Here is a 72,089-nt window from a genome sequence, read left to right on the forward strand (position 1 = left end):
TCAAACTGAATCAATGCATGCACACTTTAATTACCATTATTTGTATAAAAAACGCATGTGTGTGTACGACAGAGTGGAAACTGAATTTCCCCCTCGGGGGATTAATAAAGGTCCTTCTTCTTCTTCTTCTTCTTCTATTTAATGTTTTACCGTAAGAACAATAAGTGATATTGATTAAAAAAGATGACTTAATTCATGAGATTAGATAGCACCCCACATGCTATAACATTTAAACTATAGAAGCAGCAAAGACCTTGGATCATTACACTGCAGGGAAAGAACAGATTTAGATATGTCTTGATTCTATTGAGCAGGATCAGTTTAGGGTTCTATTATCCATGCTGGCTCATTGCCACAGCTTTACATACTGCGGGCCTTAGTTAATGTTATGAGGAACACCTGTGGCTTTCTTTCCTACAAAGGCAAAATGTCCATTTTAATCTACTAAGTAGCTGTAACCTTAAAGTATATGTTGGTGTGTTACAACTAACGTCTTGTTTTTTGCAGTTTAGGCTACCATTCGTATTAGCATTAGCATAAGCATTTTACAAACCAAGGGAAACTGTCTAGATCTAGGAGGGTGGCGACATTGCAACAACAAAATAGTCAGACAGGTTAAAGACATTATTAGTCCGAGACAGAATTAACCTCCATGATGTGACTGTGAAGATATCTTTCTCTTAGTGAATGGAAGGAAATGAGTGTCAACAACTTTTAGAAAAAAGGCGGGAAAAACCAATCCATAATACAATCAAAAATGCTAAGTGACAATAAATGGTGTGACTGCAAACTAGCAGGTTTTCCTATTCCCAACTTGAAGACATAAATGGAGCTAAGCAACTTAATTTAAATAAATGCTGCATTATCATGAAGGGTTATGTTCTCCCCTTATTGAAAGGTGGTGATCCCATGGTGATGAATAATTACAGACCAATTTCCAAGCTCTCTATTTTAGCTAAAGTACTTGAAAGGCTGGTGAATGATCAAATCAAAGAATATTTAAGCTTGAACAACATTCTATCTCCTCACCAGTCAGGCTTTAGGAAGCAGCACAGTACAGTAACGGCTGCTTTGAAAGTAGTGAATGACATTGTTGAAAGCTTGGACGCAAAGAGCTACTGTGCTGCCCTTTTTATAGACTTATCCAAGGCATTTGATACTGTGGACCATTGCATTCTATGCCAGAAGTTATCTTATATAGGCCTGTCTGACCAAGCTGTTGGTTGGTTTGCAAACTATCTTTCGAATCGCAAGCAAAATGTGTAAAATTCAGCGGTCTCTCCTCAAGCTTTCTTAATGTGCCCAGAGGTGTTCCTTAAGGTTCGGTCTTGGGACCGACCCTTTTTACTATTTATATAAATGATGTGGGTAAAAGCATTGATGCCTCTGTACATCTATATGCAGATGATACTGTTGTGTACTGTTGTGCTAGCACTGTTGCCCTTGCATTTGAACGTCTGCAGTCTGCTTTTGACACTTTTCAGTCACATCTGTTCCACCTTAGGTTGGTGTTAAACTCAGATAAGACAAAAGTCATGTTGTTTTCCAATAAGAAAAGGTTACCAACTGTTCTTCCCTGCATCATGTCTGCACAGCATAACCCCATTGAAGCTGTTAACACCTACAGATACTTAGGCATTACTATAGATGACAATCTCTGCTTCAAACCACATATTGACAATCTCTTAAGGAAATTGAAATTAAAACTGGGATTCTTTTTTAGAAACAATGCCTGCTTCTCCACAAGTGCGAGGAAACGGCTTGTAGCTGCCACATTTTTGCCGCTCTTGGACTACGGGGATGTTGTGTACATGAACGCCTCAGCTCACTCCCTTCATCTGCTGGACGCTGTCTACCATGGGGCTCTGAGGTTCATAACCAACTGTAAACCCCTCACACACCATTGCACGCTGTACTCTTTAGTCAACTGGACATCATTATCAATGCGCAGATCACTGCACTGGTACAAACTCATCTATACCGCTATGCTTGCACTGCTGCCCCTCTACATATCCACTTACATATCACACAAACAGTACAGCTATAGCCTACGATCTCAACATTACATCACTCTGTCCGTCCCCTCAGTTCGCACGGTGCTTGGAAAAAAAGCCATATCATACTGTGCCCCCTCGACCTGGAACACACTTCAGCAGGAACTTAAGCTGACCAGTTTGATACCCATCACGGATTTTAAACTAATTTTAAAAAAGCTGGAGAAATCATCTGTAGGTGTTTGCACCTGCTATATCTGAATACTTTATATGGATTTCAATGACTACTTTTTTTACGATGTTGTATTTTATTGTTGCCTCTGTGTTTAGTGTCCTGTCTGTCTGTAACTTTGTGTGGTAGTGTTACCACTGACAGGTCTCTCTTGCAAATGAGACCTTGTATCTCAATGAGATTTTACACCTGTATAAATAAAGGCTAAATAAAAAAAAAAAGGGTTGTTAGCATTGTTTTGACCCACTAGCTCACAATAAGGTGATCTGAGGCCTGTACGACGAAGCCGGTTCAACATAACCTGGATATGTTTGAGTTAGCCGGTTGGCCTAGTCCAAAACATACGCGCTCTCGCTAAGCGGTCCTACGACGCGGGTTATCAAGTGGATCGCTCAAGCCAGCCGTGTCCTATCTAGTTAGGTGCGCATTCACATGAAAGGGGTGGTATTTGCAGCATTCGACCAATCACAAACATGGACAAGCGTACTGACAGCGCAGCGCGTCATACTTCCTGAATGAAAAGTCAACTATAATATTAGACAAATATGAAGAAGTTAAACTTTAAACATCCATGACTTAAACACTTTATCCAGGATAAAAGCCACATAGCTGCACCTGCAAGGTGAATACAGCTGGTAAAAGAAAAAGTGTTTGAATGCGTACATTAACAGGTTTATGATATCACTGCCCCGTCTAAGACACGAGTGGATCTGACTTTAATTACATTTGACTCGAGTGTTTCGTCAACTTAATGTGTTGCTTAAAATAATACTTCTGCATACAGTATGTGACACTGTGAGTGTTGCACGGCCAGATACGGCTCAGCTGACTCAGATAAGGAAATATATGATACATTATGATGTGATATGATGTGATATGAATGATAATGGGACACATCGACGTCTGCACTCACAGTGCCTCGGACTGTACTTAATGTTACTTGCATTACAGTTACTTGTGTTGTGGGCAGATATTTAAGTAAGCTTTCTTAACACTAATGTTATAATGGTCAGATTGCTCTGAAGATGGGAGGTGATATTCTATTAATTTTCACGTTCACACAGTCGGTGATTTTTGCCGGCCGTCTTTCCTGCAACGGCAGTTTAAACTGTATTTCCTTTCTCCTGTAATATGACTTGATCGCTTTAAACTCTGCACACGGAGCTCTGATTGGTCAGCAGGGGGTGCTTTCACTGAGTTGATCTCTTAGCCTGCAACCTAACCTGCTCCGGACCAGGCTAGCCGTTCAGCATAAGTTACCATGGAGATCTAGCCCGCTAAGAAGTGACCCAGCATCGTAGGACCGGAAACCCCGAGTTTTCCCTGAAGTTAGCTCGCTAAGCGAAAATCCGGCTTCGTAGTACAGGCTTCTGGCCACACTGTTTATCTTTTCAAACTTTTACATTTTCTCTTCAATTCACGCATCCCTACAACTTTTGGCTGAGAGGCTGATGTGTTTCCTTTCATCAGGATCATCAGTTTCTTGCCCTGTCAAACCTTGTTGTTGACATTGCCCTTATTCAAGATCTCGAGAGTTACTTTTGTGTGCAGAAATTATGCCAAAACCTACAAAATTAAGAACAAAAGAAACAGTATCAAAGAGGGTTTTGACAGAAAGGTATCTAGTACACACCACACCACGCCGAAACATACTATACGACACAGAATCAACAAATTAAATACCGGTATGTATGCAAAGTAAACAATAGTAACTCTATTTTAGTGCACTTCCACTTGCTTAGTGCTCATGCTCCGCTCAGCTAAAGTTTGAAAAAGCTGTTCTGGGCTTTTCTTTTGCGAGCCAGTGTACAGAGGGGCCACTACTTTGCTCCCTGCTGAAAGACCAACATACTCTCGTGTGAAACACCTCCTTATCTCCCTCTCCCAGAATGACCAGGTTTGTTTCCCTGCAGGCCCACCTACACACACACACATACACACACATACAAACACGCACACTCACGCACCACCCAGGGAGCTAGCAAGACTGTTCGCAGACACATGCTGATGCACACATAAAAATGTGTATGCAGCCGGACAAATGCGGACACACAAACCGTTCACATGCAAACCCCCCTCCCCTCCCCTCTCCCCTCTCCCTTCATGTCTCTCTATCTGGTGACAGCAAGAAAGAGAGCAAGGGGGGAAACGTGAGCGTTGGCGGTCCAAGTGCCTCGGTGTCGACTGACAGATATAATTACAGGAGCGGTCTCTAAAAACCTCCCTCACCTCTCCCCCCTTCTTTCCCCCCCCCCCCCCTTACTACCCCTCTACCTCCCCCCCTCCAACGCCACTCTTACCCCCTCGGCCCTAACCATTATTTATTTTAGCAGCTCCAGCCCGCTTCAGAGGGCTCAGCAGCACTCACAGGGCCCCTGCCAAAAAGTGGCTTTCTGACTGAAAGCTTTCCAAACAAGCTCCGCTGGTCCATTTGGCCGGGGTCCAACGCTGTGCGGTCTCCCTACTACCGCTCCCTCTCCCTCTCTCACTAAGAAAAGAGGGAGTCTGGTTTGCATTAGGATGAATGTGTGTGTGGAGCCATATGTGCGCTCATACTTCTACAAGTCTTGCGTGTGTGTGTGTGTGTGTGTGTGTGTGTGTGTGTGTGTGTGTGTGTGTTTTTCTGGCGATTTGACCCAGACCCAGAGTGATGGTCCCTGGAACCTGAAGCCACACCGCGCTGTATAAACAATGAGCGGTGTATTTACACAGAGCTAAGAGAGCAGGAGACTGCGGCTCCTCCGGTGCATCACAGCAGAGCCACGTCTCTGATACTACGCAGACAACCTGTTTATGGCCCTGTGTGTGTGTGTGTGTGTGTGTGTGTGTGTGTGTGTGTGTGTGTGTGTGTGTGTGTGTGTGTGTGTGTGTGTGTGTGGACCTGCCAGGACCCTTCTCTGGCCTGCATCCCTCCCAGGTATCTTATCGTCGTCCGTGCAGATAGGAGTATATGGAGAAGCTGCTATAATGGCCCCTCAGATAAGTCTGTGTACAGGAGAGCGAGGTGGGCAGATAACACATGATTAGATTAAAATAGGTGGTCAGACACTAGAAAATAATATGTTATATACATATAGGGGAGGGCCTTATGAGTTGGGATATGGGTTGTTTTAATAGAAGTCTGGATACAATGCTTTATATGTGATACAGTACTTGACCTGAAGATGTTTTCTCTGTAAAAGAAAGAAGAAGGAAGAAGCCTCCAATGACGCAGCCATTCAAGCACTTTACGTCAATACATTCATTAAAAGTTTACTTAAATGAAACACTATCAAAGGAAGAGGTGAAGAAGACAGTGTTTTCAGATCAACGATAAATATTGTATTTGTTCTTCAAATACTACATTTGAAGAACAAATACAATATTTATCACGGACTACCCGTGCTCTTATTTTAAAAATGTAATTATTCCTTAACCATTTCTTTGCACATTTCTATCATTCCATGTTGAATTCTTTCTACCTTGATTGGAAGAAAATGGCTTGCTGTTTTTTGCCATCTCATTTGAAAAAGAGTCTGTCTTCAAGTTGATATGAATGCACCTGAAACCCAAAATGTATTTATTTTATAACTTTGCTTCAGGCCATCACTGTTTTCGATCAGATTATGAACAGGCTTTTGGTCGTGCTATTTGTAATTTTATTCTCCAGTTACACAAAGTTGTTAGACTAACTGTTACGTCCCCACTAAGGTCTAGGGGACCTGGAGACAATAACACAACGACCAATAAAAATGAGGGAGTCAGCGTAAAGGTTAACAAAAAGGTTTATTCCTTGTATACCAAAGAACTGAACATAAATACTCTTTGTGTGAGGAGGAGGAGGAGACAAAGGAGATTGTGCCAAACAAAAGAAATAAGTATAACAAAACCAGGCCTATCTCTACATCTATCCCCTGAAACCAAAACTCAAACAAAAACCCTCACTAACTAAACTACTCAGAACTGGACAAAACAGAATACAGGGGTGGCAACAATCCGCTAACCTAGTGTGTCTAAACATTAGTTACCTACGTGATGAGAAATGTACAGGGTACCCCAGACTTACCTAACTCCCCCACCTCCCAACACACACACTTTCACAAAGGTCAGAAAAAACAAAGTAGTATGAGTTTCTAACAAGGCAGTCAAAATCAGGCTCCTCAGTCAGCAACAGGCCCAGGGTGAGAGAGAGGGAGAAGGCTTCCTGGGTGCCTCCTTTATGGTCGGCCCTGGCTGCTGATAGGCCAGCTGAGGGTGAGAGGATACAATCAGCCGTCAGACTCAGGTGCACAGGCAGGTACTGATCAGCTGCTGATTAGCTGTAGAGAAGACTGGGGGTGTTTCTCAATCGCGAGTAAAGCTGCTTCAGAGCCACTATTTCAAGCATACTACGTCATCGAGTGCCGCCGAAGTACTGTTCCAATCTCCAGCATACTTGGAAATCTACCGAGCCCGGCGTACTCCGTTTGGAGAAATATCGAGGCTGCACATGAGTAGACTCCGCGGTCTTAAAATCCCCACAATGCTTTGCGCACGGACCAATTTCCCCAAATCTGTGGCGGAAGATGTAAGGCGGGGCCTCTCATATGACGCACACCTGTACACTTGCTAGCGTGTTCCACACTTCGTTTTCCGAATGCCAGGAAGTATTCTTGACTCGCTTCTGAAGCAAGATGCTCGGCAGACATGTGCTACCAAGCAAGCGTACTCGCGATTGAGAAACACCCAGGGAGAAGAGAGAAAAACAGGAGGGAAGGAGAACCACACAAGTACAGCCTGCCTGGCAGAAGTAAGGGCTGGCACGTAACACTAACTAATAGAAAACAATGTGGCTTGATTTGTAGACGTGTCAGAAAGTCATTTAAATAAAATGTCACATTTAGGCCTATATGACCTGTTGTAATGACTTACGGTTATGGTGATAATCGTTTTCCTAAAATTATATTAAATTCACGCCTCAAGTAGCTTCAAACAGTTTCCATCTGGCAACACTGGAAGAAGATTACAAACATTATCAGATATTTTACGTAAATGCACAACCCTTGATCATTCTGGATATGGGTACAATGTGGGCTTGTTAACAAAAACATTATGAATCCACTTTTCTTGAGAGACGAACTTTTAGGAAGAATTAGAGACACAAAAAAGATAATAAGGATGTGTTTGAGTTATTTTTGTGTGTCTGGTGTCAGGGCATTTGGGTGAGATGTTGCAGCTGTCCACTCTTCCAGGAATCAGGAACCAGACCCAAACTCACCTGACCTCCAGCGATTGGCGGAGTGTGACCGAGAATACGCACAAATGCATACACAACCGCATACACACACACACACACACACTCATGCACGAGCCCCAGAGGAACAGAGCAACAGGACACACACTCTTCAGCGGACCAGCAGAGAGGAAGGAAGTAAGGGCTGGTGGTCACATAGCACACCAACGGTAAACCTGCCTGTCACACTCTGAGAGTTGCCATCTCCATTCACCAGCGTAACCTCCGAAATGAATAGACGTTGTGATGAAATATGTGGAGTTATTCATTTTGTATTCCTTTCTTTAATCAAACACAAGCCAGTTCTATTCATCGACATGAAAGAAATTCATATCAACAATACACGCTTTGGAAACTTTGAAACTTGGCGTGAAAACTTCACATTTCCTAAGCTACTCAAGACTTTCCGAAAAACATTATTTGACATTATTTCTGTAATTGAAGCTCTCAAAGTGGATGGAACAAACTTTTTAATACTAAAGCCATTTCAGAGTGTTGGGTAAGAGGTGACAAGGTTACTTTATGTTCCTTATTCAAAGTCCTAAAAGCCACACTCCATTGATAGAAGTATGTCTGCTATACACCTTTTGTACAAACAGTCTTAACGGCATCACTGCGAATGTTCCCAATAAAAAGTATTAATACAGATATTACAAATGAAGACTGTTATAAGGAATATTCCAATTCAATAGAAGAAAAAGCTAACTTTTTACATAGAGTGCACACCTCTACCAAGGCCATTTACATTTATGTTTTTATCATCCCCGTTATTGAGATTCATCCCAAAATGTTATTCCTTCCTAGTTACACCCTTTTGTTTCATGAAAATCTTCCCATTGTTTTTTCCATAATGTTTCTGACAAACCAAAGTACAAACGTCAGAAGTTAATGTGAGATGGTCAGGCGAATAAAGTTGAACAACAATTCACCAATAAGATCTTTAACAAGGACATTTTTGTGCACAGACAACCTTTGATTTGCAAAATAAAATATTTATAACATAGGATTAAATCAAATTGAAGCTAACTATTCTTTATTCAGACTATAAAGACAAATTACATTTGTTTCAAACCTACACTTGTAAGCACTGAATTTCTCCAACGCCAAATGCCCAATCTCACATTGTGGGCACCAATATGCTCATTTTCAGGTGTTATATTTACAATGTGTGCCTCTACTGTCTCCATGTTTTAATGTTCAAAAAGCTCTTTATTTTTCTCATACTTCCTGTGCTGCAGCACCTGTCTGAAACCAGAGCCCAGTCTGCTCTGATTGGTTAGCTGGCCGGCTCTGTTGTGATTGGTCAACTGATGGCCCGTCTATCAGCCTATCAGGTACAATGTGTTTGAGCGCTAGCCAATAGAAGCATGGGTGTTACAAAGTGATGCCATTATGTTACGGAAGTAAACAAAGAACTACAATGGAGGTGTTTGAGGCAGGGGGAAACAAAACAATTACACTCTATCCTTATGTAAAGCACAATAACTCAAAGTCAAAGATCTGACTGCACAGTTACATTCAGGTACCGTACCATTAATATGATCTCTGAGAACAAACTTTGTTTGTATTGTGATTTAAATTGGATTACAATACATTTCCTGTTTCATTGCTCATATTAGGAACTTAAGGGCTATACACTCTTGAATAAAATGTCATATTTCTGATGAGTTCTTCTCGATGGATTATGATCTTAAAAACTTGAATTGGGTTTTTATAGCAAAAACATGTTAGTTGTATCCAGATTTGTGGAGCACGTTCTTTGTTTACAACCCTAACCCTAAGTAATATGGAAGTTATGTTGTATTTAGAGTGAGATGTGTGGAATGGTCACTATTTAGTCCGGCAGTGGCTCAGTCAGTAGGGGCTTGGACTGGGAGCCGTAGGGTCGCTGGTTCAAGTCCCCGACCAGACCTAAATATGGAGTGTGGACTTCTACTTGGAGAGGTCCCAGTTCACCTCCTGCCCTGCCGTGGTGCCCTTGAGCAAGGCACCGGACACCCCCCTTCCCCCCCACTCCCATTGCTCCCCGGGCGCTGTACAATAGCTGCCCACTGCTCCTAGTACTAGACTCCTTGTACTAGGATGGGTTAAAAGCAGAGGCCAAATTTCACTGTGTGTGCTGTGTGCTCTGCATGTGTGACCATTAAAGAGGGTTTCATCCCTCCCTATTCTTCTTCTATTCTATTTAGCCTTAAAATTCTTCAAAAAGTAATACATTTTCATTCTACAGTTCAACTCATTTAGCTGTAGAGAAAAAATCATTTTAAAGGACCTTTTCATTACTTAGTTGCAGGGCACAGCCGGATGAATTACGGTCAACGTGATTGTTTGCTCTGCTGAATGACAGCAAACAATAACAGCCGTTTGAATGACTTGTTTTATGACACCAACAAAACTGTACCAAACTGGAACAGCTGGTTTTATGTGTGTGAACGCAATGTCCATGTTAACGACCAGCTTTACGGGTGCACTGACTGAGCGCTGTCGCCGAACAGAGAAGTGATTGTTCAGCTAGTTAGTTTGCAGTTGCAGTTTATCAGATGGGTCAAGGCTGCCGGTTATTGTTTGAATTGTTTGAGTGCAGCCAGTGGTTCCCTCTGCCGCACGTAGACTAGCGTAATGAGCAAAAGGTTGCCCTCGCTGATAACTGTCAGCGAACCCGCGTGTCACCGCTTACATCAATCATTCTTCCGGCTGATCAATTCACCCCTTTGTGTCCGTTCTTTCTTCCTCACTAACTCCGTTTTATTTCTTCCTCTTCTTTCGCCAATCTTTTTATTACCCTGCAATTACAGCTTATCTGCAGTGGTAAACTTGGCCCCCTCCACTTCCTTATCTCTCTGGCTGGGCAGAGCAAAGGGTCTCTTGAGTAAGAAGACAGGGAGGACAGAAGGAGCAGCGAGAAAAAAAGAGAGAAAAAAAAGTAAAAAGGAGACCTCAAATGAATGGGCAAGTTGCTGAAAGGAAGCAGGTTTTAGTTATGACTTCCTACCCTCCCTCCTCATCTGAGACAGCCAGCACCATATATTTTCTTTTTATTTCCACCCGTGCACGCTGCCAGGCTGATAAAAAAAACTATATTATTGAGTAATTCACACTGAGTGAATAAAGATAGTTCAAGGTTTAGGAACTTCTTTTATAAAATGCACTAGAAAAGATAGAAGGCAAGGCAAGGCAAAACCGCCGCCCAGTGTCCCTCTCCGTTAACCCGGCTGGTCAGTGTGTGTGTGTGTGTGTGTGTGTGTGTGTGTGTGTGTGTGTGTGTGTGTGTGTGTGTGTGTGTGTGTGTGTGTGTGGGTGTGGGTGTGGGTGTGTGTGTGTGTGTGTGTGTGTGTGTGTGTGAAGAGCGACTGGGGTTAGGGAGTAAACCTTGGCCTTGTGGTCTGACCCCAGAGAAGAGACTGGTGTCTGGGTCTGAATGCCCTGTCTGACCCTGCTGTCACAGCCTGTGTGTGTGTGTGTGTGTGTGTGTGTGTGTGTGTGTGTGTGTGTGTGTGTGTGTGTGTGTGTGTGTGTGTGTGTGTGTGTGTGTGTATCCATCTGACACGATGCTTTGTGCGTACGTCAATGTGTGTTCCGTATATGTTCGCATATGTCTTCCTGTGCATGTTTGCACGCACACACACTCTTATACCCATTTATATTTAACTATTTGCATGTGTGGATATCTGCCTGTGTCTTCCTGCGTGTTTCTGCATCATCAGGCTCTCCCACTGTGTGTTTTCGGGAGATGGGGGGGGGGGGTGGGGCAAGGGGAGCAGGGCTCTGGCCAGACGAGACAGAAGTGACAGGTATTGATCATCGTTGTTCCAGTCAAGCAGAGACCCTCTCAAGCCTGTGTGCTTCGGGGAGATTCCTGTCTGCGACCAGGGGAAGAGAGGGAGAGAGGGACAACCGCAATCAATGTCTGATCCTCGTCTCCGAGTGGTGGGGTCAGTCTGGATTCACCTCTCTTTTTTTGTTCCTGACTGACAATGGTAAAATAAGATATGTCAGTAAACGAAAAATCCAAATAAGAAAAACGTCAACATTTCTTTTTTCATGTGTCTGTAGTTGAAAAATAGAGAAAAAGGGAATAGAGGGGACAATGTCGACCTGTACTCAGGAAAAAAGAATCTCGCACAGAATGTGTTGTTTTTTATTACTTTAAATGTAATAACAGAACATCTCTCTGGGCTAATTGGCCGTATTGAAAGCCTCCTCACTTGTACCAAACAATGCAAAGGAGGGGAGACTGTGACATTGTTTTTCGGGGTGGGAGAGTTGCATACCTCAGGCTTTTCAGCGACTCGTCCTCGGTGCTCCACGGTCCCCCCCACCTCCTTGCCCTCACCCCTTCCACAGACAAATTGATTTGCAAGGGTCCGGAGCTGGCGAGCCCTCAGAGCACCACCTTTTTTGCATACAGAGCGCTGCGGGGATAGCACAATGACTCGGTCCAACAAAGGACGAGAGGGGCGAGGGATGAGGGGAGAGAGAGGGGGAGAGAGAGGAAGAGAGAGAGAGGGGGGGGGGGGGGGTGCGTATTTGCGGGTGGGGGTTGGTCGCACCAGGCCAAACTCAGCAGGACTTTGAGCACTGGCTGGTTCAGAGGTCCACCATATCAACTAACACACACACACACACACACACACACACACACACACACACACACACACACAAACACACATACACACACACACACACTCACACACACACTCTCACACTCACACACACACTCCAGTGCCCTCATGCCCTCAGCCCTCCCTCCTTGTCCCTTTATCCCTGTCTGGTTAGAAAGGTCAGTGCATGTCTGGGAAAGGGGGTCCCAGGATCCCCAAACCCCTCTATTGCTCTCACACACACACACACACACACACACACACACACACAGACACACACACACACACACACACACACACACACACACACACACACACACACACACACACACACACACACACGTAAAAGCCCAGTCCTTCTGTTTTTGGGGAATTTGCCATAATTCACCGATACTGTACACACTTACAGACACATCAAAGTGTTTTTGGTCACAGTGTAAAGGGGGCCCTGAGAAAAAGTTAATGTGCGCTGGTCAGCATCAGCTGAAGGCCCCCGCCCAGACAGTGCCCCCACCCCTCCCTCCGACCTTAGGGAAAAAAGAGAGTGAACACATTCAAATGGAAAACATAGTCCTTTTGTGACCAGTGTTTTGTCTCCTCGCGATGTAAATAGCTACACTGGCCAGCAAACAGAAATGTGCAAGTGTAGCAACGACAGATAACAACGTTCAATGCCACTGATAGTGATGTCATATCAAGCGTCATAGTATTTGTGCTTATACTTTTATAAGATACTTTAAAGCCAAACTAAATGTTAAGATGGTGTTATCACTATTATAACACAATGGTTTCTGTTGGTCATATTTGACCCTGTTTTGATTTTTTTAATAAGACAAAATAAAAAAGCAAATGCAGATGTTGTGGTCATTAATAAGTCAGCAATGAGATAAAACTCTATGTCAGGTCAGATTAGACACAAGAACACTTAAGGTATGTGCCCCTTTCATGCACAAAACAACATGCTTATTCAATACTATAATAGAGTTGTAGTGAAAACAGGATAAAGTACTGAATGCACACACACACGTCTTCATGTATGTGTGTGTATGGTTGGGTGTGTAGTGAGATGATCTGCTGTCTGGCTCTCTTCCGTTTTCCCTGATACCCCTGAGACACTGCCACACACACATACACACACACACACACACACACACACACACACACACACACACACACACACAGAGCGAGAATCATAGACACACACAGTCTACGATATAGAGGGAAACCCTCCTTCATGAACCTCCCGACCTGGAGTCCCTATAAAACCTACCAGGACCATGGAGGGAGAGAGGGGGGAGATGGGGGAGGGAAGAGTTGTGAACAGGGGAGAGACTGCTGGCCCAGCTGGGGTGGGGGAGGAGACTGAACACCCTTTTCTCCCACACCTCACCCTCTGCTGCTCTCTGACCTGCTGGGAGGAGAAGGACTTGCCATGTCTGGTCTACTACATGCAGACGATCTGTTGTAACTCAACTACGCAAGTCCCAATGTTTATTGGAGCCCCAATGAGAACATTCTTTGGCTCAAATATACATATTGTTAAGTGTCAAGCTACTTCAGGTTCATTTGGCACATTGTTGGAAAGTTCATTTACATAGTTAGTGTAGGAATAACTTTGAGGTGCTTCTTTATACTATCCATCAGCTTTCGTTACTTTGTAGAGTCAGATAAACACAAATAATTTGCATTTGTTCTGCAGTATGGTGCTCTAATAGTCAATAGTAGTCAATGACAGTCAGGTCACAGGTAACCTTGGTGACCAGTTGATGTAAAGGAACTATATGCTATGCTGCAAATACCTTATGGTATGAATAAAACTTCAGAATGATGTTTCAGTATATCAACAAGTAAAAGTCTGTCCTAGACCAAGGCACGTAACCTTCACCTGTTCAGAGAAAAAATATAGTTTTCGAAAAAGGGTCTTCTTCCATTTCTTCTTCCTGTAATAAGAGATGTTCAGACAAAACAGAAGCATGGGCCCATGTCGAGGACAGGACACAAAGAGTAAAAAGGCAAGAGTGGGATAGAAGTTGAAGGCTATATTGTGTCTAAGTTGTTTGCCATCAGATTGTCTGGGTCAGTGTTTGAATGTGTGTGTGTGTGTGTGTGTGTGTGTGTGTGTGTGTGTGTGTGTGTGTGTGTGTGTGTGTGTGTGTGTGTGTGTGTGTGTGTGTGTGTGTGTGTGTGTGTGTGTGTGTGTGTGTGTGTGTGTGTGTGTGTGTGCAATCATTTGAATGTGTGTGTGTGTGTGTTTACATATTTACACATCAGTGATCTCAGTGGATGGGACACAGCGTTCACCTGGCCCTTTGGTCCACTGGGTGGTTCACATACACACACACACACACACACACTATAAGGGTTTTTCCTGGTCCTGCCCCTGAGCAGGGTCAGGGGAGACCCCATTCAGGTCCATTCCATCCCCCAGAACCCCCTGCTGTTTCTGCGCTCCATCCCCATCCCAGCAGCCTCTCACTCCTCCATGCCAGGGATTGTTTCCAAAGATTAGACTTAATATGAATATCCATAAACAGAATGGGACTCCCAGACTGTGAAAGCTATCAAAGACATATTTGCATCTAATCCTCAAAGAACCCCCTCTACCTCCCACCCCTTACAGAGAGCTCGCCACCCCCTTTCGGCCCCCCAAAAAATCCTACTAAACCTCCCCCGAATAAAACCCTCAGACCTGCCATCCCCCAGTCCCAGAAACCCTCCCCTCTTGCCCCCCGGACCATCCCATCCATTCCCCAACCGTTGGGCCAGACAAGACCAGACCAATTCTGTTGGGGATTATTTGGCTTAGTGATGAATAATGGATGACCATCTCCCCTCTGGCTCTCCACTACAGCAGCACCTCTCAATTGGCCTTGGCATCGAGCCATTCACTGGCCTGTCTGGATGGGTGATCGGCCGGATGGCTGGCTACCCAACCCAAGAGATGTGAACCATGATTGCCATATTGAGAAATTATGGACAGAATATTGGTTCTGAATATTAGTGACCTTGAGGCAAATTGGTTACGGCAATGTGAAGGCCACTACTTGAAGCAAGCAACATTTTTTTTTCAAACTATCGTCTTTATTTTGGCAGCTGATGTCAAAAAAGGGCACCTTTCTCAACAACAACAATCTGTTGCTTGCCTTAACTTTACTTTTCACTTCAGGAACGTTTGAAAGTGCATCCCTGTCCTTGAACTCTTTCCTGAAAAGCTGCACACTGGACATGAAATTACTGAATGCTTTCCACAAAATTAAAATATAAACCGATGGTCTTGGACACTAAGTAGACCACGGGGGCAGAGAGAGTGTTGAACAGAGCGTGGGAGAAAGGCCCGAACATTGTCCTTGCCCTGAAAAGCAAGGAAGCCACTCTTCTTTTATTCCTCCTCTCATCCTTGTTTTGCACTTTATCTCTTTTCATTCGCCCCGCTCTCCGTCTTATTTTCAATGGAGCACTTGGGGCCAAAGACATGTCAGTGCTTCGGGTACACACACACACACACACACACACACACACACACACACACACACACACACACACACACACACACACACACACACACACACACACACACACACACACACACACACACACACACAAGGACACACCTGGGCATAAGAGCGCCAGCTGAAAGGAGACAAGTTCATCCAAAGGGCCTGGCTAACAGTAACACAGGAGGGGCCAAGTCCCATTGTGCCCCAGGTCCTGCTCAGAAGCTTCTTACCCCTCACTCTTCCTGAAGACGGGCTCCCAAGGTGCAATTGGACAAGATGGTTTTTGTATACTCATTATTTGTGACCCTTTTTTGTCTTTCATTTTCTTGTTTTACGGCTTTGTTTGTTTGTTTCTTTCATGCAAGGGTAGAGTAGCCTTGGGTCTTTTGACGACAGCTGTGCTGCCGAGCGCTGCATAGAAACAACACAAGTTCAGCACAATGACTGACAAGCGCTTTGTAGGACAGGAGGCCCACAATGAATGTGTCCCCACTAAAGACCACCGGTTGGCCCCATAAAGACCAGAATATTAGAGACTGCTTGGTCCAAGAGAGTCGACCGAACTCCTTCGACCCCCTGGAGTAGTTTGTACAAGTGCAACTTCCTGCCGATATGTGGGCAAAAGCTCTTAATATGTGTATGTGAACAGTTAAATGGATGGACTTTTGGAAAACCACAAAAGAAAGAATGTATTTTGCAGATGAGTAATTGATTATTAATGAGTATTATGATATAGAAGCAGAAAGAGACCAATGTAGATTTGACACAAACAATCAAAAAGTCTCACTTCTTCACTCTCTTAGATCCTGCGAGTTGAGTAAGTAAAACAAACAAGCCGAAACACAAAAACTGTAAATACTGCAGGCAGAAGGAAGTATGTGCAGGGTGTCATAAGGTCAGTCTGGCAGGTCAAGCATGTGACCGTGGCCCTGCCGCCCCCTCTTCCCTTCCCCCTCTTGTCCCGCTCTCTATGACCCCTGGGCCTCAGGAATGAACCAGGAGTGAACCAGGAGCGGCACGGCAATTCTCAGAAACTTCCAGAAACTTCCAAAGCCCTCTCACCCCTCAGCCTGGGCCGGTCTTAGCCTCTGTCATCCCTGCAGCAGCTGGAGTGGCTCAGAGTGGTCTGCCAGCCCCAACAGGGAGGGTCAGCACCGCCACATACATGTACACCTTTAACACACACATGCACACATGAGGATTGTATATTAGGTAAATATAGATAAGAAAGAATGGGAAAGTAAACATATGTAAACTCTAAAAAAAGATCCATGTGAACAGGATATAACCAGGGCTTTAACCAGGATTATGGCAATGATGAACCGCATCAGCATGAACACGATATCAGTACTGGACGATTTTGCAAAACTATTGAATACTTTACAGTTTTACACTCAACGACAATGTCCTCACGTTCTAAAACATCTGAGCAAAGCAACTGTGGTATAGGTAGAGATAGGGAAAGATTGTGGTTGTGGTAAAAAATACAACAGTTAAAATATGGTTCCTATAGAGTAGGTCAGGAGACCGTAAAAAGGGGGAAACTGTGGTCAACAGTCATGAAGAGGAGATAGCCAAAAGCAAGCAAGTAAGGTATTATTATGGCCAGGCAACCCTTTGTTTATTCTAGGGAAAGATATTGGGGATGAGTTAGGGGACTTAAAATAAATAGTAAATAAAGATCTTTTAAATTGAGGCAATGTTGACTGACAAATATTCACTTTTATTGTCAAGTATATTTCAAGCCACCCTAAAAACGCTGGATCCTACATTTCTCATAAAACAACTCAAAAGCATCTTACGTTTGAACATTCCTTTCAACATAACTTACTTTTTTGCTTCTTACTGTACGCAACACTACTTTGAACATTTTCTGATTGTTACATTTGTAAATTATGCAATATCTTCTACAAAACTATCTCCTTATGAGAAGCTGTTTCAAAACCATCTCTACACAGCCAGGTTAAGCGTTTATTTCCTTTTTGACAGATTGAAAAGGTCTATACCACCCTATGACTCTCCTATAAATATGAAGCTATGGCTAGCAGTTGGTTAGCTTAGCTTAGCAAACATATCGAAAGAGAGGAGCAGCTAGCTTGGCTCTGTTTATAGCTGACAACTCTGAAGTTAAACACGTTATATCTTGATTGTTTAATCCATAAAAAGAATGTGGGAGTGTGGGACTTTTTCTAGGACAGGAGTAGTGAGGTAAGGTAAGCTGAGCGGCTGCTGGCTATAGCAAAACATTTACAAGATACAGTACATTTGATGGTGTTATTGAGTTTTGAAGATATTAGATCAACTATAAAATGCAGTCTTTAAAGTAACCATGTACAAATTACATCACAGTGTTGTGGTCATTTCAGTTGTGGACACAAAAAGAAAAGACAGGACTAAAAAAACAATAAGACATTTGATGATATAGTTTACAAGCCATAAATGAAGTATTTGCTGAGTTACTGTCTTGTCCAGCCTTACCTGACACTGAAATATGGTGGCATAAAGAGGCCAGAGGATGAACTTTGCCTCTTTATTCACAGGACTGTAAACAGGCGTCCTACTGTCTCCCACTTACACACACTCACACACATAGACGCGCACGCAGGTGCACTGAAAAGCACACAAAAGTCAGAGGGTACTGATAATATGACCCTGTTTAACTGGTCATATAAAGTCTGCCAGTGGCGTTGCACCTGGAGAACACACACATGACACAAAGATAATAAGACCATAAGCATACACCAACCAAGACACATGCATGTGAGTGCGTGCGCCGACATGTATTCATCTGTCGTGCGTCACGTCCACATGTAATAAAGCAGGACAGACACGCGTAAACACACCGTTTTTCGGCAGCATAATGCGGCTGAAACAGTTCGAACATGGAGCCACTCGTGGAGAGCTCCACGCCCCGCGGTTCAAGGTCAGATCAGTCGGCCTCTGGAATCTACTGCCCCACCTCCCTCACCCCCCGGGCCCTGACCCTCCCTTCTCCTCCAACCACCCATGCTCTGGAATGAGCCACCCCTGCAGTATGCCACAGGAAACCCCTTCAGCAATAGACGAACCACATACTGATAGCGTACAGTGCAGCCTTCACTGAAATAGTGCTGACCTGCACAAGGCTGACCCTATGTGTTAGAGCACACACTGTACACACACACACACACACACGTACACACACACACACACACACACACACACACACACACACACACACACACACACACACACACACACACACACACACACACACAAAGCAGTATACACACTTGGGGCACTGGGAAATTAATAACATGTTTTTGGGATTGTCCCAAAGGTCAGTAATAAAGGCAATACCTTAAGGCTCATATCTGATTGCGCACCATGAAACCAAAAGAGTCCCCTCAATTATGGTCAGCGCGGTACTCAAGACATTCCTTCCCCCTCACCCCTCACCCCCTGTCCTTCTTTTTCACTCCAGGGTCAAAGTTTTCACCTTATCTGGAAGCCATCAGCAGTACCAGTCCCACCTCTGTGACTCATTTAGTTGAAACTGTTGCACGTCATTAAAATCCTTCTCTCTATGTTCTGAGAAGTAGGAAAAAGAAGGGAAAAAATCACACACACACACACACACAGACATTTAAAGCAATACTTCACAAGCGAGGTAATCCGGGTCCCTGCCAAGATTTCCACTGCCAGTTACAGCACATATTGTCTTGCGGGCAGACTACTACTCAGATGTTGTGAAGGCGAAGGAGGTGGAGGGTGGGGGGAGGAAGGGGGATTCTGCTGTGATCCAGTTTACTATTTTGGCTGGGGCTTTCTTCTCGCTGTGTGGTCATGGGGGAGATCGGCGCAGCCAGCAGGCACTGAGGACACTGGCTGGCCGCAGCCCGACACAGAAGCCACATGGCCAGAGAGAGAGAAGTTAAGAGAGGTGTACGGAGAAAAGCCAAGCAGGGCTGTAGGGTGAGGAATGTGGGTGAGGTTTATTCCCTTTTATGTCCTCACATTTACTCACTCTGCGTCCTTGTCCCTTATCCTCTCCCTTGTGATTCTCGTGCACTTCCCCCTCGCTCTTGCACTTCAACTTCAGCCTGACCAAACTTCAACTTCATCCATCCCTCTGTCCCTTTTTTTAACCCTTCCCCCCCTCTCTGCCTCGATCTCTCCTCAGACAGACACAGCTACCCTCCTGGACGTTTCCTTTCTGCCGGCCTGCCCCAACAAAGGTGCTCAGTCATGTGAAACCTAATCTCCAGCCCCCCAAAACCTGACCCTTGACCCCTTCAGTCTTCACACAGCCAGAGGGGGAGGGGAGCCGGGGCAGGAAAGGGAGGCTTTTGGGAAAAGGTCACATTCCCGAAGACACTTTTGTGTACGCACGTGTGAGTGTCTATGTGTGTGTGTATGTGAGCGTGCATGCACCCGATCCATTATGTGGTTTGTGTTCCAGCATCAGCATGTGCGTTTGATTCTGTGTCTGCGCACACAGGGGAAGTTTCCCTGTGTGTGCACTTAAATGCCTTTTAACTTTTCATGTGTGCATGCATGCGTGTCTGTTGTACAGTAAGTGTGTGCATGCATAGGCACATTCTATGGGCGTATGTGCATGTTTGTGAGAAAGTACATTCAGCCCCCAAGCGTTGCTGCCCATAGACAAAACACAGACTTTGTTTTCTAGCCGAGCCAGACCTGTGAGTCTTGTCTGGGCAGAGCTCCTCTCCTTCAAACCCTATACTGGCTGTCCTCAGATCTTTGTGTGTGTGTGTGTGTGTGTGTGTGTGTGTGTGTGTGTGTGTGTGTGTGTGTGTGTGTGGGTGTGTGTGTGTGTGTGTGTGTGTGTGTGTGTGTGTGTGTGTGTGTGTGTGTGTGTGGTGTGTGTGTGTGTGTGTGTGTGTGTGTGTGTGTGTGTGTGTGAAGCACAGTGTGTGTATATGTGTGAGGCACTGGGTGTCAGCTGTCCTGGGTGATTAGTGCTCTTATATTGTTCCAAGGAGCCCGGGCGAGGCCCCCTCTTCACTGCAGCACAGCACAGCTGCAGTCGGCCTCTCCATCTCTGCTCTTCAGCCTTCCTCTACGCTCTAACACTCGGGCTTGGGCCCAAGGAAAAAATGAACCCGAAACAGATGCAATACCTAGAGGAAGAGGAATGGAAAAAGAAATGTCGTGTGTATAAAAGATGGAGTAAAGAAAAGAAAGGAGAGGGGAGATAAAGAGGGATGGTGTACTGACAGTTGATGCGGGTTGGAGACAGAAAGACGGAAGAAGGCAGAGGGATAGGAGAGAGGAGTGGACAGGGAGAAGTGGCACATTAGGGGGATTAGAGAGTCGATCCAACGTGCCGACTCTCTCCTGGACAGGATTTTCCCAGCTATGCCTGGGAGGCCTACCCCCTGCTTTTAAACACACAGGCAAGTCAGGACAGAGAGAGAGGTGAAGTTGGTGGAAGAAGAGCGAAAGACGCCGAGGGGGGGTGGGGAATCGTTATCTTTTCAAGAGTGTTTGTGAACTAGTTTTGATTAGCATAATGAACTAATAAATCCTTGGCCTTCAGCCAGTGTATCCCCCTAACACTTGGAAATGAGAGTAACAGAAATACATTTTTTTATTTTCTCCAACTTGCTTTACAAATGAAAAACAAGTTTGATGGATATTATTACAATCGGGACTGAAAGCATTATTCCCTGCATGGCAAACATTTTGAACACTCCCCTTTCGGATAGAGAGCTGCGTCTGTTGCCTTTACGAGTTAAGGACATATGTCTACACAAGGAGGAAGAGGAGGAGGGGGCAGGGGCTAGTAGGCATGGGCCAAGAGTCTGCTATGGGAAAAGTATGTCTGCTATGCATGGGTTGTATGGTGGCGGGATTTGTGGGCCAGAGCATTGTTGCTCTCTTGACATTGAACTTGGGAGATCGGAGACAAAGGGGAGGGGGTACCCACCCTGAACATTATAAATGTGTGTATTCGCAAGAACACACACAGGCTAACAATTCTCCACTCCCCCCCCCCCCCCCCCACTTCCTTGCGACTCTGCTTTATCTTAACTGTCAACACCTGGCCCAAGCAGGAACCTCTCTCTATCTGTGAACTTTAATCTGGCCCTGCTAGGCAAACAGCGCCGGGCTCGGACAAGGAGAGCGATTAGTCTGTCACGTTGCCCTCCAGTGCTTCAGCGGGGAGAGGAGGAAACAGGGAAGGGAGAGGTAGAAAGATAAAAAAAAAAGAGAGATTGGGACATAGGAGGATATATAAAGTTAGATACAACATAATGAAAAAAACATGAAGGAAGAAAACAGAGTGGTGTGTTAAAGGGAAAATAGGAAATGGGAGGAGGGGGGGGGTTATAAGAGGAGATGGGAGGGTTGCTGGAGATATAACGCAGACGCCTCGCTGACCTGACAAGGCCACAGACCGGAGATATGGATGTGAACTTCCAACCTCTATGACGGGTGATATAAGCTGAGCCATGCAAACACACCTGGGTACAAAACATCCAAACACAAATGCTTAAAAACATACTCACAGGGACAGTTTGGGTTGTATAAGGTAATTATCCGTCTACAGTAGATACGGGTGACCAGCATGGAAGCAAAGCAATGTATTGCTCTGAAGGAGGTCAGCAATTTTTCTTTTATTTAAGCAACTTAAAAAAAGGTTTAGTTTAAGTGTACGATATTTTTTGAATATTTCCACAGCATTTTCAGAACTGTAGCCGGTTCCTTGCACCAAAGTCACCAGACAAATTAGAATTGTACCTCTTAGAACAAGGGAGTGGCAGATCTACATTTTCCTTGATCAGCAACTTAGTTTGTTTGACCGAAGTATCCAAATGTGTGTTAAAAAATACTGCTCTTTTACAATTGAAACTGGCTAACCCCTAGCGATACCCTAGCTTTGGCACGAGCATAGTTTAATATAAGGGCTTAATTGCACCGTTAGAAAGCGCTAGCTGCCAGAAACACAAAGTGCTGAACTTATTCTTAATATAGAATACACTTAAGCTAAACATTGGCTTAATATATGTTCTGTTGCTGCTCTAGCTACTTTACATAACCCACTTTATAACAAACTTAATTAAATAGTTGGTGTGTTTGTTTGTTTGTTTGTTCTAGTGGTTGTGAAAAATGGTATATAGTGTTTGTTAAGTAAGACATGCAGACCACAACAAAAAAATCAAAAGCACCAAATTCAGATATGTATGTAATACTTTTTATTTTTTTCAAGACAAAATGGCTGAGTGAAGAGAATAATGCAGACAATAGCCTTAAAATAGAGTGGCATCTCCGTAACTGAAAAAAATAATCTGCAAGTCCAGCAAGAACTCATGAATGTTGGTCAATGACTTTTGGTCATCAGACAGAAATTAAACCATCATAATTACATCAGGAGGGAGAAAAATGAACTGATTTGTTTTGCAGTGACTCCGTTCTGAACAGAGCAACGTGTGTGTATATTCATAATAAATAATGTCGACCAATGTCAAAGGTCAACTTCAAGTTCAGTTCAGAGCAAATAGCTTGTGAGTAAATACAGAACACAGGATGAAATCAGGCTGAAAACACAAATGTACCTCAATACCATCAGCAATGATAACATGTACCAAACTTTTTCTTTCTATGATTTATTTAGAATATGCCTTGCATATGAGATGTACCATATTTAAATTATAAAGCACCATGGTTCTTTTGGCAATGAAAAACTATTTCAAAATAACAGAAAGAACTGTAGCAAAAAAACTAAAATGCTTTATAGATTGATGTTGGATTGATTGCATATGACAAAAGGTCTTTTTCAAAAACAGCTGGAATGTTATCAGGTGGTACATGTTTAAAGGACAGTAAAAAGTTGGCTACCGAGAAAACCCAACAATAGCTTGAATTACTGCATATAAAATGGCAGGAGAGAAAAATATATAAAACAAACTAAAAAGATATGTACAACCACCTGTTTTTACCTCATTGTGGTCACTCCAGCGGGACTGCCTGAAAAGGCCATTACATGACCTCTCACCCCTTGGGGAACTCCACAACATTTTATTTTTCAAAAACATACTTATTTTCAAGCATACAAATTATTCACACTATATTATCCTGCCAAATTAAGAAAATATACGGTGGCAGCTTGTTGGGATTTTTTTCACTACAGAAAAAAAAGGGTACATTGAAACCTTTAAAGAGTACAGGCAAAACAGTTAAAAATACAGGCTCCAACATAAATACTATAAGTGCCTACGCTAAGTGAACATTAATTTCAAATACCATTCTAAATACAGGAAAAAAGTAGACCATAAATGTGTTTTGAACATAGGAACTTACATGAGTGTGCATTTCCTATGTGTTTTAAGTTCTCTCTATATATTTATATATCATAAATCTCTCCCCAATGCAATTTTTGTTCAACCTGAAGACTTGTGTATAGTAAAGGCAAAAAAGATGAGAGACATGTTCATTACAATTCATTACATAGTGATCAAGTCTCGGATGTTACCAAGACAGAAAAGAGAAACGACAACCAAAAAAATTAAAATTAAACAAAATTGAAATAAGGTTTCTCCCCTAAAGATATTGAAGTGTTACTTTAAAAGACTCAACAACACAATTTACTTAGCTTTTAAAATCAAATTTGTAGAATTGTTATCTTTCTGTACTGAGCAGTATATTTCATATTTATGGTATGAAGCAGGATATTTCTATGGCGGTTCCTGCATTGATACTCCTCGAGAGCCAAACTGATGTTCAGTTCTCGGGAGGAGACATGGCTGGCAACAGTTTCTAGTTCAACTCTTTTTTTGACTTTTTTCTTTTTTTAATGCAAAGCAATGACACCACACTAATCTGTCAGCATAAGAGCAAGTTTTCCCTTGAGCGTCCGACTGTAAACTGGGAAAATTGAACAGTGCACGTAGGTAGTCCCAGATCTGAAATCTGGTCCTCGTTTTATACTCAACCGACTGTACCCCCGATTAGAGAGACAGATACAGAATCCAAGGCAGAGTGACAAGTGCTATATCATGAACAATGAAAAGTGATGGAAATAAAAACAAACCACAATGAGGTTTAGATCATGTTAACTGGAAAGAACACAAAACGTGGAAATTTGACTCTTAAAAATGTGTGTGGAAGGGATCATTTGTTGTTTTGTTTTTTACTAAATTCTGATTCTTGACTTTAGATTGGCTTCCATTTAAGATCGTTTCCAAATTTTAAAAAAATGTTTCAAAGATCTAATGCAGTAAAGAGGATAAGCGCTATAAGGACATAAACATTTGAATTGTAGAGACACCTGGTCAAACCACTCACCCATCCCGCTACCCTTACCCTATGACACCCACCCGAACCCTCACCCCCACCCTCACCCCAAATCTGTCTGGCTTCGTACAACTAAAACCCACTTTGTGGTCTCCACAGTGGCTGCTGGCTACACTGCTGCCTGGCTGACACCGAAGGAACAAAACTCTGTGCTACTTACAAAAAAAACCCTGCAACCTTTTAATTTTCAAAGAAAATAAACACTCTGGAAAATTAAGAGCTTTACGTTGGTTAAAACAACTCGTCAGACTTCCCTCTCAGTATGGTACACATGTACCGGAAAACATAAAACACCTAAACCGAACTCTACACACCTACTCCTTTTTTAGCATGTAACATGCCAGTAAACAGAATCATAATCTGGAGCATAACAATATACATGAGTCAGGCAGATCAATGATTTACCAGAGGTACACATAATGTTTTTTTGTTTTTTTACGTTTTTTGTTTCAGCTGGTTCCTTATGCTCTGCAAAGTCACAAGATGACAGGGTTGTGCAGGTGCTTGATGCAAGGACCTGCTTATTCCACATGTGCACAAAAATGTCCTGTAATCTTCTATAGCTGAAACTCCGAGCTTATAGCAAAAAGGAGGATTAACTAATGCAGGTAAAATATCCAAGGCACTCTTTGTTTCACACCATATTGTTAATTTCATTGCTGTTTTTCAAAGAAGTATTTAACGGCGCTCGTGCCTAGCATTTGATAGGCAGCCCAAATTTCATATATATTTATATATATCTCTTATCTCAATCTTGCATGGAAAATCTTTCAGAAAGATCCGTTTTAAGTGTGACCCTGCTTGTCGTGATGTTTTGATAATATGACACTGTTCACTATGTAAGAACACAAAACTGTACATGATATGTAAAACAGTATGTACTGTATGCAGCATGGGTTCTCATAACTAACTTTTTTTTACCTTGAAGAAATCAAAAATATCAACAGCAACACATGTACAACCAAACCCACCAGCCGAGGACAATTTTCTCTCTAAGTAGCCAAAACACACAGAGCATGCTGTCCAGTTACAAAAAATACAAAACGTGTAAATTATTGCACAATAGAAAGGCTCAAAAAGTTTTGCGTTTGATGCAATAGGATTGCCCCAAATGATGGATCATGCATTCAGCGGTTTCCAGTCGGGGTAAAAACAGGGCTGTACCGTGTACTGCTGTCTAACCCTGATGTCCTTTCCCCTCACTTATTGGCTAGTTAGCCAGGGTCGCTTTTTTAGCCAGGGGAACTGAGAGAGAGCTGCCAGCATGCTGCTTTCTGCCTACTCAGTCTTAATGTCACTAGACAGAGGGCGGTCGTTGTGCCACTTCTTCATGTGTTTCTCCAGAGTGCTGTATACACTGAAAGGCATGTGGCAGATTTCACATTTGAACACGTCCTTGCCCATCTGTCCGTGGGTCTTCATGTGGCGGGTTAGCTTTGAGCTCTGGGCGCACGCATAGCTGCACAGCTCACACTTGTATGGCCGCTCTCCAGTGTGACTGCGTCGGTGCACTGTCAAATTGCTGCAGTTCTTGAATACTTTGCCGCAGTACTCGCAGGTGTCACTGCGGCGGCTGTCCTTGGAGCTCGGCCTGCAATTCCCACTCCCGCCGTGGGGAGTGCTGGCCCCGCTGCCGGTGCCGCTGCGCACTGAGGCGGACCGCTCCCCGTCCATCTCACCCGGCGGAGTGGAGAAGCGCAAGCTGCCGTTTTCTGAAGAGTGCTCTGACGAAGAGGCGAATGGCGATTGTCTGGAGTCCCCGCCAGTGAAGTTGATGAAGGGGTCCTTGAGTTGTCGTGAGGCAGCATAGCCAGCAAGCCACTGGGAGTAGACGTTCTCCGTGTTTGGGATAGTGGGCGTTTGGGGGTCAAGGTCCTTTTCCACCTTGATGCGCTTGGACAGGGGACTGAGCGAACCTGGACTGACCCTACCACTGAGCAATTTTCTGGACAGGCTGTCAGAGGATAAAGGGCCAAGACCATTGATGGTGGTGGTTCCAACAACGTCTGAATCCAGGGCCGAGTCCTCGTCACCGGGCTCCCGGGACAGGCTCCGGCGGCGTGGGTGCAGCGCGTCACTGTTCTTGTGGTGGCGAGCCCCTTCTAGGCGCAGACTGAAACGATAGTCATTCCTGTCATCTTCTACTTCGACTCCAGGCTTAGTCTCCATCTCCTCCTCCTCCCCTTCCTCCTCTTCTTCTTCCTCCCCTTCCTCCTCTTCTTCTTCCTCTTCCTCCTCTTCCTCCTCTTCCTCCTCCTCTTCCTCCTCTTCTTCTCCATTTTCCGTCATGAGGCCGTTGCTCTCACTCTTGAACTTGGCCACAACTGACTTGAGAGCATCGGTGGCGCTGCCGATCAGATCGCTGGTGCCAGGTTCTGGGGAGCTCGTGGTCGAGAGGCCGTCTTCTGATTTAGCATTGAGCGCCGAAGACTTGCTCTGACAGTGAGTCTTCATGTGTCGTTTCAGTTTGCTGGCCTGGGTGCAGGCGTGGTTACAGAGGTGACACTTGAATGGCTTTTCCCCCGTGTGGCTTCGCCGGTGGACTATAAGGTTGCTCTGGAACTTGAAGGTCTTCCCGCAGAACTCGCAAGACTTGGCCTTGAGAGGGGTGCCTGGTTGGGCTGCGTTGGATACGGGATTGGGGGTGGAGCGTAAGCCAGAAGGTGACTGAGAGGTTGAAAGAGGAGGCGTTGCTGAAAATGGAGGTTTTGAACCTGGCTGGAATGGCTGCAGCAGCCGTTGCATAGGGCTGGGCCGGTTAGGGGAGAGAGGCGGAGAGGCCCCGTTGGCGTTCCCAGCAAGCTCACGTAGACGTCTAGAGAAGTCCATCGGAGGGGCTTCAAGTGGCACAGAGTTGAGCCTCATCACCCTGTCAAAGGCGCTGGGGTGGTGGGTTGCCAGCGCCAGGTCATCAGGGCTGAGGTGGTGGCGTGGCGGAGGGCTGAACAGTGGAGGGGTTCTGGGGTAACGGCCCTCGCGAGGTGTGGTCGCCGATTCCCGCCCAGAGCCAGAGCCGGGCATCCTCAGGAGGCTGTAGGGACTGCCTTCTGCCAAGTGGACGGCATGGTGGGGAGGCTGGGAGGAGGCGCAGTCACCCCCCATCCCAGGAGCTGCAGCCACACGGGGAGTCAGGGGGCTGCCAGGTTTGCTCTCAAGATAGATGCGGAAGCCGTGGGTGTTCTGGGCATGCTGGAGCAGGAACCAGGCACTGGTGAAGGGCTGCTTACAGCTGGTGCAGGTGTAGCTGCTGGGCTCATCTTTATCTGTTAGGAAAAGGACACAGAGAGAAAACATTTAATTGAGCTGTTAAAATATAAAAATGTGCTTATTGATTATATTACATTATTCAAAAAGATTCATAATACACACTTGTGAGGTTTCAAGTTTCAAAACAAAATGTTAAATATGATCATCATAAACAGAGAGTGTGAAATAATTTTGTTCACCTAGAGAAATAAATCTCCCTTCTTACATTTGTGATTATTAAGCAAGACTGAATCTTAACACACAACTTAACGCGTGTTAAAAAGACAACCGTATCTGAATTCCTCAGCGAAAACACAAGTGATGGATTAAATATGCATTTTAGAGAAATAATTTGTACCAGCATTTACTTCAAGTGAATGAATAAAACAATAATGAAGGATATCTCAGGCAGCAAATACACAATTTACACAGTTGAAAAGGCATAGGAATATTTCAAACAATAATTGACTTTCAATAGCACTTGCACACTGACCGGAGATTTGCCTGACAATGCACGCCTAATCTCGTTAAACACACTCATCTCCCCTCCAATGCCATGTTTACAGAATTAGCAAGGCTAAAGTGGGACATGTATCTGATGCTGCATATTAATGCTGAATACAAATAAGAGGTCACATGTTAATAAATTGTGACAACGTTTATCACAAAAAACACATTCACAGCGAGATGAAGCAAAGGGGGCAATTGTGTATGAGTGTTTGTGTGTGGGTGGGAGGCTCCTATGAAAATGCATTTCATGCATTACTTTTCTATTTCTGATATTTCATGCTTTATGGATTTATTTAAATCCTCTCAGGTGAATAGAAAAGGAGAAGAAGGGGAAAGCAGAAGTGAGAGATATGCAAAATAAGAAGCATCCGCCACTTGCAAATGTGCTCCCTCTTTCATCTTTTGGCTTTCTTATCCTTTTTCTCTTTTTCTATTCTTACTCGAGGGCATTTTTCTGAAGTCATTTGCAGACACTGAACCCAAAACCATGGCCGTACTGTGCTCTAGATAGAGAACAAGGCAGAGGAGAAAATATGCTACGTGTGTGTGTGTGTGTGTGTGTGTGTGTGTGTGTGTGTGTGTTGTATGATTGCGACTATGACAATCCCTAAGATGGTGGATGGACAGTCTTGCATGTTTTAAGCCTGCTGTGGCTGAGAGACAAAGGGGTGAAGGGGCAGAAAGAGAAGACAGCCGCAGAGAGAATAAAGTGTGGTTGTGGATGGAACAGATTGCTGTGTTTTGTGATTTTCCTTTCTATCTCGTGTGTCCACGGCCACCGTGGCCCCCTCCGAACAATCTCACTTAAAGACCAGAACACGGCATAAAATGTGCACCCAATCAAACCTCCACGCAAACCTTTTTCTCTTGAAAAGAGTTGGAAGGGGGGTATACTGGTAAATTATGGATCATTACAATCTGCAAAAATTACAGTTAATTGCTGCCACCTGCAAGGGGCTTTGACCCACTATGGAATTTTTCCATCATAAAAAAGCCATTTGCCCGTACACGCTTTTGCTCCCTCTCTCATAAGCACAAATAAAATGTGCCCATTACATTGGCTTTGGCTATATGTATGCTTCCTGATTATGTGTGTGTTTTTATGGCTTTAAATAGAAAGCCCCATATCACTCGTAAAACGGCTGCAATAACCTGGCCTCGCCTGTTCACTTTGCTTTGATTTGCTGCCTATACACACTTCCCCAACCCTGTCTTAATGTGTGAGCAGAGAGTGCATATGCATGAGGGGGAAAATAGATGCATTTTTGTGTTATTGTGAAGGACAAGCGGGGGAGATGGGTTTGGGGGAGGGGGGATTGCTAGAATGTCGTCTTCTCCTCCGAGACACAGCCACGTCCGTCAGAGGAAATAAAGCACTGAGGGAACGTGGAAGTGAAGGAAGGAGGGGAAAAGGAAGGTAGCAAAGTAGGGAGAGAAGTGTGGCGTGAAGGGGACATTCCTAATGACAACCCACCGCATTTCTGAAGGGCACAGCACTTCAAAGCCAGTCGTCAATTTATTTCCTTATGTATCAAAAACAGCATGTCTTGTGCTCTGCAATCACAAGCCCATTTATGAACATTTGACAAACCGCGCTCATGCCACAAGCATCGACAATAATTGTTATTCCCATCCAAACAGTGGACACATTGATTGGCATCAACCGACCGGACCAATGCTTGCCCAGATTCACAACAACGGCAGAAAGGATATCTAAATAAGCCCACAACTGTCCTTGATAGCTGTCCTCAAAGCAATCGAAGGACAGTTATTCAAAAGGAGAAAAGACGTTCTGACAGGGCCTTTGACGGCCTTGAAGGGTTTTCTTTCTTTGCTCGCAAGAAGAGCAGAGAACTGTGCGAGGGAGGAAGGATGATCTTATAAACGAGTCTGTCCTCTAATGGAATAAAAGGAGAGCTCCCTCTCACTCTCTCCGTCTGTTTCTCTCCTTCCATTAACTCTAAGTCTGTGGAGAGTTAGGGCTGGAGAGCAGGAGAGCTGGGGCTAATGCTGGATCTCCAGGTCCCTTTGAAATAGGATCAGCAGAGAGGAGAAACCACACTGACAACCCCTTAGCTGCCATTTCATGGCAGGGGCTGAAAGAGGGGACTTTGGGGGAGAGAAGGCAGAAAGCATACAGGAGAAATGAGAGAGGCCAGGAGGATCAAGAGCAGAAAAAGTGGAAGAGCGATAATCACGAAAAAAGAGAAATATAAAGAACTAAAAGAGGTAGAGCACAGAGGAGAGATGTAGAACAGCCAAAGGAAGAGAAAGGGGGTTTAACAACTCCTTCAAAGACATTTCAACACATTGCGACACAAAGCAGTCGGAGGTTATTATGGTGTCTACGGACACTGTGCCCTGCCCTTAGGAGGAGAATATGATCCAGGGCTCATGCAAAAAGAACAAGGCTGCTTACGCAAGGGCAGGGGGGAAGTTATTGTGCCCTAAACAGCAGACATGGTCACTTCTAGCTGCTGACAAAATATTCACACCGCCGGCCCAGACAGCAGTGTTGACCAGACAAAGCAATGCACACATGCAATCCAGGAGGCACAGGCATCATGTACACTTTGCTCATGCAGATTGCTCTATTGTTAGTCACCCAACCCCCCCCCCCCCCCCCCCAACACCAGCCTCACACGCATTCTCTCAATCACCACACACACGCATACACCCCCTTCCCCCTCTTGTCCCCTCAGCCTAAACACAAACAAACAAAACAACAGACGCCAAGACAATCATGACCTTGACCCCGCGTTGGCAGGTTAACAATGCGTTAAGGGATGGTCATCAACTGTCTCCTTCTCTTTTAATCTCTCAATCAAACTTTAGTTGGATCAATATTTAGGCTATTGGCGATTGGCTGACATCCCCGGTTGTGAGTGTTTGTCATTATTATTGAAGGTAGTTCAAAGTAGGATGGAAAACAGTGTGTATACATGGAACATTATTTCTTGTAACTTGGTTAAATAGGGTTATATTTTGACAAATACAGAATTTGCAATGTTCCGGAACAGTGCGTTAGTGAGCTTTGGTTTTGTTTGTTTCTCTTAGTCAGTTGTTAGGCTTACAGTGGCCGGTTGGAGGATTTGTATCGGCCAATACTAAATCAAACCCACCATGCATATATCTTTCAACTACCTCAAACTTTCCAGACATATATCCAAGAAGCTAGCAAACTTTTCCTTGACCCCTATTTTTTGTTTTGTCCTTGACCATGCCTGATAGCGGGCCCAGGCCGTCCTGCCTGGTGTGACCACGCAGCTCTCACTGATATTGGTCATTTAGCTAATGGAGGAACGAGCTAACAGGATTAGCTCAAAGGCCCTTCCAAAAGGAGAAGGAGGAAAGGGGAAGGCACAGAGACGGAGACATGGGGGACACAGCATGTCAACCGCCATTTCCCAAAGCTATCAGTCGCCTGGGCCTCTGGAGCACTTACACACACCTGAAAAGTGATTATGCTAATAGCGGGTCTTTGCCAATATTCATAAGTGTTTATAGGTGTTGGAGTGAGTGCCTTGGGAAGACAGAGGATTGTCAATACAGTGCCTCTTAAGAGTGCCTAAGCCGTAACTGGCGTTAATGTGATTACTACTCTGTTTATGTCATTAGGGTATTCACAGTCAGGGATTGGACAGGGGTGAAGGGGGGAGCAGGAGAAGACAGGTTGAGGAAGAAGGTGGGGAATTAGTAGATGCGCCAAGGAGGCCCCCATTAGGGCTGTTCTTAATTCAGTCATGACTTTCACCTGACTTAAAGGTCTGAATGGAAAATAATTTTCAGGGATTTCAGAGTGTTAGAGCAGCTTTATTTCATTACAATTGGTTGATGTTATATCAATCTGTGCATATGTTTGTCTTTGTGGAAGTACCTGATAGAGCAGCTGGCTGGCTTTGACCTTCCTCCTTACTCCTCTACCTCTCTGTGTTTGTCTATGTTTCCCTGCCACAGCACACACACCACGGCTCATACACTTGCTTCTTTGTCCCCGGCCAGACTGGTTGTGGTTCGCTCAGCCACTGGCCACAGACAAAAGGCCTGTTTGACCAACACTTGTTCCTGAGACAAAGCCGGAAATACGGTTTACTACACAGAAAGCCAGCCATGGAATAGAACAGGCCTAAATCCCAACACTTTTTACAAGTCTGATGTGGACTGGGGGCCTGGCTGCAACATAGCTGGTGTTTGGAGTCACACGTTACACAATTGCTAAGAAGCTGACCACTAACCACTACATACATGAATGGAGGAAAGACAGTTAGAACATATAAGAATGGAGAGCTAAGAGAGCAAAAGGCGGGGAAAGAGAGAGGTAGCTGGGGAGAAGAAAGGTCTAGCTGGCATGAACAAGCGCGGAGTGGAGGTGTAGATCTCCAGATAAAGATGCATGGTGGTCTTTGAGGGCTTGTGCCCAGTATAAAGTAATCTGCTGGCTGTGGCTTTGTCTCCAATCAGACTTTCACACTTCTTACCTTTCCTTTCCCCTTCTCCTGAAAGTTGATAAGAGCAACAGTGGAACTGAGGCGTCACTATGAGCCACTGAAGGAACTAGTATGGACAGATGGCATCCACACAGGGGCCTATGAATGCATGCACCATAAGACAAATGTGTGTGTCTGTACGTTAGCTGCAGGAGTGTTGCATGCGTGAGTCCCTAATGGGTAAGCAGGCGCATTTTTTGCGCGCACGACCACATGACTGTGTCCATGTCTGGATGCGCTCATGTGTGCGTGGACATTAGTATGTAACACACTTGCTACAATCATTTCAAAATTAGCATCGCTCTGCGCTGTCTGTTTCCCTCCGTAACCCTACTCCCTTTCATCTTTTCTCGGTTGAACTGCGTTTGAACTGACCATCCACCCCCCCAATCTATCCGTCCATTCCACGTCTTGCTTTCCCTCCATCTATCTGTTCCGGCTAAGCCCAGCTGGGTGGCTTTGTGCTTGGGTGCGGCTCGGTCCGGCAGACCTTATAATAGCCCGGGCCGGCCGCGTCTCTGATGCAGATCATTATTTGCTCTCTGCTTACCAGCGACGGTGGGAGGCCGCGCGCTGTTGTTTCTCATCCTAGCTCTAATGGTACAGTGAAAAGACCTCTGGGCTTCTAAGCTTAACCAGTCTAATTAAATGGACCATCGCTTATGTAAGCATCCGCGGAGATTATTTATTGAGTTGGGATCCGCTTCGCAGGATCAAACCGCCGTCAACAAAAAGCCAACGCTCAACGGAGTTGGTATTAAATAAAGGAGTGGAATCAAAGAAAACTGCAAACTGCCAAGTGTCAGTTTAAGCACACATATCCAGGTACATAAGAAGACTTAATCAAGCAGGTGTATTTTTGGACTCGGGCAATATCCCAGATGGGCGAGGAGTCTCTGAGCACTTCAGAGGGGAAATGTGAAAAGTGTTCTGTCAAAGCAAAGATAAGTCTCAATAAAATGCAGCATGAGGGGAGGAGGAAAGAGAAAAATATGCTAATAGGGAACTTAACAGAATACAACTAGGGCTGAAAATAACAATTATTTTCATTAGAAATCTATTCACAACGTTCTCAATTAATTGATTAAACTGTCAATAATAGGTCAGAAAACTGTGAAATCTATCCGTTCCTGTTTCTCAGTGCCCAAGGTGTTTTCTTTAAATATCTTGTTTGTCTAAAACCCAGAGATAATCAGTTTATACAAAACAGAGAAAAGCAGAAAGATCCTAAAAACACAATTCTTTGCTAGTTTTCAATAAAACATAACTTGAAACAATGATCCAAACAGTTTCCCATTAATATTTAGTTGATTGTGTGATCGCTTCAGCTCTAAATAAAACAGAATAAGAGGGAGACAACGTCTTCGCCTTTTTTTTTCAAAATGCAGGCCGCAGCATTCAGATGAGAGCCTCCGCTGTCTTTCCTTACAAGCATCATCCCTGTTTGAAGTGTACAGACAAGAAAGCCTCCGTAAGACATGAGGCCAGCTGCCTGAGCTTCACTATCTCTGCATAGCTCAGCTTATGACAGCCTGGCGTCCCTGCAGAAAGGATGGAGGGGGACCAGGGAGGTCGACTAGCTGCACATTTCTGCATAAATCTCCAGATAGATAGCATCAGGAGAGCAGAAACAGGGGAGGCAGGCAGGCAGCGGAGGATGATAAGGCCCCCGGGGCAGGGCATTCGACACTGTCAAAACTGTTTCGTCCGTGGCTATTGGACGAGTGGAGCGCGTTATGAGCCTGCATACCATTTGCCGGGACGCGATTCAGCTTCACCGGAGCATACAGGGCCCCGTATCTGACCTCTCCTGCTTTCCCTCTCTTCATTCTTCACAGACATGCAGGGAGCTGGACAGAACAGCAGTAACACCGCATGGAGAAGGACTATGAAGATCTGAAGTGCAGACATTACAGTCACATTACTATACAGCTCTGATGATCAACAGCTTTACTGGTGAATATTCCGAGCAACTCGAGGCACTAACAGAAATCCTGAGGAGCCAACATGTCAGTCGCAGTTACATCGCCACAAACAACTACAACATACTGTATGTTGAAGCGAGCGGCACTGGCAATTCAGATACAAATCAAAGCTGTCAGACACTTAACAGTACAATCATTATATCCCACAAAGAACTCAAAGATGACCTCATAACTTGATTGTAGCATAGAAACAATGTAAAGGAGAGTATAAAGAAAAACTAGACTATCAGATTTCTAAGTCTATATATGTTAATTTCATCTTTAAATCACTGCCAGGTATACATCATAAAAGAAAATAGTTTCGCGGACCCACTTAGATACCTCACAGCCAAAGCCATGTCGCCTCCTTGTACCAAATATGAATGAACTATATTTATCAAAGACATTCCAACAGTTGCACTTCCCCGCTTGCTAATTCTAAACATGGTGAGTTAAGTATTTTCACATACTTTAATGAACCAGAGTCTTACTATCTAGCCACTACTAAAACCGAACCTCTTTTAAAAGCATTACTGCCAAAACCAAAACTCAGTAACGCATAGTTCTGTTATATCGCAAATTCTGTATTTCTCAAAATAATTACTGTTTATTTTTGTTTGTAAAGTTAAGACAATATGAAGTTGTTTTTTGGTTGTTTTGTCCACCCACCGTATGTTTAGTCCCATATAGTGGACTTACTAAATTTGAAATTACTAGCAAGCTGGCAAAACTCTAGCCTTATACATATACATTGCCATACACTCATATAATGTGTTCAAACGTAGGGATGAAACAATATGTAGAGGAAAATCAAAATGAAGGGGTTAATACAGCCACATGTAAACAAAAAGAAAGTGAAGAAAAGCTAAGGAGGGGGCAGTGAGGGTTAGAGGCTTTGCCTGATCTACAGGCACAGACCTGCAGTCAGAGTATCTGACCCCCCACACACACTGGACTGGGTAAACACTTCAGCCCGTCTGGAGGATAGAGTCATTCCCTCCTGCTCTCCATCCCTCATGCTGTCTTCCATTGACGCTATTTCCTTAACACGCTCTGATGACAGCACTGAGAGACGTTAAAGTGGCTCTGTCTTATCACACACACATACACACTTACCCCAACACACATGAACACAGTTTCTCCCTCACCTTTCCTTTCACCTCTGAAATACTCTCAGGCAAATAGTTTCTCGTAATCTTCTTTTTCTCTGAAGCTGAAAGGTACACTACCTTAACACCTGTGCAACGATACACCTCTCATCTCATCCACCCACTCATTTAGTGCCGGGCAGATCTCAAAATCTATCAGGCCAGTGTGTACAAGTCTTTTTTTCCCTCCTCCTGCCTTTGCCTGAGGTGCTCCTTCACTGTAAATAATATTTCCAGAGAAAGTGAGACACATAGAAAGGAAAAAGGAGAGGGGGCAAAACAGGGAAAGATACTCATCATTATCTTAATCTCTGTGGGACGGAGCTGAAGGTGGAGAGGATTGATGGTCTGTGTTTGAGGGTTTGCACCTGGATCGCCTGTAAAATACCCCACTTTTATGACCTGGTGCTCAAGCGGAAGTGCTGTTAGAAAACACAAAGTTACTACTTATGTTGACCTCAGTTGTTTGTTCCTGTACTTGTTCCCAGAAGCCCCGAGAGTTCTAAAGCATGGGCCATCATTTAGACACTCGTGAACTCGTGGGTTGTTTTAAACATGCAGTTATTTTTCACCCTGCCCTACCACCTCAGGGTGAGAAGACCAGGGCATGTGAGCTTGGGCCAACCATAGAAGTTCGTTATGCATACGAGCCTCAAGGCATTGTGGAGGGACATGGCACTTTAAAAACAAGAGGGCCAGTGTGTTGGAGTGTCCCGTGGCCCGGAGCTGTGGAGGCTGAGGGTTTAACACGCGTCCCATCTGCTGTGTGTGACTGTGCACACGGTGGTCGAGTGGTTAAGGAAGCATCAATAGCCGGACTCTTTAGATGGAGGGGTATCTCAGGGTCGGATGTAGCTCGCAAATCCAATTTCCTTAGAACCAGATAAGTGAAATTCAAGAGAGATATGCTTGTGCATGTAGTGACCGCAGGACTGAAGTCTGGACTTGGATAAAAGAGAACTGTATCACAAGTTCAGCGTGTTCGTTGGGGCAGTATCACAAGTTAAATTCACTGTCATAATGAGTAAGGTCTAAGACACAAAGTTCCCACAGCCTCGAACAGTAAGTCCCAACCAACCATCAATTCATGCAACCCTACAATTCCTGTTTCATTACTAATTAATCGAGGAGAAAACAGTGCTGGGCCACTTCTCAACCCAAACGCTTTTCAAAACCCTGATTCAAATTGCAAAATGGCCTCCTGTTTGCCCTAATTCAAGACATTCTGACGAAAGCAGGAAAAGACGTGGCACAGGGAGGAAGTGGTCAGATATAAAACGTACAAATGTTTCCTTCAGTGCTCAAGGAGTTGACAATAAAACTAGACCTGCCCTAGAGGATTGATACCAACCAGGGCCACACCTTTTATGACATGTTGTTTTGGACGAATGCCCAAACCAAATGGTTGCCAAATCAAATGGGTCAATGTTGGATTGTAAATGACAGGGCGCAATATTGTTTCTCAAGACTGTACCGTACCAGCCAGGCAGAAGACTTTGGCGGTTAGAACAGGTTGGATGCAGCCAGTTATTACCTACATGTAACGTTTACTATCAATAACAGTTCGCAAGATGGATGGGCATCATAGAGCATGCCTTGCCTTAGCTTGGCAATGGCAGGCCACGCTCTACACAATTCTTCATCTCAGAGGCTCCCCCGTACCAGATTCCTGCCTACTAATTGAAGACATGTGGTCTGATCAGACGCCATAGCAACGCAAGAGAGGAAGTAAAATGGTGGACAATAGGACCCAGAAAGTTACCACCCCTCTGTGTTCGGAAAATTCTACATGTATATCAGTGATACGTTGAAATTTGCGGGACTGTAAGAATGATTTGACAGATAATTGTGTCTTTACAGTTACATCTTGTGCACGCTGACACTGGCCTGTTAAAAATACAGCATGTGGACCCTTCCGCTTATTCTCCCTGGAGGTGCGTCAGGAACATGCATAGGTCCAAGCAGTAGCGAGCGTGATATTAATTAAGGAAGCCAACCTGTAGGTTCCTTTGTGCCCAGCTGTAGAGCATAAATCAGGCTTTTAACAAGGCTAGGGCCCTAAGATCTCAAACCGTGCTGGAATGCTACCTGCACAGCCATGCCAAAAATCTGTCTGGGTCTAGCTCCTATAGATCACTATGTTTATAAGGAGGGCTATAGCGACCTACCCTGGGGAGGGAGAGAGAGGGCGGAGCAGAGGTGCAGAAAAGGAGGGTGGCAAAAGGGGGGGGGGGAGCTATTTCTATTCGGTCATCAGGTTTAAGTAAACGTGTGTGTGTCGCAGTGTTAGTGTACAAGAATGCATGTGTGTTGCAAGTACGCATCATGTGCCGCACCACAACAAGTTTTTATGGGGGTTGTTTGTAGGAAGGGAAAAATAATAAGACACACGGAGCTAATAGGAGACATGAACATAGAGACCAAAGATGGGAGAGGGGAGGAGGGCACTAACAGGTACAAAAGCAAAGAGTCAAGGAGCCATCAGCAAAAACAATACATTCCTTTTCCCTCCCTAGACATACACGTCTTAGAGAAACGTTAAAATGAGCTTTTAGACTTCGGAGAGAGTTGATGAACAGGATATGTGAAGGAAGCCAGTGTGCCTTTTGGTGACAGAAGGATTTATTCACAGACAGCTGCAGGAGAGGACACACATAAGTAAAGACTGACTGACTTGTTGAATGGCAGGCTGAGTCCACCTTCAAGCTATTGTTTTGGCACAGAAAGGGTCCATGAACTCAGACATTCCTCAACAGGCAGTGGCAAGACATACTTCCAAACAGCTAAATACACAGGCATGATGCAGCATATCATGTAGCCACACAAAAGGGTCAGAGATCTAGCTAAAGCAATGTGTTGCACTGTACTGTAGTTTATTGTCATATGCATTCAATTGTACAGCAGCACTTTCTAATGCGATGCCTACACTCTTGGAACGCTTACCATCTAACCAACCGTAAATAAATAAGTCAGTGTGGAAGTGCGGAAATTTGGATTAATGGCTGATCAGGGGATGGGTAGAACTGGTTTCTCCGGCTACGCTCTGCAGCACCACCTGAGATTTATGGGCCAGATGTTTGTGCCATTGCTTCTTGAACAGACTATAAAACTTCATTTGCAGAAGGCTCCAGTGGAGTCTAAATGTAAGGCGTCACAGACATTTTTGCTGCGCTGATGCAAATGTCAACTCCGAATGATTAGAAAATGTAATTAACAAACGGCTTTCATTATTATATTATGAAGGCATTCTTGTGCACAACCGCAGTTTCTCCCCTTTCTGCTTTCCCTCTCTCATGTCACTTGCACAATGACAGCCCTGAGAGGAATGTGGCTCCACTCATTGCCCACATGAACTCAGGTTCTCAAGATCCACCCTGTCATTTTGAGAGCGGCTGACAACCTGTGACTGACGCAGAGGTCACTGGGGCATCGGCCCCAGCGGACTGCTTGTGTTGCATTCCCAGAAATGAACTTTGTTAGGCTTGCGCAAGGTCAAACTGTAAAGATCCTATATGGTCATTCCATACATGTTCAGCTGATATGCTACAGACGGTGCCGAGAGGAGAACATTTTGCAGGCGACCAGTCGGCTATCTCATGTACCTTTGACCCAGATGTATAGGTATATAAAGACATAAAAAGATATGTTTGCTCTTAAAACACATGGCCTTTATTGCTCTCGTCCGGTTTCATCACCTTTGCAGTGCACAGAGAGGTAGCTGATGAAAAGAGGAATTAGGGGCAGTGAAAGAACATGGATATAATCTGAAGAGGAAGGGGTGTAGTTGAAGGGTGTCAAGAATGGCGTAAAAAGCTGCCGAGAGAGGAAGAAGGGAAAAACAAAAGAGTGGTGGACAGCTTTACACTGCAGCACCCCATTCTAGATTACATTAGTGGCAGCTGCTTCCTTTGTGTGGTTTTATGGCCAGGCACCAAGAAAAAGCTGCTAAAATTTCATTTAATCTGCTGCAGAAACTCAAGTGTCTGTCTGTACGCCACTCAAACAAGGGGGCCTAAAAGCACCATGCTCTCGGATAACTGAGGCAAAATAACGCTAATAATATCTCTGTCCGTGGCCATACAAGCAGACATTTTGTGTAACCAAAGAGGGCCTGCCTGTGCCGCCGGTGCATGGGAAACTGGCCCACTCACCCAGTCCAGGGGCAAGCCCTTAATGGTGGGTGAGGGAGCCAGACAACGTCCCCCTTCTTCCCTCCTTCTCTCCCCTCTTTATCTCCACCTCCTGTTCATCCTTCCAAGTCATTAGCTTATGTTAATCGGTAAAACTACCAAGAGTGACCCCCAATTTCATTTAGTATGCCACTATACTTAACACCAGATGACGACGCAGCTGGTACAAGTGATTTATTTAAGGTAAAACTAATTGTATGAGGGAGCCTATATTTGGTGATGATATATATCAGTTGCATACAGTGCAGACTGTGATTTAATCAAATCCAATCTTCGTGAAAGGAATGTATCTAAATTCATAATCAAAATAGATTTTTGGAACACTCTCTCACTCTTCTGTTCATACTTTTTATTCTATGTTGAAATGTGCTTTGTAACAGTAATGTTTTTACCATATGAGCTCTAGACGCCAAAAGACTTTCACCAAAAACCTAAGTCCATTCAGTGGCCCAAAGGCTAATGGGATCCGAACCATAATTAAACAAGCCACAAACAAAATGATCCAATAAAGAGTCATACCAGCATTATCCTTTAACAACAAATGCTATATCTCAACTGCCTACTCAATATCCTGCTCTTAAAGTCCCAGATACCCAAAAGTAAACACAAAAAAGGCCCCACAACGTCCTGCTGGCTGCATTAGCTCGATGCAGGGATGAAGCTTTGACAGCGGTGGTAACTGACAGAAAGCAGAGGTACAGGCAGCGGTTAGGGCCAGCTTCCTTCCTGGGCTTTGGGTTCACAAAGCGACGTGTCCACGTACGTCCACATACATTCAGATAAACTGTGGGGAAATAGGGGGGGTTGGAAGAGAAGGGTCTGTTGCCACTGCTGCTGTAGCTCAAGGCTAAAAGAGGAGGAGATGCAAGGGGCCCCTTTCCTTCGACCTCTCAGATAATAAGATGGCATGAGTGAGGAGAGCTAAAGCGGGGTGGGGGAGGAAGATGGAACTGACAGGAGCCAGTTGGTCAAAGCACTATGCAAAGATAGCAAAGATAGGGAGGTGGGGAGGGGAGGTGACTGTCCGAACCAGATCTCTGCTCCCTCCGTCTGAATTGGGCAGACCACAGATGAGGAAAGTAAGCTCGGGACTTTTCTCCCACAGGAGCCGGTCTTACTGGCAAACAGCTCATCCTCTCGGGTTCAGCTTAAGCTTAAAAGACTGACACCAGTGTGTGAGAATAATGACAATGAAGTAAGGACACCACATAAGTGGAAGCATTTGTCATACCTAGTGTAGACAGGCAAGTTCTTCACTGTCAAATGAACACAACATTCTTTGAGTTTTGCTACTTGTTGAGCACATTGAGTTATTTGCTTTTGGGGCTTTGTTTTTTTACAGAGCATGTTATTAGTGCTACACCTTTGGTCATACTAAAAGCACTACTTACTCTGAGGCTAAAAGGGATTGAATCCCTTTCATGGCAAGAGTTAGATAGAAAGTTTGATACCATTCTCATTCATATATGTCCGGTAACAATATAGAGCCAGCGGACAATTAGCTTGGCTTAGCAATGAAACTGGTATTGGGGAAAACACTTTCCTACAGGACACCAGGCTAGCTGTTTCCAACTATTTGAGTTGTAATGCTAAGCTATGCTAAGCTATGCTAAGCTAAGCTAGTTGGCTGCAGCTTCAGATTTCAAGTACACACATGTGAGTGGTAAATACTGGATCATATACTCTACTACTATAAAAACCAAATAAGTTTGTTTTACAAAATAATGACAAACTATATTTTGAATCTCATTTCCTTTCTTGAGACAGGTCAGTAGAAAAGCACATTTTAATATGCCGCAGCAATGCTATTGAGTCGATTTTAGCTTGTATTGCTCAGCAAAGGTTATAAAATGAAGCAGTTGTAAATTGAGAACAATTGTATTAACCATGCTGGCTCAGAAAAGAATATGCAAATAGCCTTTCACCCTCATCTATTCCCTGTAAAATAGTGTTTACAAAAGGCAACTAACAGAGAAAATAACGTCAATTCAGAGGAAGAGCAACACAGAAAGCACAAATGAGTTCTAATGAAGACATAGCAAGCAGTAGAGTGTTGGGGGGGGGGCAATAGGCGAGGGCAAATTAACCTCTTTAATTGGAGAGTGGTAGTCCTCTTTGGACCTTGCAGTTGGATCCAGAGTGCTGACAGATGATGAGAGGGAAATGGCAGGCCTATTACTGGCAATCTGGCCCTGCGACTTGGCAGACCACAGCAGTACCAGAGCCTGGGGAGAACAGGGCATGTCCAGCATGGAAACACTCCCTGCCAGATCGCTCTCTGGCAGAGGAGGGCTTGCCTCAATAAAGGTATAAATAGAGAACGATTATCTTGGCACTTTGAACTACGGGGCAAAGGGTTGTCATACGGGAGTCTGGTTTCTTGTCTGATAACAAAATCCTACCTGGTCAAGGGAAAGGAGAAGGGCGCTGCTTTAATGAAAGACAAGGAACCAGTCCGACAGGTATGGGAGAGGAGGTGTGGTAGTGGAGACATGCACACTGAAAAATTCACACACCATTTAGGTTCACGGTTCTAATGCACACACACATTTTTGTTTAGCTCTATACATCTGCCCGGCATTTTCCGATGAGCCAGATGCAAGACATCAGAGAGGAAAACGTGTGTGTGCGTGCGTGCGTGCGTACGTGCGTGCGTGCGTGCGTGCGTGCGTGCGTGCGCGCGCGCGCGCGTGTGTGTGTGTGTGTGTGTGTGTGTGTGTGTGTGTGTGTGTGTGTCAAGATGCGAAAGCCATGTATATGTCTGGGGATACAGGGAAAACAAACATCAAGGTCAGAGAGGCTGGAGTCTGTCCAAGCAATAGATATCCCCCTTCTTAACAGAGCCCACAGGCTGGATTTCATATTGAATATCAGGACCTGTATGCTCTTGGAGCCATTTTTAAACTGACGACTATTCACCTGACACCTCAAAGACTCAAATGATTGTTTGAGCAGAACAAAAATGTATTGTTTGCTACACCTTAGGGCCGCACCTAAGGATCATTTTCATTATTGATTAATCTTCTTTCTCGATTGAATCATTGAGCCTATAAAATGTCCGAAAACATTGGGAAAAGTCAATACGTTTGGTGCATATCTACACCACTGGCTGCTGTATTGGCTTAGGGAATGAAGATTCAATGTGTTTCTTTGTCAGTCCAAAACCCCAAAGATACTCAGTTTATTGTGTTAACAGTAAAACAGTAAAATCTCCATACTGGTGTTTTACTGGTAAATCAATCAAGCCCACTTCATGTCATGTTCTCCAATATAAACAAGTCGTTCATTGTCTCACTGTCCAGCAGACAGTTGATGTAATCCGGACGTGTGCTCTTTAACGCTGACCCCATTAGTCCATGGACCACTCTGGGTCACCACCGCTAAGACAAAGATTCAACCATCTTTACCTCTGTTCTTCTCCTACCTACCATCCCTTTTTCTTGTTGTCCATCTGCCAGTCTCAATGCACACCTTCTCTTTTTATGTCTATCCCTCTCTTTTGTCTATTTGTCTTGCATTATGTATTCTAATGCATTTTGAACAAGGCACAGACAACATAGCAGACAACACAGGGTTGCTTTTAGTCACAACATGCAAAGAGTGCTACATGGAACTGTGTAAGTCCATTAAGTCTCACACTTTTATCTCTCACACGCACACAAACACACACACACACACACACATACACACACACACAATCAGCATCCTCTGTCTGCACTTCATGCACACAAAGTCTCGCTTGCAAATTTCTCACTCTCTCTTTGTATCTGTCTCTGTCCACACACACACACACACACACACACACACACACACACACACACACACACACACACACACACACACACACACACACACACACACACACACACACACACACACACACGCACACACACACACACACACACACATACACACACACACACCAGACACATGGCCGAAGAGAGCAGACTACCATCTGGGAGTAGTGGCCGGCTTTGTCTGGGGGGGTGAAAGCGCTAACACGACCCCCCTTTAACTCTCACACACACATATATACACACACACACACACACACACACACACACACACACACACACACACACACACACAACCCTTGCAACGGCCCCCATCGCCCTTCCCATCCAACTGCTCCAAGTGTGAGAGCTCTTCTCATACAATCTGCACATATACATATGCAAATTTGCAGGGGGGCATTATAAAAACAGCCATCATCACACGCACACACACACACACACGCACAGACGCGAGATATTTAGTTGGCTTCGGCACCAAAGTAGCCACGCAAGAGTTTTGGAAAAGGAAAACGTGTTTCTGAGAAATAGAGCAAGAGCTGCAGGGCTGGAAGAAAAGAGCACAGAGAAAAAGGGGAAGATGAAAAGAAGAACCTCCTTTATAAATAACAAATTAATGTGAGCATGTGTGAAATACATGCAAATGGAATTGCATGCATTTACACGGAGACGCACAGAAACACATGCACGCACAGACACACAAACATGCATTATCCATGTTTTGCCCCGCAGCATGCATGTGATGAATTTATACATAAAAACTCGCTCAATCAAGATGACACAAGATGCATCACAACTGTCCTTTAAATCAACATCACATGTGTAAGGGGGCCCTCCGAGACATTAACCACGATGCACCAGACATCAGCTGATTATGTGATTTTGACAGGTTTGTACATCCAGTTATTCAAAAGGTTGTGGGTTTTTTTTTTTGTTTTTTTTTTGAGGACACCAAAAGTATGTTTTTTGGGGTGATACCTTAGTTTGAGGAATATCAATACACTGTGTTTATTGCTTTGACAGTGCGATGGCTATAGTTAAATGACACCATCTGTGTTTGGATTGGTTCTCCATGATCTCTTCCACTAGCCTACCACCCGAACCAATCTCCTGAGAAAATAAAGGCACGATTTAAAGCATAAAGAAAGTGTTAAGCATTGCGCAACCAAAACAGAATAAGGATAGCGCTTTTGTTTTTTTAAGTTACTTTCTCAAATAAAAGGCGGACTTAACAACCAGAGTGACTGAGTTGTACGTACTGAGCGATACAGTGTTTGTGTCACAGCGGCGCTAACAATAATACCACTTGGGGAGAAAATATGTATTTCCTTGTCTAGTTTAGGAGATATCTGATCCAAGAATATGTGAAGCCTTGAAATCTGAGAAAGCATTCAAGGCAACTTTTTGATATTTAACACCTTTACCCTTCATTTATACATTCATCACACGTGTGCATTCTTTAATGTAAGCCATACGTCAAAGAATCAAGGGGAAATTAATGATATGATTTTGTGACTTGATGCTAGATGAATCCATTTTTCTTTTTTGTGTAGTGTACATTTGTCACACTCAAAGACCACAAGGCCCTGAGCGAGGACAGAAAGAAGAAAATGGAGACACCTGCGAGGCTGGCTGGAAAACCGACACCTAATCCACTCCTTTTCTTACACAAACCTCATCATTGCCTTCAACAAAAGATTCAAACTTTCTAACAAATCGCTTTTTTCACCTCAGCAGTTTATGCTCACTTCTGCTTTAGCGGTGATCGTATTCTCTACGTTTTAATTGATGTTATAACCATGTGTCAAAAACTCTAAACATCAACGCGACAGGACACAATCTATTCAAGATGATAATGATGATATAGCCTGAACTGGGACTCAAATTAGGAATTTCTACAGTCCTGCGGAGATGAACTCTCGGTTTCCTCGTGTTCCTCAGATGTGACAGAGCTTTCTGATCTGCCATCTCGAGGCGGGGTTTGTGCGTGAGCTGAAAGCATTTGAAGTGGAATGGCGAACAGCCTGCTCTCAAAACTCAAGGGACACATCCCAGTCGTAATTAGGAGAGGATCCGCGTCCATATTTGATGGCATACACAGAAACAAACACATTCACAGACACGATCTCCATTACTGCCACATGTGTACATATATGATCCACGGGCATATTCTACTCATGTAACGCTGAGACGAATAGAAGATTTGTCGCCACACACGACACAACGGCCCATTATGAACATCTTCTATATCGAATTCTCCACCCTAGTTTTCAGCACTCTCATGTTTGCTGTAATGTTTTCTGTACACAATAGCAGCGACGGCCTTAAGCTCATGTTGCCCCATCAAGAGGAGCGCACCAACAACAACCAAACACTCTCCCCTCCTCTTCCCACCCTGTTTACGAGCAGATCCGTTCGTCTCTCACTTTGTTCCCACGCTCCCTCCCTTCTTTTCTCTCTCCTCTGCATTGTCCTGTGCCCTCAGGTTAGAGGTTCTCTCTGTTTCCTCCTCTAAAGCCTGGAAAACGGAGGAGGACGAGAGGAGGCGAGCTAAATAGAGTGAGAGAAAGAGCGAGAGGAGGGCCGGGCGACAAGGCCTGTCCGTCTGCCTCTTCGGCCTGGCTGGCTTACCGGTCTTAACCGGTTCTGACATAGGTGAACCGGAGACGTGTCCTCTTTCGTCTCCGGACAAAAAGGAAACCGTGGTGGCATTCCATCCCCAGTCAGCAGGTACCAGGGAAGTGTGCATCCATGTGTGTGTCTGTGTGTGCATGTGTGTGTCTCCCAAGACCTTTGAGGCCTGGACCATTGCCAAGTTCATCTGTTAATGGACAGCTACTAGGAGAGCTGCCCCTCCCCCCCCCCGCCCCTTCCCCTCCTCTCTGTCCCTCCAGCCTGCTCACGACCCCCCCTTAACCTCCCCAACCCCCAGCCAGGCCTGCCCAGATACAGGCCCTCACTCTCCCTCCTCCTCCTCCACTCCCTTTCTCCCTGAAAGCTATATCATTCCCTTTCTCCCTCTCCTCCTCCTCCTCCTCACTGCCCCCAACACTCTGGGCTTCTCCTATTCAAGATAAACAGAGTGCTTCAAGTTCAGGGGACACCCTGGGACCCTTTAACAAAGCCATCTATCATGCTGTCTGCCTGAGACTCCTTTGGCCATAGTGGGCTCTGCTGCTACGTCTCTCCCTCAATCTTTGTGTGTGTGTGAACATACACAGGCTGGACATACAGCCAGCAGGACGCTAACTCTGACTAGCTATTTGCTCTCGTTGATCCCAAAGCTGGACAATTTCCCCATTGTGTAAATAGCCCCCACCAAGACTTGGGGAAAGACAACCCCTCCCCTGCGCGTCTCCCCTGCCAGTGCATCCCTCCCCTCTCCTGTTAAAACGAGACAAACTCATGACATGAAGGCACGCCACGGAGCGCGGAGCAGCGCGCACGCGTGGGCCACTTTCTCTCCACACCTCGGAGACGGACTCCGCTGACCCCTCTCCGATCCCCCTGAAGTCAAACTGCGGGACGATTAAGCAAACTGTCAACAGCTTAATAGTCTGGGAATAAGAGACTGACGGACAGTAGGGCTAGGAGCTGTGTGTAAACACTACAGAGATTATGAATGGTACACAAGAGGGGGGAAGAGAGGCAGAAACTGAGAATGGGAAGAGGGAAAAGCGTTCCTATCCTGCAACATTTATGGATTCAATTTTATCGAGGTCGTTTTTTTTGGGCACTTAAGCACAGGTCGGCTGAATGCAAATATTCTGTGGCAGGGCTTTTCCCAAGTGATGGTATCCCATGCATTATTTTCTGCTCATTACGGGGGGCAGCAAGTAGGGAAATACAGACATCACTAGGGGAAATCATTGTGAATTGTCCCACAGGCTGACTGCATGATAGAGATTTTAAGTTATAATCAGGTTCTAGTTTGGTTATGCATAGACAGCTAAAGGTAATGCATTCTCATAAAAACATATACCTTCATGAAGATTGCAGATTCACTATACGTCTGTCTAGCCGCTTTATATCTTTCAGGGTACATGAAGTGTTTTTTGGTTTTAAATTATATTGAAAGATATTCAGTTTAATATGTTACCAAAACTCCTATTTGAGAGACTGATCACAACATTTCCTGCAATTAATCAATTATCAAAATAGTTGGGAGATGTTTTTGTCGATTGATTACTCGACCGAACATAGCAGCCCTGGCGGAGTTAACATGTTCTAAAATGCAATGCCATGGTTCCTGTTGGGGCTAACGATGTAACATTTGGCATTCATTATTCATTTTGCTCTTAAATAGTTAAATAACGTCTAATTAAAAAAATGTGTTGTTGTTGCTTTGTTTCCACCCATGCTGGAAGAGTTCCAGAAGTCATGCTACGTCCTGCGCAGGCAAACTGCTGGTGGACTGCGGTTCCTTTTCCCACCCAGCGCTGACTTGGCCTATTTCAGGAATATTTACAAGTTAAGGTACATGTAGTTAAGGGGCCAGCGAGTTTCCTGGCTAACAATCGTGACACCAAAAGCTCCCTCAAAGCCTGGGAGGGAGACTCACGTCATGATCACACTAACACTCGCACGCATTTTCTACCCCTCTTTCACTCAATTTTTTTCCCAGCTTGTCCTCATGTCTCTCTCCGACACACAGCAGCCCCAAAAGCCCAACAGCTGCTGTCCTCTCCAGCCTGCTAGAGAGGGGGGGAACCGGCCTGCTGGTTTTAGAGCGCTAAATTATCCATTAGATGTTATCAAGTTGTAGCAGGGTGATGCCATTCTGCTAGGAGCCATCAATCTTTCATAAGTCCCAGGCACGGCGTGCATTGGGATGCACTAGCAGAACCCCCCCCCCCCCCCCCCCCCCCCCCCCCCCCAGCATACCCCCCCCCCCCCATCCAACTCACGGAACTGCACGCAAACTTGGACATGTACACACAGTCAGGCAGACCGTCAACAAATACATATGCTGACACAAATGCATCCAGGTACACGCTCTTGCACTCAAGCTCAGCAGAAACAAGCCGCACGGAGCTTGTTTGGGAAACATCCAGTTCTGCATTTATCGCATTGTGTCTTTCATCCCCCTCGAGCTCACCCTGCTTTCCTCCCTAAACAAAACTAACATTTTGAGCCGGGCATCCAAAATGACGCTGCCTGTTTCACTACGCCGCACACTACCTTCCACGCTCTCCCCATTTTTCTCTTCTCCTCGCCTCTCCCTCCCTCCCTCCCTCCCTCCCTACGCTTCTTGCCGTGGCCTGGCAGGCAGGCAGGGCAGACATGTTCAGAATGCGCTCCGGTAATGGGCTAATCAAAAATGCAAAACAATTGGCAATTACCGTGCAGGGCCCTAATGGTCATTAGAATTTACAACAAGGTAATGAACTGAGAGTCAGCTCAGTCCATGCATATTCATAAAGCAATCAGGCCTTTGAAGATTAAAGAAGCGCTTCAAATTTAAATGAGGGCGCCAGCATGTTATCAGTGAGATTCAGCCTGCGAAAGTAAAGGGTGCCTGGGACAGGAGTGTGCATTTATGAATATGTGTGCATGTGTGTGGCTGTGTGCGATGAGGGTTGGGGGTCAGTTTGGTGTGGGGGGATGGATGGAGTGGAGGTGTGAGTATGTGCATTTGTGTGTGTGTGGGTGCATCTGTGCATAAGTGATGATGTGTCGATCTCATTGGTGTGCCAACTCGTGCCTGCATGCCTTTGTGCAAAGCAAACTGCAGCACACAAACACCCACCATACAGCCTAAAGTGATTCTAATAACCAAATTAACACTCTCTTAAAAAATGAATGAGGCCCCCTATCTTCTGATCATCGTTTAAAAGACGTGGGATTTGAATCTAAGATCAAATGTAACTTGAGCTATTAGGAGGCGATGAGCTTTTTGAACACAAACCCCTCGAGGAATACAGCGAGCGATTAGTATACATTCATGAAAAAGTGCAGCGGTAGACATGGTTTGCATGCGCATGGACACGCTAAAGCACTCGAAGACTTTCGCACACACACAAAGAGAGGGCTGTGAGTTTTCACAAGTGTAACGTCACACACACACACTCTCTGTCCTGTATTTCTCGGGTGGAGATAAGGCCGGCGAGACACAGCTGTAGACGACCACCCATCCACACACAAAAGGTACAAACACACTCACACCCACAAAGACACGCACATTGTGACAGGCCCGAGCCCAGCGCTGGGACCTGCAGCGGGACAGATAGGAGTGGAAGAAACATTATAGAGACAGATAGTGACCAGGATCAGTGGGTTCAGACCAACGCGAGGCCCTCGTCACAGTCCCATGGCCTCAGCATTATCACCATGGGTGTGAGAAAGACAAAGCAAAGGTCCTTCAGCACCACAGCTTTAAATGCTACAGCCACAATAGGAACAGGTTGAACCGACCTGTTCAGTACAGAAGGTGATAATACGATAGAGCAGATGTGGGACAAAGTCCTTAACTCTGATTTTCATGTGCTAAACAAGTCATAATGAGCTATTCCCTCATTCCCCCGCACTTTTTGCGAACTCTTATTTTGTTTAACACTGCATGGTTTTTGTACTTGATCAAACGTATCTTTGGTGTCATTTTTTCCAAGTGCACGACCTAGTTCTTCATTGTTCTCTCCTGGACCTGCATGCTGTGAGACTTGTTCAAACAAAGTGGATCTGGGGTGATGACACATTTGAATGAAAACTTTTTTGAATCTTTGGGCTTTGGGGAAAGCATGTTCAAGTTAAAAGTCCAAGTTAAGTCACAAGTCATTAGTGGTAAAGTCCAAGAAAAGTTGTAAGTCTTTTTTGATTTTGTCAGGTGGAAAATCTTCAAATTTGTGACTCTGAGATACAGACCCTCCATTGCCGAAAATAATCAAATCTGAACAAGTTTCAGTCAGTCAGGCCCTGAGTAAAAAAAGGGGAGATTTTTTAGAAAAGAAGAAAACTGACCTTGTTAAAATCTGTTCCAGTTCTAACCCCGTTCTAACCTGCCTACTTCTAAAATACCACTTCTGTCCTTTTTGCTCTCATCCGCCACTTCCTGAGCTACAGCTGTTATCACATACACTTTTTCTTCTCTGTTTCTGTTCTGTCTAAAAATAAAGTCATTAACCTGCAGGTGGTGAAGCCGGCGGCTGGCGTGACAGGCCCTGACGCTGTCAGGTGACCCCCGACCCTGCGATGTGACTGCCTGCCACGCTATTGACAAGACAGCGGCAAGACACGCTTATTTCTGAGGATGATTTTTTTCATCCTGCGTGATGCTGTCTTGGACAAACAAGGTTGTTTCTGTCGTATTGCTTCGTTTGACAGTAGGTAAAGGGGATTGAGGGAAGCAGAAAATGTATGTGTTTGTGTGTCTTGCTCTGCAGCCAGTTCTGCGAGAGTGAGAATGAGTGGAAGTTGGAAGGCCTTTAAGAGGTGCAGACACGCTAATGTTGCCAAAAGTTTACAATCCCTCGAGACAAACTACTGGAACGATGCGAGGGGGGAGAGAGTTTGAGTGAGACGGAGAGGGAGAGATACAGAAAAGGAAAGAAGAGACAGAGACAGGGGGGAAACGGAGGGGAGGGGGCTGAAATAAGTATCATATGTTTCTGACAGATCTCATCAACTCACAACACATCATGGGGCCTCTGCCACAACACATTTATTACAGACAAAACACAGGTTCACAGGAGGGGGGTTACACTGTATTGGGGGCATTGTTGTATCCAAAAAACTGACATGTGTGTGTGTGTGTGTGTGTGTGTGTGTGTGTGTGTGTGTGTGTGTGTGTGTGTGTGTGTGTGTGTGTGTGTGTGTGTGTGTGTGTGTGTGTGTGTGTGTGTGTGTGTGTGTACATTTGTGTTCGGGTGCACGCATTTGCCTCTTTTTGTGTGCATGTTTGTGTGTGTATTGCATACTTGAACTAGCCTCCACCTGAATGGCCTGAGGCTGTGGTACCGGGGGTTGTTAGAAGACAAACAGAGACACAGGAAGCCCGAGCCAGGAGCCCTGAGGACAGCACACACACATGCCTACCCTTAAGTACACACACACATACACTCCCACTGTCAGTCACACACATAGCAGCCACCTCACCATAAGTCCTGCTTCCTAAACCCACAAAACATTGCTTTAACACACCTCCTTCTACCTCCCTCACACACACACACACACACACACACACACACACACACACACACACACACACACACACACACACACACACACACACACACACACACACACACACACACACACACACACACACACACACACACACACACACACACACACACACACACACACACACACACACACACACACATATTTAGGCCCAGCCCGTCCCTCAGGCCCTGCGCTCTGTGCCAAGTCTGGCCTGGCATGGTCCACAGAGGGGTGTCCTCAGGCGAGGCTTGCCAAGTCAAAGACCCTTTCATGTTCAGCCTGCACGCCCAGAGTAGTAAAGCTTTAACAAACAGCGCGACACACACTCCTTCGCACACACACACACGGAAAGCTATAAACAGTTTAAGTGGTCAAAACCACACTGGAACACGTGCACACATATGCACATACATTACTTTAACACTCGACATGTAAACATCCACTAGACTTCTGTCCAATGCAGCCACTAACACTGAATCCAACAACAAAGACTTCGCCGACAAACATTTGTGGGCCCGGCGTTCGGGAAAACAAAAAGTGAAAAATTCATCCTTAAAAAGCATTCCCGTTCACCTTCATTAAAACTTAGTGGAATCTAAAAATAGTCACTGATTTTGATCTGAGCCCTGAGCTACTGTAGGATCAAATTAGAGTCAGCTTTTCACAGACAATGGATGCTGATAATATTAGCCAGTGTCCAATAATTACAATAGCATGCATCTGGGCCTTTTCAGTATCAATTAAAGTGATCACCGAAACAAAGGCGCACACACCACATGTGGACTCACAAAGCACACACTGGAAAAAGATATCACTACCAAGTAGCCCCCCCCCCCCCGCCACACACACACACACACACACACACACACACACACACACACACACACACACACACACACACACACACACACACACACACACACACACACACACACACACACACACACACACACACACACACACACACACACACACTCCCCATGGTCTGCCCAGCCCCCCAGTTCTGCCTGACAGATACCCAGTGAGTACATGTGTGTGCTTATGAGGGAATGGAGGGGGGGGGTTGGAGAAAGGTGGCACGGTGCCAACGCAGAGCCTGCTAAATACCTTTGTCTCCACAACACACAGGGACAAACAGGACAGGCAAGCTGCTGCATGAAGACGCAGAACAGCCACACTGAGGTGTTACGAGAAATGCCGCTCGGGCTGTTCCAATGTTTTCCTCCTCGTAGAGAAAAAAGGCAGAATTGGTGGCTGCCATAATTAACTCAGTATTGATTCAGAGTCCAGGTTACAATAGAGGCAGCGTGCTGGAAAGGAGGCAGAAGTGTGAGATAGTGGTCGATTTGAGTGGATACAATGGCCTCATTAACACACATGGCTACACTGGCGACAATGCAAGAGGTGCTAATGCTGGCATGTTTATATACAGCACAGAGTAATGTAGCAAAACGAGAATGTGGACAGTAAAGACAAGAAAATGTGAAAAAGTTATAATTAGGGACATGATAAAGTCTACACAATGCATCTTAAATCATAACAATGAGAGGCATCTTGCTCCAATTACTCAAGAAGAGCAAACAATCATTCATTGCACTGATAGCAGTTCAGTGAGTAGGATAATGAATGTAAATAAAAACTATGAATCCACTCCACCAGAACGCCTTCTTAATAGTGATTATATCCCGTGACATAAATCCACTTTTACACCACACCGCGGTCACGTAGTTTGTGTGAGAAACCGTCATCTGCTCTTTTTCTGGGCCATCCATAATCTGGAGACAAGCGATGGTGTCCCTATGCATATCTTAAATTGTTTATCATGCAAATGATGGCACGCAGGCGGCTCTGCCCTCTCCTAACGGCCCACCGCTCCAGACTGCAGACCCCAGCCCCAGCTGCAGCCATGAGACTCCCAGACGGCCTCAGCTGTCCCAAAGACGGAGACCGAGAGGCACGTCCTCATCTCCAGCTCTGGGAGTATTACAGACAACCCCCACCCCCCCAACCCCCAGACCCCCAACACCTCTTGAGTACAACCATACTGGATGTCAACCCCTTTAGTCCAGCAGCTTCTTCACTAACTGAGACCATTAGTAGACCAATCAATAACGCCAGAATAGAAAATGAATTGCATCCATTTAGATAACCCATTAATCGATTGAAAGTAATTAATGAAAGTTATCTTTTATGCAAAAATAGCTCACAAATATAAAAAAATCCTGCTTTTTCTGTCATTTTAACTGAATATCTATACATTTTGGAATGACCAAACAAGACATTTAAAAACATTACAATGGATTTTGAGAAACTTGGATTTACATTTTACCCTATTTCATGACATTTTAAGGACCAAAAGATCAATCACCAGGGGAAATAATCATAGTTAGCAATCCTAAACCTGGCCAAGGCCCTTGTCTGTGTACGCTGCTGTCCACACATAAATCAATCTGAGCCAAATGACATTTCAGGAGCAGGGTGGGGGAGTGGAAGGGTCACATTCATTTGAGTGTATATGCAGTGCAGCGGGATACAGTAAATCTTTAAGGGTGGAACATATAATACACTGGCCTGGAATAAACTGGACATGAAGCCAGTGTGTGCAGGGACAGTATGTGTTCAGATGCCTCATCTCAGTGTCAGCGTCTGACTGAGCAGGGTGAGAGAACATGGCAGCTAGCATATGGAGCATGGGGTGGTGCGCTGGCACTGCCAGTCTGTATCCATCAATCTGTGACACAGAACGCAGAGGTGGGGGGGGGGGGGGCTGGAGTTTATGTATATGTGCCTGATGTGAGGTACATCCTGAAGTGTAGCTCTATGGTCTTTTTTAGCCAAATATGTTGCAGGTTTAACCTTTTTCCTTTACACTCTATGTTCAATTTTGATTCTCATTATAAATTCTTGGTTTAGTAGATGAACTGAAAAAAGACAACCTATGGAAAGTAAGCTGCTTATAGTATTATGAGGTTTTTATTTTATTTATAAAGGTGTGTTCACCTAAGGAAACAAAGACAAAAGGTAACAACAAAAAAAACTTTTACTAAAAGGTTTTGGGATTTTCTCAATTCTTACCGTCATTTTTTTTTAAAACGGTAAACTATAAAACTGGTATTTTGTGTTGATTCTTTGAAAAATCGCACACTAATGGTTGTTGTGAAGGATTACAGTAGCAATATCTAAATAGGTAAAAAGTCGATTTTTGGAAATTGTGAATCGATTCAGAATCTTAGAAAATAAGAATCTTCTTTCGTCTTAATCTTGCTTGTCTCTCATGTTTTCTTCGTCTAATGTTTTTAAACGAGGAAATGTGTGTTACAATAACCCAGTCAGGTGAGATGTCCCAACAGGACACGGCCTCACTCCACGTCCACCCAAATGAATCCATTCATTACGGCACGCAGCCAATCCTATAGAGACATAAAGCCTATAAATAAAGCTGTGCTCACAATGCTAGTGACCTTATGATATCATGTGAACTCCGCTGCATGATGATCTAAATCAGCAAAGAAAAGCATGTTCAAACAGCTGACATGGCCAAGAGGCATTTTGGACGTGTACGTGTGTGTGTGTGTGTGTGTGTGTGTGTGTGTGTGTGTGTGTGTGTGTGTGTGTGTGTGTGTGTGTGTGTGTGTGTGTGTGTGTGTGTGCATGTGCGTGTGCGTGTGCGTGTGCGTGTGTGTGTGTGTGTGTGTGTGTGTGTGTGTGTGTGTGCGTGTGCGTGTGTGCACATACGCAGGGCAGATGTTTAACAAACTGCACACTAATGAACAGTGGTCATTCTGTGTGTGAGAGGGCCAACAACAGATAACAGTGGTCCCTTTACAAAGCTGCAGCACAGACTGATACAGTACAGTAGTGCAGATTATTGAGTGCTGCCCTCCGTGCATTTAGCCTGAATTGGTTTTAAATTAAATCTGCCCAGACAATAAATCCCAAATCTGACACACGATATCGCCTCTGTTCAAAAGAAATGAATAAACACTCGAAAAGGGCGGTGTGAAATCAAACTCCTCTCTGTAAGGCCGGTCATAAGGGATCCACGCTTGTTTGCACAGGGCCTCATGTTTTCTCTACAGCGTCATTTAGCCCCGGTGGACAAACAACAAACCGACCAGCCGCCTTAAGAAGTCCTTAATTACTCAAATCAAGAAAAATACTGACAATTAGTGGCTGCAGGGTTCCTCAAATAAACGCTTCTTCCTTGACACTTCGGCGTAATTACATTCCTTTCTATCTCTTTTTAATTTTAGCATCGGACTGAGCCACGCATATTTGAGGGAACGGGAGATATGGCGGTGTAATAAGCCAGGGAGGGATAGAGATACATCTCTCACCGCCACATGAGAGAGCGTGGAGGCCCAGGGATCTGAGCACATCTGTGAGGCAGAAACACCAAGAGAGAGAGAAATCTTTTTTTGTTTCTCTCCCTCTCTTCCCTAATCTGTTTCTTTGTCTGTGTGTGTCTTTTTCACTACGTGCTAAATGTTTCTCACAATCATGTTCAGCCTGGGCTGCTGTTCATGTGGGTTCACGCGCAGCTGAGGGAGATTCACAGCTCTTTAGTGCAGCGGCAGATATTTCACACTCTGGTTATGCAGATGGGATGCAGCCCTACTACCAGATGCAAAGAAAACACCAAAGGAAATCAGAGAAAGCATTTGTTCCCTTTTGAAATAAACTCTCTATGAACTTTAGGGAGAGTGACCAATCCCACACCGTTAGACATTTCTTGTTTGATGCCAGCCATGTTAAGCGCACACTGTGTTTACCTGTGATATTCTCCTGCTTTGGGATTATTCCTTGCAAGGGTGCAGATAAACAATCCTCGTCCCGGGGCGATGCCACACCCACGCGGGGACGCGCCCTCCGTGGGTGCTGATGGTGGGTGCGCGAGTGCAAGGAGGACGTGGAGAGGGGTGAGGCGAGGGGGGAGGAGGGAGGCCTGTCCAGAGGTTTGTCCATACAGAGGCTCCCGTGGCACTGCCTCCGTTTGTGTTCGATGAACAGCAGGATGTCAGCCAGGGGGAAGCGGGAGTGGCACTGGCCGCAGGTCAGCAGGTCCTGGTCCCCTTTAAGGGGCTCACCCTGATCCAAACTCAGCCTGGGGGAGTTCTGAGAGTCTTCCTCCAGTAAAACACCTGACAGTGGCTCAGCTGCACGGAGAAATAAAAGAGAACATTGTGAGATATGGTTCAGAGAGAGCTGGTAAACACATGTGTCAGGAAAGGCAAAAGAATAGTACATTGCTATAATGTATTAAGACATCTACAGGAATCAGGTCAGGTTGTGTAAAAGTATTAGAGAAGAAGAAAGACAGCAGTACTTCGATAAGGACTGACATGTTCAGCTCGCAGGCAGCAGCCAAACGATTAAGTTGCTTGACCCTCTTTATTGTGCTGCCAATCTCGCGTTTTTAATGAACCTAACACCTCTGAGAATCAAAAAATAGATTCTAATTTGAGTTCAAGATGATTGGACCCCATTTCGTTAAAAGTGCTGGGATCTCGTGAACCAAGGTTAGACATTGAGGGGTTGGATGTGGAGTAGGTCCCTGAAGTACCGGCAGAGAGAGAGAAGAGAGAGAAGAGAGCATTTTAAAAGAAGTCATCTAGCCACACGGTAAAGGACATTGGGCGCCCCGACTGGGATGTTGAGATAAGATGTGATGAATTCTCGCCGCCTAGTTCAACCTTTAATTCCGTGTCGGGTCAGACGAGAAGGTGGCGAGGGACTACGCAGGATAGGCCCTGTTACCTGTATGTTTGGCTGCATTAAAGATGAGCGAATCTTTGCCCCTTTTTACTCAGGCTTATCTTAACCAGCTTATGCCACTGACATATAGGCCCGGGTGTGTGAGGCTGGGAGAAGTGGAAAGATTTTCTTCAAACCAAATCATCTCATTTTGATGCAACGCAAGAGTGATGTGAATAACTTTGAAAACTATAAATATAATATTTTTTTGCAGACATCTGACTGCGGGTGAATTTAAAGCAGTTTAGGTGTCCCACTGGAGTGGGTCTGTTTCACTATCAGGAAAATGATTAGGCCTACTTGTTTTGCCATTTTAGATTTGAATGGCTCCCTGTTATAACAGCTGAGTAATAGTTTCATTTTAGGGATTTTTTCTTTCATTGTCATTTTCACTTAATGTATAAAAATATAATAAAGTATTCCTTTGCTTTGTCACAGCGCAACATTGCCCAAAAACAAGATTATGTAAATGTTGTCTCAAGTGTTTTGTTGTTAAAAAAAAATACAAAAATATATTTGTACGCAAAAATGAAGAACTCAAACGATATGGGTTAGAGCTTTAAATATAAATTATACAGGCTTGATACAATTCTAAAGTGCAAAGAAAGGTTTTTTATATAGCTGTGTTCATTTGTAGATTTTTTTAATAGAAACACAACTGCTGGGCTTTAAACACTGTTTGCGCATCCCCTTCTAATATAATTTACGTTCCACCTAGAACACACACGAGAATTACAGGCTATATAAAATATAAAAAGCACTTATTTCTGCTAAAACGATCCTCTGTATGTGCTTGGTCAAGCAGCATCACAGGGATAAAGTGGATCAAGTTCAAGTTCATAGTGGACTGTACACAGGACTACAATCACATTGCGCCCCCCACTGGCAAACCTTTTGACAATTACCCCCCTCAAATGAAGGCATGCATGTTGCGAAAGCATAATTGGTTTCCAGCGAAATGGGAAAACAGCATGCAGATACACATTTACGACAAAAATAATTAGGGAGAAAATGAACACAGGAGCTCCTGATCTCCACTTAACTTTAAATATATTTGGAGACGTCTCGTTAGTGTGAGAGTAGTATGTGAATGGAGCAGTTCCTGCTGAATAACAGAGGTATTGTGGGAAATAATTATCCGGCAAATATAAGATCCTATCAAGCAATTGATGCCCTGCAATGTTATCACACACGCGCGTAAAATCCACTTCCCTGATTTCCTCTCCACATAGTTGCAAAACAATATCGCGCACGGACATTCAGGTGGATTTAACACAACATGTGTAAATGACAATAAACTGCGGCGTTAAAAACATGAAGAAGCAGCAGATGTGCGGAATTGTGACACATAAACTATATTCCGTGTATTACGCACACGAGGTCTCCGCTGCGATGTGGACAAGTGGGCATGTAAACACCACTTCCCCGTGTCCAAAGCAGCTCTAACCTCTGCAAATACATCCTAACTAGAAACAGACAAACGTGCGTTGATGTGGTGGAATCGCTTCTCGTGCTTCAGCTGGAAACTTGCAGGAGGAACGGCAGCAGCAGGCTCGCGCTGCGTCCATATAGGCAAAGGTCTCTGGCCATAAAGCCCATGCATGCCCTTTAATGGCGAAAGAAACCTTGAAGGCAGCGTTATACAACACGGTAAACCAACACAAGTTAAAGCTCTCTGTCACGTTGTTTGAAAACTTCCACCAGATGATCCCGAAATCTATTTCAAATATGTTTTGGACATTTCACTCCGGACAGCGGTGTGTGAGTCTGTGTGTCCGGACCACCTATTGAAATTCCCCCAAGGAAGTTGCCCTGTGCAAGGAAAACAAGAGGTGGCTCGCTAACAGCTACATTAAGTCAAATGAATGTCCACTTACGCGAAAACTCCCGTTTGCTCAAGTGCTGGGGTTTGCCTTGCTTTCGGCGAGACATGTTGCTTTAGTGGCGGCTTTTCAGCTGAGTTCACATTGGGAAATCCGTCCCTACAAAGGTAGACTCCAAATGAAATATCTTCATTGATGCGTCTGACATCCAAATAGGAGGAAAAAAAAGAAAAGGAAAAGAAAAGATGAACTGCAGATCACACAGAGGGTGAGGCGTCGCGCGCTACGGGCTGCTGTGCGGACCTCTTCATGACTTTTTTTGCAAAGAGAGAGTGATGGGGGTACGGCGATACCCCCCTGAGCTGCAAGTTCAAGTGCGGACGTGACGTTCCTGCGAACTTGAACGTCAGGAGATGGACGGACTGAGACAGAGAAAACATGGGCAGGGCAAAGCCGGCCAGTGGGAGGGGGACAAGGCGTAATAAAAACCAATGGACACTCATTATGGACTACCTATGGAAGGAGGGGGAAGAGAGAGAGAGGAGAGACCCCGGAGACACCAATGGACAGAGGGGATCAAGGGGGCTGGGCTAAGGGAGGGAGGGAGAGCGAGAGAGGGGGGAGAGAGAGAGATCGGAGGAAGTACAGGAGCAGCAGAAAGCTCGTGGAGCAAAGGAGGATCAACCCAGCTTTACTGACACATATTTAATATAGTTTATTCTTATTTTCAGGCTGGGATACATTTCTGGTGGTCAATAAAAAAAAAATGTTTAATTTCGGATTAAGTGTTTCCCACGGTTAAAAACATGTAAATAGAGCAACCTGCCCAACATTAATTTGAATATTTTAAATGAATTGTAACATTAAAGTCGTACTGATATATGTGCTAATATTTATACTATTGACAGCTGTATTTTGATATGTTTAATTGTTAGTTTGATAGGCACCAGGAAATATTTGTGTTTGTCGATTGTTGCGTGTGAACCTGCCCAAGTGGACTGCAGATGGAGAGCAGATTGTAGCTATAATATGGCACATAGCATCTTTTCCCTCTTTGAGATGTATGCATTGTTATGCATGGTCCTTGTTCAATAAAGACCCAACAAATATCTAATATTAATATGTTTTCAATTTTATCAAAATGATTACATAAAGTATTTAAATTATTTGTATTATTATTTATTGATGTGAGAGGAAAAGACCCTTTAATTCCGATGTTTTTTTTTGTAAAATGTGTTTAATTTGTGAGATCAAAGCTTTCTATAAGCGATTTAGGGCTGCAAGTAATTATCTTTATTTTCCAAAATATGTCTATGCCAGTAATTAAAAGTCCAATGTAAACACCTAAATATACTCAGTTTAATGGGATATACAAGTGATGAAAACAGGACATGTCCATATTTTAGAGGCTGGAAAAATCATTTAAGACACATTTCTGCCTGAAAAATTACCTTTATAAATTCAAAACATTAATAGATTGTCAAAGTATTTAGCAATCATTTATTTTGTCAATCGATGAATGGACACATTTTCTATAAGAGAACCAAACAGTTTCTCTATATGTTAGAGAGAGGATCTACTTACTTTGTTATTTGCACATAATGCAATTGTAAACAATTGGTTTCCTTAATGCAAGAGAGGGAGATAAGAAGATCAAATTAATATTAATAAAATATAAGTATCTATTAATAAATAATGTACCAAAAAACTGGATTTTAGCCTACATAAGCCTCCAATGCATTTTGATTTAAAGGCTACAATATAATGATTGAACTCCTTTAACACAGTGTTGAATCAGTTATCTATGCATAAACAATACACCTTACTCTATATTCAACACACTGATTGGTTTCCTCTGCTTATCTTCATGTGTTTATATCAGACAGTCTTTATGGATGGATAAGCAGACACATTTCTGATCTGAGCCACACTCTCATAGCCTTATGGGGGCATGAGGGAGAAAACACACTGCTGGAAGTTACTGCACTGTAATAATATGTAATACTATTGGGGTATTATGTGTCGAATTTGTAACAAACTATTTATCATCTCCGGTTTAGTTTTTTATAGTTGTGTTCTGATTTGTATAGCCTTCACTGTACAGGAGCAGGCAGTAAAGTCTTCTGGATTTACAATCACATGCAACCAGGCAAATTATGTGACATTTATAACTTAAAGAGTAAACTAATTATAACAAAGATATGTGAATATTTCTTGCAATTCCACTGCTGTCGTGAATGTGTTTTATTTTGTTGCATACCACAAAGCATGATGTTTTTATCCTTCAGGGACACCACTGAGGATTAATGCACCAATGAAGGGTGGCTGCACTCTAAACGATAGGCTAATAACTCCTGTGTAATGGAACCTCAACAGGGGTATTTAGCGCAAACAATGAATGTCAGATAGTAGATTACCTTATGTATGGCTCATATGGACCACATTGTTATAGTTATATAAACTACGCAAACAACCAAAAATAACCTTAACAAAATGATTTTATTTCTTCAGGTTTGGAAACATACCACAAACTTATTTTGACAAATTCATAACCGATAACATTTGAGTCACAGTGGTCCTCCCTATGATTAACATGAAAAAGTCAGGATTGATATTTCAGATAACACACATTATACAGTGAGACTAATATATCTAACACATGTTGAAATTCTAATTAATATCATAAAAAATGTATGTTTTAGGGTGAGTTTTAACAATTTAGGTTGTTGCTTATCAAGCCTCTTCCAAGACCTTCACTTCCCAGCTCAATACTTTGGCGCCATCTAGTGTCGTTATAGGAGAATAACTTCAAATTCAATTCAAGATGTTATAGGCAATAATGATTAAACATGCAGAGAATTGAGTTTTTATTCAAATCTAAACGTTTTTTTTAAATAATAATAATACTTTCTATATTTTACCATCATAAAGTGCATGTTCATGCTTATTATGTAGAAACAATCTATAAAAGGATAATTCACAACCAATGAGGTCAACAATAGCAGCACATACATAACAGATAATTATGCGTTATATAATTATATAAGGAGAACATAAAATGATAATATTATAATGTGAAATACCATCAGCACATATATACCAATTGAAACTAAATAAAATCTATAATTTTCCCAAGGTTTTTACTTCTTTGTTGTTTAATAAACTGAGTAATTTATGTAGACAATTCAGTGATAGACAAAGGGGAAAACATAGGTAGTGATTGTAAAAACAAAACACACATATAGAATAATGAGATAAATCAGATATTCAAGAGAGTAATAATCTGGATTATTATTATAACAAATATTATCTCTAAGGTTAGGCAGAATTAGCCCTCATCAAAAAGTAGCTAAGAAATTCAACAATCGATAAAAAACCATGATTCAGAGATGGATAACTGCAGTCTAACTGTTCCTGTCTCAAGCAGGATGCATTAAGGGTCAATAGTGAGTTAGCGAATCAGAAATGAATCTGACTTCCTGGTTCATTAGTTGTTGTTTTTTAAGCTGAGTCATGTCAAGTCTTGTCAAAAACAATGAAGAACTGAAGTAGTGATCGTCAAAACAAAAAATGCATATAGAATAGTGCAATTAGTAGAAGAAAAAAAAACCCTGTTTTTTTCGAGTACCATTTTCTGGATTATCATAGATTCAAATATTCAAAAGCTTTATTGTCCTATTCACAGTAGCTACAGTGTAATTATGGCAATGAAAAATGTCCCAGGCTCCTCCAACAATGCAACATAAATATATAAGACATGGACAAGACAAAATAATCAAACAAAAAAATAGTGCAAGACAAAACAGAGTAGCTATAACATTGTGAGATTAAGATCATTTTACAAAACATATTGACCTCATTAGCTGAGAAATACTTTAATCTATACCATATGAGGCCATTAGACCAATTCACTGAATTCTCCAAAATCCAGCATTACTCATCAAATATGAGCAAGGTCGGGAGGCTTACTTTAAAAACGTTATCCGTTACAATTACTAGTTACCTGTAAAAATGTTTAATCAGTAACCTAATCTGAATATCATAATATAAAAGCAATGTAAGCTGATTACTTTCCGTTTCTTTTGGAAACCTAAATATCAAATGCAATGCAAATAAAAACAAGAGAAAATGAATATCAATGAGATGTTTTTTGATGAAGTGTATCATGTAATTGTAAGACAACTGAACAATGTGACCTTAGAAAAGAAGATATTTAGTATAAAAAATTAAGGTAAACTTGCCTTTCATTAAGCACATTCGGGCAGCAGGAGTATAGTTTCACTCTTAAAGATCTGATCCTTTTACAACAAACACACTATGATCTTTTTAGGTTTCTAATAACATTGTAATCCTGCTAGTAATCCCCAATTTTTTAGAAATGTAACAATAGTCTGACTACGTCTTTTTCTAATGTAACTGTAAGGGAATACAGTTACTTTTTTTCTGTATTCTGAAATCCCGTTACATGAAATCCGTTACTCCCCAAGCCTGGCAACATAAATATGTAAAAGACATAAAACAATTACACACAAAAAAGTACCAGAGAGTAGGAATACTCTTTTACAAGTAAAAGTCCAGAATACAAAATGTTACTCAAGTAAAATTACAAAAGTATTGGCATCAAAATATACTTCAAGTACCAAAAGTAAAAGTAGTCATTGTGCAGATTGGTCCATTTCAGAAAAAAAAATATTATATGTTTTCATTATAATTATTGATAATTAAAGTGTTATCAAAGCTGGTAAAGGTGCAGCTCGTTTGAATGACTTTGTATACTGCAGGGTAGATTGTGAATAAAAGTACATGATTTACCTCTGAATTGTAGTGGAGTAGAAGTACAAAGCAGCAGAAAATGGAAATGCTCAAGTAAAGTACAAGTAGTAGGCTACTCAAAATTGTACTTGAGTAAATGTACTTAGTTACTTCCCACCTCTGCTAAGGTTAATTTACATAATTAGCCCTCGTTAGCTGGGAAATTCTTATGAGTCTATATGTTTTTGGCAAAATCACTGCATTCTCCAAAACCCAGCATTACTCATCAAATATGGGCCACTCACAGTTTGCTGTCAGTATTACATAACCTCCCGATCTCCTCCTATGTGAGCGAACAGCGCCACCGTGAGGCCAAGACGCGGGGCTGCCGCAGAGCAGGGCTGGGCGGCGGGGTGAGGATCAGCAGCAGCTCTCCATAACCCTCCACACATCGGATGCTGATCGTCCGTGGAGCCGCACCTGGTGAGTGACATGTCTAATCCTCCGTTTGTTTGTTTTCCTGCGATGGGCTCAGCTGTTTAAGGATGGATGGAGACGCTTCACAAAGAGCATCGCTGTGTTTGTGCGACAAGCCTTATTAGCCTCTATCCGTCGTCCATAACCGGGGAGCCTCGGCTGCACAAACAGCCTCCATAACCTGATTTACAATAACACGTGATAAGTGTTGTCGTGAATCTGTCTAAATTAGCCTCTATTGGGCTTAAAGAGCACACGGACATGACAGTGAACGCCAAGGATCGATAGGCTTCTGTCGGTAATAAGAATTAAAGGCAGACAAAGTGTCGATATACATTTATGAATATCATTATGTGCGGTGTCTTTGTATAATATTATTCTAAGGGGTTATGTATTTCTGGGACGATTTCGATATGATACGGCTCCATGATAAGCGCTGGGCCTAACTGGGCTAATTTGCAGGCTTGTCATTGGCCGACTGTAACCCATTCATGCACGCTTGACGTGTTGTCATTTGCAGATTTATAGCTGTATATGCGTGTGTGGTCAAGCGTCTAAAAGGGAAACATGGGCCACTAGAAGCCACGCCACTGAAAGGGTTAACATGACCAGAAGGGGGTGGGGGGGGGGGGGGGGGGGGGGGGCTGTCAGGTCCCATTGGGATCGAGTTGATGCACAAAAATGAGCCCCAGATATGACAATGTGTGCGTAATTACATCCCACTAACATACTCACCTATGGCTTCCATTCAGAGCGTGAGTCAGCAGGGCCTGATGGTGCTCCTGCAGAGGGAGGACCGGCTGTTGTCTCAGAGAAAAGAGCTGTTGTCTGACAATCATATGAGAGAGCATCATGGGAAGCAGAGATGTGGGTTTTTTCAGGAAAAAATAGTATTGCTGTCTTTGTCTTCAATGTCTATTTCTCCCCCACTTCCTGTCTCCTTTTGGCCATTGTGAGCTCATACAGACTTCCAGCATCCAATTAAATTAGCTGTCCTAATGTACATGTGCCGTAAATTCAATCTGCATGGATGCCTTTCTGACCTTTACCCCACTCCACTTTAGTACAGCATCTTTATTTGACGTACACTGACAAGATTTTGTTGATTGATCTGTAAGAATGAGTCCATCCACAAAGATCCACGCAATAACTTATGCTTTAAAGGGGCCCTATTATGCTTTTGGGGGTTATCCCTCTCCTTTTCTGTGCATGTAAATGGTCTGCAAAGGCTAAAACCCCTGTGTAAGCCAAACTGACAAATTAGTCGACTTATCTACTAAGTAGGAGCAGCCGTATGAAATGTATTAGGATGTCTAAAATCTTCAAACAGTTTCTCGCTTTTATACATCTAAAGTTGTTCTTTCATGTTGTTTGCTGCTCTCCACACAGAGATGTGTCAGTGTCCTCGGGTGATTCCCAAAATAGCTACAGTACATATGACACATGCACACAGATGTTTATTTTCTGTAATTATATAAAGCAGCGTGCCTCCTTCACGCCTGTAAGAACTTGTAATTGTATCGATCAAAGCATTATTCACAGATGGATGACTGCCGTCTAACTGTTCCTGTCTCCAGCAGGATGCATTAAGGGTCAAAGGTGAGCTAGCGAGGCAGAGATGAGTCTGACTTCCTGGTTCCTGGTGAGTGGCGGGGGCACGCGCCATCGCCTGCCCCGGGAGATGATCTTCGTGGGGAGGGACGACTGTGAGCTCATGCTGCAGGTGAGGCTGTCATCTCCATCCAGGCTGGATTATTATCTGAAGCGCTGAGATTAGCGTGGACAGTGATTGACTGGATTTTGTGTGATTTAGTCTCGCAGTGTGGACAAGCAGCACGCTGTCATCAACTATGAGCCCAACGCAGACGAGCATAAAGTGAAGGACCTGGGCAGCTTAAACGGGGTGAGTGTTTTATGTTTCTACTATCCTGTGTCTTACAGCTTTATCTACCTACTGCATAAAAGAGAAGCAATCTCTGAAATAGTAAGAGGCACACTATGTTTAACCAGAATCTGTATGAATCTCTACATACTGTATGTCATTTATCTGAATATAGTACACTGACACTAGAAGGCTGTTTCCACAATATGGTGTAGTTTTCCCTTTACTCACTGTAAATCTCACTCATTCATGGTTCAATATGTGATTTACACAAGTGTGATGTGGAAGCTAGAAGCCTCCATTGCACTCCTAAAGAAATTAACTGTTACAAATTAACAGGGTTTCTCAATGACAATGGTCAAATAAAAGGACAATTAGACAAAAGATTACCAACGAAAAACGATAGGATAATTAGACAACACCAAATGTGAAAGAAAAAAATTATAATCAATCAGTAAGACGAAAAATCAGGGGATCATACTCTAAAGAGAGCATGATATGAAAAAATAAATAAAAAATAAATAAACAATAAATGATAATAAAACAAATATCTACAATGTAGTGAAGTACAAAACTTGTGTCCGATTTGCCAAAAAAGGACGGATAAGCTTTATTCGTCCATTGGTAATGCTCTCATAACACAAACAGGCATTGCTTTTGCCAAATTACAGTGTAAAAAAACAATGATTCAAACATATTGCAAAATATACAGGATTCTGACCAAGCAGGAGGTCCAAACTGTTATTAATATTTTGTTGTGATTCAGTCCTTAACATAACCCCTTTCTGTTTTTGTCTACAGACATTTGTCAATGACGTCAGAATACAGGAGCAGATCTACGTCACTCTGAAAGTTGATGACAAGTTGAGGTTTGGATACGATATCCTTTGAATCTTTTGTATGTGTCCAACCCGGTGACACACAGGACAAGGTCAGTGGACCCGGACGACACTGTAACTTTATCTGCTCTTGAATAGCTGTGAATGCTCATTGCACTCTGCCTGCTGCATAATAGATAACGCTATCCGTGCATGGTTCTCACCCCTGCAAAGAGTTATTTCACCTTAACCTGCCTCACATACCAACCTGTTCACCGTGCTTCGAGGAGAGATGCATATTCCGGAGGAGGCCCTCAAGGTTAGACAGCACCTCGTGCATGTTCATGTGTCAATATAACAGTGTGAAAGACCTGCTCAAAACAGTGCAGCCAGAAAGCTCTTAAATGTTTACGTCACTGTGTAAAAAAAACCCTGAAAGAAGTGGATTTTAGTTAGAGAGCAAAAAGTTGTGCTGAACCAGGCAAAAATATTTTACAAGAGTGATGAATCTGCAGCTTCAGAATCATCACAGCAAACTGCCCAGGTAGCTGAAAAGGGATAGGATTTCATCTTAATGAGGAAGAGATGCAGTAATATTCCGGACGTATCCTCAATGATATGCAACATGCAAGTGTTCTTAAATGTCCAATAAAACAAAATCTGGCTTATCACATCCGTCAGCATGAGAAGTTCAGCAGCCAGCTGCAGCTCAACCAGAGGAAACCTCCGGAGAAGGAAGCGTGTAAATCTGAGGCCAAACCCTGCAAGGCAGCAGAAGCAGAGGGTGGGGGGGCCGCCGCCGCCAAGCCTCCTGAAGCCAGCAGGGTGGAGGACAAGATGCCAGGTGAGAAGAGCAAATCAATGACACAGATCTCAGTGTTCAGATGCCACTTTCACAAATGTACAGGAGACTTAGGATATCATATCGATGGGCGCTGTGGGCAAGAGGGTTTCAATGTTAACAAGTACAACTGAGTCATTTATTTGTCCAATGACTCCTTTTTTTACTTCCATAACATTATGTCATCACTATGTTACCGTTGTGCTTCAATTGGCTAGCGCTCCAACACATTGTACGTGATAGGCTAAGGGGCGGGAGCAGGACATTTCTAAGCGGTTGACCAATCAAAACAGAGCCGGTCAGCTAACCAATCAGAGCAGACTGGGCTCTGGTTTCAGACAAAGGGTTAAAAGAGTTGCTGCAGCACAGGCAGTATGAGGAAAATAAAGACCTTTTTGAACTTTAAAGCATGTTAACATGTCACAGTAGAGGCAGAAAATACAAATAGGAAACGTGAAGATATGCATAATAGGGGCCCTTTAAATCTGTATTAAATGTTTTAGTTGTGTAAAATGTAGCCATCTCATTCCATCATTCAACTGATGTGTTTCTTTTGCCAGGGGACGTCTCAGTGTTACACAAAATCACGCCTCTCTATGGCCAGCCTGCCTGGTGGGGAGATGAAGAAGCTAAGAACCGGCAACCAGGCAGGCCAGAGGAGAAGACCTCAGATCGGAAGCGAGAGAAAGCTGAAACAGGTGTTTAAATAACTCTGAAACCAAACGATAAAATGTGTTGAAATATCTCTATTTTACGCACCTTTAAATCTTCCTTTAATGGATGAATCTTTAGTTTATTCCCTTAGCAGTGCTAAACATCCCTTATATATCCTCTTTATTTCGGTCAGACACCAAGAGTGCAGAGGCCCCAAAATCGGCCCCACAAGCAGCTTCTAATCAGGAGCCCAGCTACTTTGAGATCCCAACCAAGGACATTGCCTCGGCAGGTAAAGTGAGTGGTGAAGCCCCCTCACGAGATCAAGATGCTTCTTCTGCCGCAGATCCAGGCCATGGCCACGCCTCCTTCACCATTGAGTTTGACCCCATGGCGGCAGCTAAAGTGAGCACCAAAGATCGGGTTGCGAAGGTGGGACCGGAGACCAGGCCCCGACCCAAAAGGGGTGTCGGGGAGGAGCTGAGTCCACTTCAGACCGCCATGGTGGCTGCGGAGGTCAAGGTCGCTGACTGGCTGGCCCAAAACGAGCTGCCATTGGCTCTTAAAGAAACGGTTGCAGAGGAGGACGGGGAAAGTGTGAAGAGTGATGTGCCTGTGCAACTGAAGAGCCTCAAAGGTGGGTATGTGCAGCCATTTGGCAGAGGTGGGAAGTAGTGGAGTACAAATACTTTGTTACTGTACTTAAGTACGTTTTTCTGGTATCAGTAATTTACTCCACTACTTATTTTTCTGACAACTTTTTACTTATACTTCTTACATTTTCAAAACGGGTTCGTTACTTTAGTTTTAATCTGTGTTTGGTGGCATGATCATTATTATTTAGAGTCATTGCGTGCATGTGTATTTTAACACGATCCGTGTATCCATCATTTCCTGGTCTTTTCCATTTCCAAGAGCCACCAATGAAAAAATTAAAACGTTGTTCAGCATCGAAACATTCATTTGCTAACAATGACATTATTATTCTATTAATATAAAGGGAGGTCAGTTACTCTAAAAAACAGATAGTAGTTATGGGTACTTTTTACTTAAAGGTGGGGTAGGTAAGTTTGAGAAACCGGCTCGAGATACACTTTTTGTTATATTCCATGGAATGCTCTTAACATCCCGATAGCAATAAATATCTTAAGTGCTTTGACAAAAAATCCATAAAAAAATGTCATCTGTGGAAGCCGTAGTACTGTAAAAAGCACGACCAATCATTTTAGCCGGCCCGGCTAAAATAACTGGATGGCCTACCTGCCTGTCAGCCTTCCATCTGTGCACAAACTTATCTCGTGCCCTCATTGGTCATGTGCGCGTTCGTGTGTGTTGGAGGAGGGGCTCTGTAAGGAAGTGGCAGATTTGTTCCGGCTGTGTATTTTCAAATTCTAGAGCACTCGAGCTGGTTTCTCCAAAATTACCTACCCCACCTTTAAGTACATTTCGAAGCCCATACTTCTTTACTTTTACTTGAGTAAAGAAGTTTAGTCAGTACTTCTACTTTTACCAGAGTATCTGTACTTCTACTTGAGTAAAGGGTGTGTGTACCTTTGCCATCTCTGCCATTTGCCATGTGTCTACATAATATAATAATTCAGCCTAAGCCTCTTTTTTACCCTCCTTTACATTTCGTCCCTTCTTTACCCCTCCCATGCCAGGCAGTAAACATGAGGACGGTACACAGAGTGACTCAGAGAACGCACTCGGAGGCAAAGGCAGGGCCACAACAATGGAGGAGCGCTCGTGGGGGCTTTGGGGCGGGATGAAGATCAGAGAAGGTCGAGCTAACGTACCGGAGGGGCTCTTCGCAGAGGAGGACAGTCCGGCTCGCCGTCGCAAATCTTCAATTTCTAAAGCGGCGTGTGGATTCGTAGAGAGGCGACGCGTAGAGGCAACACATCAGCAGGGCGGACGCGATGAGGGCTATCACCATGGAGATGACTACAGTGACAGGGGGACCTATACCATTGAGCTGGAGAATGGAGATCAGGAAGAGGAAGAGGCAAGGAAAATGATAGACAAGGTGAAAAGAAAGGGTCAGGATACTGGTTTAGGTTTTTATTTTAATGACTATCTTATTTGTGTCTGTAGATTTATCCTAAATTAACCAAAATTAGCGTTAGATGATATTTGCTAACATTAATTAAATTAAATAAACATACATTTTCAATTACACTTGTAATACAAAATGGTTAACGTGTTAATGTGAGAAATCAGCTAGGGAATTTTAATATCAACAAGGTATTTTCTTTACCCAATACATCTGAAGTGTCTTGCAAAATACATTTTGCAACATATATTCTTATCTCGATATTCTTATGATACGTTTTATTTCTAATACTTTGTAAAATATTATTCTCCAAAAAAACATTGCGAAAATAGATTTAAATTTGTTTTGGGCTATTGACAATATTTGTAGATGTTTGGATTTATTACGCTCTGTGAAAAAATGTTGACCCTTACAACACCTAAGAAAACGCTGAATTTGCATATTCAAACATACAATAACACTGGGCATACACTGTCTGACCTTTTCATGTGTGTATGTTGCAGGTGTTTGGTGTGGATGAGCAGGAGGGTGTGTGTGTGTCCAGGCTGGGGGGTGCTGACCAAAGAGAGGGGCTCACCTCCCAGAGGTCTGGTGGAGACAGAGGGAAGCATGGTCGCATGGAGACAGAGGTGCAACAACTGAAAGCTTTCAAATTCAACCGAAA

General features: G+C 43.9%; 3 protein-coding genes across 3 annotated transcripts in view; 2 read left to right on the forward strand and 1 right to left on the reverse strand.

Annotated features, from left to right (window-relative positions):
• Positions 1-22,757: 22,757 nt before the first annotated feature.
• Positions 22,758-60,400, reverse strand: LOC117474725 (B-cell lymphoma/leukemia 11A-like). Its single transcript, XM_034120713.1, has 3 exons — positions 60,003-60,400; positions 57,144-57,527; positions 22,758-28,138 (listed from the first exon to the last, which is right to left on the reverse strand). Exons 1-3 carry the CDS (start codon positions 60,055-60,057, stop codon positions 26,154-26,156), a joined length of 2,424 nt encoding a protein of 807 aa, XP_033976604.1. The 5' UTR covers positions 60,058-60,400; the 3' UTR covers positions 22,758-26,153.
• Positions 60,401-65,114: 4,714 nt separating this feature from the next.
• On the forward strand, positions 65,115-67,950 carry LOC117474775 (centrosomal protein of 170 kDa-like). The gene is made up of 4 exons (XM_034120779.1): positions 65,115-65,183; positions 66,758-66,900; positions 66,991-67,080; positions 67,861-67,950. Exons 2-4 carry the CDS (start codon positions 66,796-66,798, stop codon positions 67,948-67,950), a joined length of 285 nt encoding a protein of 94 aa, XP_033976670.1. The 5' UTR covers positions 65,115-65,183; positions 66,758-66,795.
• A 209-nt stretch (positions 67,951-68,159) lies between these two features.
• Positions 68,160-72,089, forward strand: part of cep170ab (centrosomal protein 170Ab) — a 16,611-nt gene continuing 12,681 nt past the window's right edge. Inside the window, exons 1-6 of the mRNA XM_034120354.1 lie at positions 68,160-68,196; positions 68,559-68,721; positions 69,279-69,416; positions 69,566-70,009; positions 71,034-71,377; positions 71,929-72,054. Of these exons, the coding sequence (XP_033976245.1) occupies positions 68,170-68,196; positions 68,559-68,721; positions 69,279-69,416; positions 69,566-70,009; positions 71,034-71,377; positions 71,929-72,054 (1,242 nt within the window). The 5' untranslated portion in view covers positions 68,160-68,169. The remainder of the gene's footprint in view (positions 68,197-68,558; positions 68,722-69,278; positions 69,417-69,565; positions 70,010-71,033; positions 71,378-71,928; positions 72,055-72,089) is intronic.

The sequence above is a fragment of the Trematomus bernacchii genome, unplaced genomic scaffold, assembly GCF_902827165.1.
Source record: "Trematomus bernacchii unplaced genomic scaffold, fTreBer1.1, whole genome shotgun sequence".
Classification (NCBI taxonomy): domain Eukaryota; kingdom Metazoa; phylum Chordata; class Actinopteri; order Perciformes; family Nototheniidae; genus Trematomus; species Trematomus bernacchii.

Coding starts and splice junctions, on each gene's coding strand:
- LOC117474725 (XM_034120713.1), bottom strand. CDS start 60,057: ATGTCTCGCCGAAAGCAAGGCAAACCCCAGCACTTGAGCAAACGGGAG. Junction 57,528..60,002: donor GAGCAAACGGGAGTTTTCGC/GTAAGTGGACAT, acceptor TTCTCCGTGCAG/CTGAGCCACTGTCAGGTGTT. Junction 28,139..57,143: donor AAAGCAGGAGAATATCACAG/GTAAACACAGTG, acceptor TTTTCCTAACAG/ATAAAGATGAGCCCAGCAGC.
- LOC117474775 (XM_034120779.1), top strand. CDS start 66,796: ATGAGTCTGACTTCCTGGTTCCTGGTGAGTGGCGGGGGCACGCGCCAT. Junction 66,901..66,990: donor ACTGTGAGCTCATGCTGCAG/GTGAGGCTGTCA, acceptor TGTGTGATTTAG/TCTCGCAGTGTGGACAAGCA. Junction 67,081..67,860: donor ACCTGGGCAGCTTAAACGGG/GTGAGTGTTTTA, acceptor TTTTGTCTACAG/ACATTTGTCAATGACGTCAG.